Source organism: Dreissena polymorpha, chromosome 1 (genome assembly GCF_020536995.1).
Source record: "Dreissena polymorpha isolate Duluth1 chromosome 1, UMN_Dpol_1.0, whole genome shotgun sequence".
In the NCBI taxonomy this organism is placed as follows: Eukaryota; Metazoa; Mollusca; class Bivalvia; order Myida; family Dreissenidae; genus Dreissena; species Dreissena polymorpha.
This window is the reverse complement of record NC_068355.1, coordinates 100,127,359-100,199,447: the sequence shown is the minus strand read 5'-3', so window position 1 is coordinate 100,199,447 and position 72,089 is coordinate 100,127,359. Positions and strand designations below refer to the sequence as shown.

Genomic DNA, 72,089 nt, shown 5'->3' with positions numbered 1-72,089 from the left:
CAAGCCTGCATCCACCCGTTCAAGAAGACATCTCTCAGGGACGTTTGCGATTGATTGGCTACAGCATTCGCCAGCTTGCATCCAACAGGGACGTTTGCGATTGATTGGCTACAGCATTCGCCAGCCTGCATCCAACAGGGACGTTTGCGATTGATTTGCTACAGCATTCGCCAGCCTGCATCCAACAGGGACGTTTGCAATTGATTGGGTACAGCATTCGCCAGCCTGCATCCAACAGGGACGTTTGCGATTGATTGGCTACAGCATTCGCCAGCCTGCATCCAACTCGTCAAGGCAATTAATGGCCTAAAACCCCTAAAGTAAGAGATCTGGCTGCAGATGCCAACCATTTTGGCAATACGTAGGGAGGGATTGAGAGACTCGCCTCGAACCGGGACGTCTGGATGAAGTTGTTCCCAGACGAACTTCCCATTGCTATAAAACGAAACAATGGCGCTTACCATTGCATTAGGAACGATAATGAAAATATCAATGCCGTTTGTTAACTACCGTTTTCGTACCGACGCTCTTAATGTACAAGCGATTACAAATAGGACGACCGCTTTCTTTCGAATATCATAATGAATTTTACAAACTATGTTTATTGACGACAAATATGTATGTCCTTATTCTCAGACCTTTGCCGTATTTACAGGGCAGCTGGTTGTAACGGCGAAACTTTGTCGACTTTGATTAAAAATCATTGTATGAAGAAATGGTATACACCTACCAAAATCACAATTTTTATCCTTTACGTTTAAGCTATTGTATGAATAATTCTAATAGACGAATGTTCCATCTATCGATCCATCCATCCACCCATCAATCCATCAATCCATCCATCCATTCATCAAAACATCCATCCATATATACAAAGTCAATTAACCAATTAATTAATAAAGGTAAAAAATGAAGGTAAGCACTTAACACTTTACACATAAATAAATCGTCCATTTATTGTAATATTCATAAAATTACAGACAACTGCCACCGTGTCCTTCCCGACGGATCACAGACGAAATGTATCTACAATATGTGATCTGCCACATCAACAGAAATCATGGGGACCTGTTCCTCAAAACTTAAAACTGCTGTCAAAAATACGATATGAGTTTAATTCATATGTCTGAAGTTATCACCACTTGTGTAAATACTAAGATTTTTTTTAACCCATTTATGCTTAGTGGACTCTCCCATCCTTCTAAATTGGATCAATTTATTTTCAAAATTAGGGATATCTAGTTTATTTATTTCTATATTTAGAATATTTCTGAAAGACATTCCTTTAAGCAAACAGCGCAGACCCTGATGAGACGCCGCATCATGCGGCGTCTCATCAGAGTCTACGCTGTTTGCCAATGCCTTTTTTATACACGCTAGGCATAAATGGGTTAATATATCCAGTTTATAATTGTAAATGCATGCGATTTTTTTATATCTGGTATATAATGAACATGTTATTGCATTAAACTAGTATGTCGCTTTGACAACAGACGAAATAACATTGCAAGGGCCTTACGTTTTTGGCCTGGGGCAAAGCCCCAAGGCCATAGTACTGATACCGATTTTTGAGACAAGCTGACTTGGCTGGCTGCCAAAACAATCACGAATGAATGAATTTGTGAAAGTCCGATTTACCACTTGGCGGTCATTCATGCGCAATCAAAGAAGACGGACCTATACAAACAAATAGGTCCCTGCAAAGAAGTTCTCAATAACCCGCATTGTAAATACAGAATATCGCTATATAACATGACAGTGTTATAAAACGTGTAAAAAAAATAATATTGAAGCAAAATTGCTAAGCATTGGGTACGACATAGTTTTTATTATTGTTTGCATATTCATGCGAGAATAAGTTCCTCACTTGACGGTCTAGGCCGAAAATATACGAGTGTCTACGGAGACAGTAAGAAGATTTTTTACTGATACATTTTTTAAAGGTATAAGCACTCTAATGAACTTCGTGCAATATCGCATTCTTTCGTACATATCCGTCACTCCGAACGCTGGACTGTGCGGAAAACTAAGAATATTTTATAAATACGCTATGAAATACTAAATGAAGGACCAGCTAAATACAATGACAACAAATATGGCCGACATTGTACCTGACACATTGGGTCGTTTAAAGAAAAAGCAATTTGCTATATTTGTTCTTAAACATATTTTATTTCCAAAATAGTTACACAACTACAGAACATATATAGAAATACAACTGTTTTGAAAAAAGGGTAGGACCTAAAGTTCTAACAACATTATTGGTGGTCTTTCCCTGTTCTGTTATTTACATTGCATATATTCGTGACGATAGCGTGATTTTGTAAAGCTGTAAGTTACATGGTCAAGATTACATTTGTATTAAGAAAGCAAAATACAAGTGCGCAAGTAAAATACAAACGAAAATCATGGTTTGTAAAGCATTGGAAATAAAACATACAGTACAACCTTGAGATAGTTGCTATATTTGTTCATATTAATGTGAATGGAGTTAATGATAAACGTCAAACTAATGCATGGCAGTGTTGATATTTATGAATGAAACGATTCCTGGAAATACAAATGTCAAACGATTGAACATTTTGACCACTGTGAAGAATAACGTTTAGAACCCGTGTCATTTACAAAATTTAATATTGTTCTTGAGCAGTCAAAGGGGTTAAAGTGGATTTATGAGTGTGTGATGACTGTAGCCATGTGAACGGGTTATCGTACGGCAAAAACCCATCACGTAAAGAAGAGTCTTCAACTTTTCAAGAAAGGAATGCCTTGTTTTGCTATCAACACAAAGCTCGGAACAGGAAGGTACATGGATTACAGTATGCAATATTTTTTTCAAGTTTAACAGTTTCATTATTCATAATTGGAGTTCATGCGAGAATAAGTTCCTCACTGTACGGTCTCTACCGTTTCGCGGAGTTTGTCAAAACAAGAGCAACTTGTTTGCCATTAATAGAATCTAATAGTTTTACTTTGAACTTTAATACATGTAAAAAAAAATATTATTGAGTAAAAATTGTTATGCATTAACTACGGCATAGTTTTTATTGTTTACATATTCATTTGAGAATAAGTTGCTCACTTGACGGTCTCTAACTACCGTTTCGCGGACTTTGTCAAAACAATAACAACGTGTTTGCCATTAGTCCAAATAATTAGACGTAAGCTACCCAGCTTACGATGTCGATGTAAATCGACCTCATATTTATAGGAGTAGTTTGCCATTAACTTTGAACTATAATCTAAACCAATAAAAATAATGCAGTGGAACTTTAATTTTCTCTTGATTTTTACATGGTTTAAATTAACCTCAGCTTTAATAACAATGAATACAGTAGGGCACAGTCGACAGTGACAATTTTCGGATCATTCTATACATAGATGGTGACGTCACTACCGTTATTATCACCTCTATACTTAGACGCATCACACACCTCCATTTGGAGGCATTTATGACTACGACACAAAGAAGTCCGCGGATGTATGAACAATTTTCTTTATAAGTAAATATTCATGTTATGATTTAAAAGTTAAGTATTATTTTTTCAGTCTTACGGTCTTATGTAAGTATCAATTAAAATTTTCGTTAGTTTTCAACAATTTCGCTCTTTATTCATTTTTTTTTCAACTGTACTTTCACTTTCGGTTGTATAACAACATGTATCCTTTATTGACGAAAGTATGCAATGAAATAGCGTTTTCAAAACCGCCTAAAAAGTTTCAGAAGGTGTTTCTGATGCATGTTTTGAATAGACACAATGTCATAGCTATATTGCCGACTAGTATGAGAACAATTTGATATTTCAAATGGCTCCATTTGAATTGCAAGAAAAGTTAAAATTGACTTGTTCAGTTTGTTAAATTTTGACACCCTTATTATATATTTTTTTACGAGTGCCTGATTTTTTTTCTTTAAATAATTGAGATCAATGAAAAATTTAGTAAAAACACAGCATTGATGTTCTATGATGGTCATTTTTAGTGGAATAGTATGTTACAATAAAACAATTATAAATATTGTATAAATGAATTTAGATTAGGTGTCATCTTTAAATGGGGTAGTAATTCATTTTATGAGATTAGCACATTATATAGTTGAAAAATAAATAACACTTTAATGACTTACCATAGTAAAATAAACTAGGATAGAATATGTTGCAGGTCATCAATTGTAAAACTGAAGTTGAAGAAGCTTTACAAATATTTAACACTGACAACACTGTTGATTTTTCCAAAAAAAAATCCTATCTACCCGCCCTAGTTTTTTGGGGCAAATTTAAATATTATTAATATCATTAAGTTAAATTATTAAAATATCAATATTTTTGTTATTACATTAGCTAATTATATTATTAAATATCAATACAATTTGATTACATTAGCTTATTATATTATTAATAATGAAATACTTTGCAAGGAAAGTCCAATTGTGTTTTAATTAGTCTTAATAAACTACTAGTAAAATTGAAAATATCAGTGACATCCAATAATTGGATTATATGCGTATGAATGCATATTTTTTTGACAGTTACATAGTACCCTATTTAATTGGATTAAAAACAACAAATTACTATAGTTCCACAACCCAGCCCAAGTTTACTCAAACTGAATTAATTCATCAATTGATCCTATTTAATTATATTAAAAACAACATGTGTAAGATTTTGAGAATATTACCCATGTATTCCTCTAGTATTCATTTAGTACACCAACATGCACTTACTAATAATTTACATGCACTCCTTAAACAGTTTAACAAAAATAATGAATGATTAATCCAAAGAAAACAACAAACAAGCTGCTTCATATAAAAAGTTAATTACATAAGATTACATAAGCAAAATAATCATTTTGATAATAAATCAAGATTATACTTCAACAAAACCATTATAAATTTATTGTGGGGTGGGGGGATGTAAGCACTAAAACTAAAATGGGGGGAAATGTCTGGGGAGGGAACATCTTGGGGGGGGGGGGCGTCCGGAATTCCTGCTAAGGGCGACAGTGTTGTTATTGTGTCTTTTAAAAAAATAATTGAAGGAAAGTACTCTTTGGTGTATGCCCATCCAGAAGCATTTCTGAGCATATCAATTGGAACAGCAATATTGAGTGCATTTGAAAAAGATATAACTGTGTCATGCATTTCTTTTGATGAAGCCCACATGGTCCTTAAATGGTAGCTTTTCTATTAGAGAATTTTATACTTATTTTTTACTCTACAATCTAGCTCTTTTGTCATAAAATAAGAAGTTTGATTATCCAACAGGTTTTGTGTTTGAACCTCACAAATTTTATAATACCGAAGTCTCATCATATAATCATCTTCACAATCAGCAGCAGCTTTATCATATTCATCATCATTATCGTTAGCAGCAGCATCATTGTGTTGTATGATCAGAATTCAATACAAATACAAACACAACCATTACAACTCTTTCTACTACTACAACTAATTAATTCATTATCTACTACTACAACAAGAGCAACAACTACAACTACTGATATTACTTCTACTGCTACTAGTCTACTACTACTACTACTACTACTACTACTACTACTACTACTACTACTACTACTACTACTACTACTACTACTACTACTACTACTACTTTTACTACTACTACTAACTACGACTACTACTAAAACTACTACTACTACTACTTCTACTACTACTACGACTACTACTACTACTACTACTACTACTACTACTACTACTACTACTACTACTACTACTTCTACCATCACCACCACCACCACCACTACTACTACTACTACTACTACTACTACTACTACTACTACTACTACTACTACTTCTACTACTACTACTACTACTACTACTACTACTACTACTACTACTACAACTACTACTACTACTACTAAAACGACTACTACTACCTACTACTACTACTACTACTACTTACTACTTGCTACTACTACTACTACTACTACTACTACTACTACTACTACTACTACTACTACTACTACTACTACTACTACTACTACTGCTACTACTACTACTACAGCCATCACCACCACCACTACTACTACTACTACTACTACTTCTTGGTACACCAGTACTTGTTGTCCATGGAGACGATAATGAGAACTCTCCCAGAGTATGGATCGAACCCACGCCCAGCGGACAACATTCTCTACACCACAGCGACCATGAATTAATATTTGACGCCATGTGCAACATAATTCACCTTATTACAAAAAACATGGTATTCACAAAATGACAGAAAATGCTTTAACATAAATGCAAATTTGAAATTTGAAACAAAACAACCTAAGCAATACATAATAAGAAACACTACATTATTGAAACACTGATACCATGAACATTTTAGGGTGTAACACCTTATGTACATGTACCAGTCCTTTTATGTACTACCAGTACTTTGAAACTTTACGTACCACCTACATAAAATATAGGTGTTATTGTCCATTCATTCATAGCAGTGCTAATGAATCAAGGTCATTCTCTAAACATGATTAAAGTCTAAAGATGGAAATAATTTGATTTTTTACAGTTTGAACATTAAGGTCATTCTCTCTTCTCTTCAAAGTATCACATTTCAATTTTACAATATAATACAAACATTTTAGACTTTATAATCCTTAGTCAGGATAAGATAAGAGACAACTTAATTTTTATAATTTGCTTCAATTTCAGGTAAGACTAATAAATCATTTATTAAGTACTACATGTACTTGGGCTAATAAATTACACTAAGACACTCAGTGACACTTAGACAATCTGACAAAATATAAAATCTATGGTCAATATATAAGTCTAAATTCATAAATACTATCACACAAAATACATTTCATTAACAACACACATTCATATTAAATGAGTTATCTCTATTTATTATAAATATGGTACAAAACGTGTCAGATAGTGGTACATAAAGTGTTGGTACATAAACAGAGTGGTACTTGAGGTGTGACATTCATTATTTTAAAAATCAGTAAACAATTTATGGACTTCATTGTTTTGCATATACGCAATCAAAGCATATTTAATAAAAATTAAAACACACTGTTAATGGCTGTATCTTTTAATTTATACATGCATCAACTATTCTGGTTATTAACACATTTTTAAAATTATATATAAACAAGAGCACCACATAATTGGTGCTAAGCTATGCTGCGGTGCAGTTTTGAATAAATGAAATTTATTTTAAAAAAATTGAGGTTAGTGACCTTGACATTTGACCTGGGGACCCCAAAATGGGTGTGGTGTGTAGAAATCATCAAGGTGCATATACATATAAAGTTTCAAAGTTATAGGTGGAAGCACTTTGATTTTAGAGCCGATGTAAAGGTTTTAGCGCGACGCGGACATCTGACGACGAGCTGTCCCCCTAGGGTTTTCCCTGAAAACAGCCGAGCTAAAATTGAGCATACAGTGTTTTTTTTCGTTCAAATTTGGGTCCGGTAAGAGGACCCATTCCCAATGCCAAAAAGTTACTATTTTTCGCAAATGGGAACTAAAAATTCCCAATGGAATGTTTCCACACAACTTTTTTTTTAAATAATTATATAAACATGTAAATTATCTCAAAGTCAAGCTTAAGAAGTTGAACCTTAAAATATATCTTATTAAAATCACTATTATAATCAATTTCAAAGTATTTTTAATCATAAATGCAACAATATTAATCTCCCAAATTAACTCAAAAGAACACGTTATTTTCCAATTTAAACGGACCCGGTCCCATTCCCAAAATGGTGACAAAACACACTGGCATATAAATTTAATGAAAAACAATCAATATTACTTCAGGAAAAATAAAGCTGTAAAAATCTCACCTGCTCGTCTTTGATGTTGCAATTAGCACATTCAGCATTTTCAGTATCTATTTAATAAATACATGAAAGTGCCAAATGTCCAAGATACCATGACGTCCTCCTCAAAATGTGAAATCCTTCGAACTCCATTTTATTTTATCCCTGATTAATCCTCTCACACAGTAGGCCTACATGTACGATTCCTTGTAATGTTCACAGCGTTTATTTTAAATCGTTTACGTTCTCAAATTTCAGCAGGTATTTAATAATAAATATTTATGATTTAGATTTATTTACTATTTCGAAGATACAGTATTGCAACGTGTTTAGTTAGTCTTATTTCGTGTTTAGTGATTCTTACAAACATAAGACTGACATGAAAAGTGGCTCCTTTTGAAGCACAAACTGCATCCAAATATATATTACAGCTGGCCCGATTTGATGGGGCCTGTTTTTGAAAATAATTAATTACCATTTTTCACTTCCGTGTTTATTATGTTTACCAACGCCACGATGGAAAAAAGTCCGTTTCCCACAATGCTTAGCGCGCATTCACACAGGTCAGAAAGACCGGTACACAATGATTTTCGGATAAACTTCCCATTGTGTCACACCGGTCTAACTGACCTGTGTGAATGCGCGCTAAGCATTGTGGGAAACGGACTTTTTTCCATCATGGCGTTGGTAAACATAATGAACACGGTAGTGAAAAATGGTAATTAATTATTATCAAAAACAGGCCCCATCAAACCGGGCCAGCTGTAATATGTATATGGATGCAGTTTGTGCTTCAAAAGGAGCCACTTTTCATGTCAGTCTATTGTTTGTAAGAATCACTAAACACGTAACTTAGACTAACTAAACACGTTGCAAGACTGTATCTTCGAAATAGTAAATAAATCAAAATCATAAATAAATATTTATAATTAAATACCTGCTGAAATTTGAGAACGTAAACGATTTAAAATAAACGCTGTGAACATTACAAGGAATCTTACATGTAGGCCTCATGTGTGAGAGGATTAATCAGGGATAAAATAAATGGAGTTCAAAGGATCTAACATTTTGAGGAGGACGTTATGGTATCTTTGACATTTGGCACTTTCATATATTTATTTAGTAGATACTGAAAATGCTGAATGTGCTAATTGCAACATCAAAGACGAGCAGGTGAGATTTTTACAGCTTTATTTTTCTTGACATAATGTTGTATGTTTTCCATTTAATTTATATGGCGCTCTAGTCTTATTTATAAGACGCGCAAAGAATTTAGAGATACTTTTTACATGGGCTAAATTCTTTGCTCCAAATATTACCCATATAAAAAGTAGCTTAATATTTAAGAGCGTCAAAAATTTGGACTAATGGCGCTCAATTTTAGCTCGGCTGTTTTCGGGGAAAACCCTAGGTATTGACATAGCTCGTCGTCAGATGTCCGCGTCGTGTTAAAACCTTTACATCGGCTCTAAAATCAAAGTGCTTCCACCTATAACATTGAAACCTCACATGTATATGCACCGTGATAATTTCTACACACCACACCCATTTTGGGGTCACTCGGTCAAAGGTCAAGGTCACTAACCTCTAAAAAATTCTTTTAATAAATTTCATTTATTCAAAACTGCACCGCAGCCTAATTTGGCACCCATAATGTGGTGCTCTTGTTTATATATAATTTTAAAAATGTATTTATAACCAGAATAGTTTATGCATGTATAAATAAAAAGATACAGCCATGAACAGTGTGTTTTAATTTTTAATAAATATGCTTTGATTGCGTATATGCAAAACAATGAAGTCCATATATTGTTAACTGATTTTTAAAATGTTGAATGTCACACATTACATACCAGTCCGTTTATGTACCGACACTTTATGTACCACTATCTGACACTTTATGTACCATATTTATAATATAAAGAGATAACTAATTTAATATGAATGTGTGTTATTGATGAAATGTATTTTGTGTGATAGTATTTATGAATTTAGACTTATATATTGGCCATAGATTTTATATTTTGTCAGATTGTCTAAGTGTCACTGAGTGTCTTAGTTTAATTTATTAGCCCAAGTACATGTGGTACTTAATAAATGATTTATTAGTCTTACCTGAAATTGAAGTAAATTATAAAAATTCATTTGTCTCTTATCTTATCCTGACTAAGGATTTAAAAAGTCTAAAATGTTTGTATTATATTGTATAATTGAAATGTGATACTTTGAAGAGAAGAGAGAATGACCATAATGTTCAAACTGTAAAAAAATCAAAATTATTTCCTTCTTTAGACTTTAATCATGTTTAAAGAATGACCTTAATTCATTAGGACTGCTTTGAATGAATGGACAATAACACCTATATTTTATGTTTCTTATTATGTATTGCTTAGGTTGTTTTGTTTCAAATTTCAAATTTGCATTTATTTTAAAGCATTTTCAGTCACTTTGTGAATTCCATGTTTTTTTGTAATAAGGTGAATTATGTTGTACATGGCGTCAAATATTAATTCATGGTCGCTATGGTGTAGAGAATGATGTCCGCTGGGCGTGGGTTCGATCAATACTCTGGGAGTTCTCCTTATCGTCTCCATGGACAACAAGTTCTGGTGTACCAAGTAGTAGTAGTAGTAGTAGTAGTAGTAGTAGTAGTGGTGGTGGTGGTGGTGGTAGTAGTAGTAGTAGTAGTAGAAGTAGTAGTAGAAGTAGTAGTAGTAGTAGTAGTAGTAGTAGTAGTAGTAGTAGTAGTAGTAGTAGTAGTAGTAGTTCACTATTTTTGTTAAACTGTTTTAGGAGTGCATGTAAATCATTAGTAAGACGTGCATGTTGGTGTACTAGAGGAATACTAGAGGAATACATGGGATATTCTCAAAATCTTACACATGTTGTTTTTAATATAATTAAATAGGATCAATTGATGAATTAATTCAGTTTGAGTCAACTTGGGCTGGGTTGTGGAACTATAGTTATTTGTTGTTTTTAATCCAATTAAATAGGGTACTATGTAACTGTCAAAGAAAATATGCATTCATACGCATATAAGCCAGGTTTTGGATGTCACTGATATTTTCAATTTTACTAGTACCTAATTAAGACTAATTAAAACAGAATTAGACTTTCCTTGCAAAGTATTTATTATTAATAATAAAATAAGCTTATGTAATCAAAACATATTGATATTTTAATAATTTAACTCAATGATATTAATAATATTTAAATTTGCCCCAAAAAACTAGGGCAGGTAGATAGGAAGGATTTTTTTTTGAAAACCAACAGTGTTGTCAGAGTAAATTATTTGTAAAGCTTCTTCAATTTCAGTTTTACATTTTATGACCTGCAACATATTCTATGCTACTTTATTTTACTATGGTAAGTCATTAAAGTGTTATTTATTTTTCAAATATATAATGTGCTAATCTCATATAATGAATTACTATCCCATTTAAAGATGACACAAAATCTAAATTCATTAATACGATAGTTATAATTGTTTTATTGTAACATACTATTCCACTAAATAATGACCATCATAGAACATCAATGCTGTGCTTTTACTCTAATTTTCATTGATCTCAATTATTAAAAGAAAAAAATCTATCAGGCACTTATAAAAAAATATATAATTAGGGTGTCAAAATTTAACAAACTGAACAAGTCAATTTGAACTTCTCTTTCAATGCAAATGGAGCCACTTGAAATATCAAATTGTTCCCATACTAGTCGGCAATATAGCTATGACATTGTGTTTATTCATAACATGCATCAGATACACCTTCTGAAACTTTTTAAGCGGTTTTGAAAACGCTATTTCATTGCAAACTTTCGTCAATAAAGGATACATGTTGTCATACAACCGAAAGTGAAAGTACAGTTTAAAAAAATGAATAAAGAGCGAAATTGTTGAAAACTTACGAAAATTTTAATTGATACTAACATAAGACCGTAAGACTGAACAAAATTAAACTTAACTTTTAAATCATAACATGAAAGTTTACTTATAAAGCAAATTTTTCATTCATCCGCGGACTTCTTTGTGTCGTAGTCATAAATGCCTCCAAATGGAGGTGCGTGATGCGTATAGAGGTGACAATTACGTAGTGACGTCACCATTTATGTATGGAATGTCTCTATATGCGCTTATATGAATTTCACCTCTTTTTGCCAACCAGTGGGCGGAGTCTAATGTTTGCAGGTGCGCGTGACGTCACTCGTCAACTGGTCTATACACACGTGTACCGTGTGCAATACCTGATCCAAGCAACAACGTGTCAGTACAGGGATTTCGGTAATTCAACCTGTTTAAAGTGCGCTCGCTCGGATATCGAAATCACCGTTACTCCGATAAACGATCATAATTTATCATGCTTATGTACAAAGTAATAACAGTTGAATGTTTCCGATTTTTGAACAAGAAGTAAATTGCTGCATCAAATCCATTTAAGTATGAGTAAAAAAACGGGATCTAGAAAATCTAGGTTATTCTACATTTTAGAATTACCGAAATCCCCGCTAAGAGGCAGCGTATGGTGTCAAGAGTGCTTAAAAATTAATATTAATATCATTATTTGTACATTAACAGTTATGCGATGGCAAGAAACAATCATACCGATGACATATTGACCCTGTAAGGCGTGAATATGGGGGATTTCGGTACTCGGCGGGCGAATGTAGAATTACCGAAATCCCTGGCATAAGTGATAATTTTTCAACCGAAGTCACCAAAAGGGATATTGTTGATAGTTTTTTGTCTGTCTGACTGATTTCTACAATAAGTAAGCACTGTAATGATTTTTTTTTTACTCTTGAAGGTTTGTACAGTGGGGATTTCGGTACCGGCGCGCGTCTATGCTCTTGTGTAGAATTACCGAAATCCCCGCTAAGAGGCAGCGTATGGTGTCAAGAGTGCTTAAAAATAATACTAATATCATTATTTGTTAAATTGTACATTAACAGTTATGCGATGCCAAGAAACAAACATACCGATGGCATATTGATCCTATAAGGCGCAAATATGGGGGATTTCGGTACTCGGCGGGCGAATGTAGAATTACCGAAATCCCTGGCCTAAGTGATACTTTTTCAACCGAAGTCACCAAAGGGGATATTGTTTATAGTTTTTGTCTGTCTGACTGATTGCTACAATAAGTACTCAATATAATGATTCTTTTGACTCTTGCAGGTTTGTAGAGCGGGAATTTCGGTACCGGCGCGTGTCTATGCTCTTGTGTAGAATTACAGAAATCCCCGCTAAGAGGCAGCGTATGATGTCAAGAGTGCTTAAAAATTAATATTAATATCATTATTTGTACATCAACAGTTATGCGATGGCAAGAAACAATCATACCGATGACATATTGACCCTGTAAGGCGTGAATATGGGGGATTTCGGTACTCGGCGGGCGAATGTAGAATTACCGAAATCCCTGGCATAAGTGATAATTTTTCAACAGAAGTCACCAGGGGATATTGTTGATAGTTTTTGTCTGTCTGAGTGATTTTTACAATAAGTTAGAACTATAATGATTTTTTTTACTCTTGCAGGTTTGTACAGTGGGGATTTCGGTACCGGCGCTCGTCTATGCTCTTGTGCAGAATTACCGAAATCCCCGCTAAGAGGCAGCGTATGGTGTCAAGAGTGCTTAAAAATAATACTTATATCATTATTTGTTAAATTGTACATTAACAGTTATGCGATGCCAAGAAACAATCATACCGATGACATTGACCCCATAAGGCGCAAATATGGGGGATTTCGGTACTCGGCGGGCGAATGTAGAATTACCGAAATCCCGGGCATAAGTGATTATTTTTCAACAGAAGTCACCAGGGGATATTGTTGATAGTTTTTTGTCTGTCTGACTGATTTTTACAATAAGTAAGCACTATAATGATTTTTTTTACTCTTGCAGGTTTGTACAGTGGGGATTTCGGTACCGGCGCGCGTCTATGCTCTTGTGTAGAATTACCGAAATCCCCGCTAATAGGCAGCGTATGGTATCAAGAGTGCTTAAAAATTAATATTAATATGATTATTTGTACATCAACAGTTATGCGATGCCAAGAAACAATCATACCGATGACATATTGACCCTGTAAGGCGTGAATATGGGGGATTTCGGTACTCGGCGGGCGAATGTAGAATTACCGAAATCCCTGGCCTAAGTGATACTTTTTCAACAAAAGTCACCAGGGGATATTGTTGATAGTTTTTTGTCTGTCTGACTGATTTTTACAATAAGTAAGCACTATAATGTTTTTTTTGTTACCTTTGCAGGTTTGTACAGTGGGGATTTCGGTACCGGCGCTCGTCTATGCTCTTGTGTAGAATTACCGAAATCCCCGCTAAGAGGCAGCGTATGGTGTCAAGAGTGCTTAAAAATTAATAATAATATCATTATTTGTACATCAACAGTTATGCGATGCCAAGAAACAATCATAACAATGACATATTTACCATATAAGGCGTGAATATGGGGGATTTCGGTACTCGGCGGGCGAATGTAGAATTACCGAAATCCCTGGCCTAAGTGATAATTTTTCAACCTAGGTCACCAAAGGGGATATTGTTGATAGTTTTTTGTCTTTCTGACTGAGTTCTACAATAAGTAAGCAATATAATGATTCTTTTGACTCTTGCAGGTTTGTACAGCGGGGATTTCGGTACCGGCGCGTGTCTATGCTCTTGTGTAGAATTATCGAAATCCCCGCTAAGAGGCAGCGTATGGTGTCAAGAGTGCTTAAAAATTAATATTAATATCATTATTTGTACATTAACAGTTATGCGATGGCAAGAAACAATCATACCGATGACATATTGACCCTGTAAGGCGTGAATATGGGGGATTTCGGTACTCGGCGGGCGAATGTAGAATTACCGAAATCCCCCCTAAGAGGCATGGATAAAAACAATTTTTCATCAGTGAATTGATTGTATTTTGCAATATTCTATCTTAATATCCGCAGTATTTTGATAAATAATAAATATTATTGGGGATTTCGGGGGATTTCTGGGGAATTCGGGGGATTTCGGTAATTACGGGGATTTCGGTATTTCTACACACCCTCAAGGATCTAACATTTTGAGGAGGACGTCATGGTATCTTGGACATTTGGCACTTTCATTTATTTATTTAGTAGATACTGAAAATGCTGAATGTGCTTATTGCTGCATCAAAGACGAGCAGTTGATTTTTTTACAGCTTTATTTTTCTTGACATAATATTGTATGTTTTCCATTTAATTTATATGGCGCTCAATTTTAGCTCGGCTGTTTTCGGGAAAAAACCCTAGGTATTGTCATAGACAGCTTGTCGTCAGACAGGCTTTTTCCGCCCTATGCCACGTGTCCTAAATTCGGCCCCGTTCCGATTGCAAATCTGGTCTTTTCCCCAAATTCAGATTAAAAAACCTGCACTTATCTCATATGTTCATAATACTTTGTAAAATTTTAATAATAAGTTATCAAAATAGTCGTTATTTACCAGTTAACGGCTTCTTTGAAATATAAGAACCACTATTTACATGCGATAATTTTTCCCAATTGAGCCAATTTTGCGAATAATTTTTTTCCCCAAAATGGGGGTTTTCACGTCGCGAAATTCCCAAAATTCCAGTGTGGCGTATTCCCAAAATGGAGCGGAAAAAGCCTGTCAGACGTCCGCGTCGTTCTAAAACCTTTACATCGGCTCTAAAATCAAAGTGCTTCCACCTATAACATTGAAACCTCACATGTACATGCACCTTGATGATTTCTACACACCACACCCATTTTGGGGTCACTCGGTCCAAGGTCAAGGTCACTAACCTCTAAAAACAAATTTAATAAATTTCAATTATTCAAAACTGCACCGCAGCCTAGCTTGGCACCCATTATGTGGTGCTATTGTTTATGAATAATTTTAAAAATGTATTAATAACCAGAATAGTTGATGCATGTATAAATAAAAAGATACAGCCATGAACAGTGTGTTTTAATTTTTAATTATATTCTTTGATTGCGAATATGCAAAACAATGAAGTCCATATATTGTTAACTGATTTTTAAAATTTAATGTTGAATGTCACACCTTACGTACCAGTCCGTTTATGTACCGACACTTTATGTACCACTATCTGACACTTTATGTACCATATTTATAATATATAGAGATAACTTATTTAATATGAATGTGCGATATTGATGAAATGTATTTTGTGTGATAGTATTTATGAATTTAGACTTATTATTGGCCATAGATTTTATTTTTTGTCAGATTGTCTAAGTGTCACTGAGTGTCTTAGTTTAATGTATTAGCCCAAGTACATGTGGTACTTAATAAATGATTTATTAGTCTTACCTGAAATTATAAAAATTCAGTTGTCTCTTATCTTATCCTGACTAAGGATTATAAAGTCTAAAATGTTTGTATTATATTGTATAATTGATATGTGATACTTTGAAGAGAGGAGAGAATGACCTTAATGTTTAAACTGTAAAAAAATCAAATTATTTCCTTCTTTAGACTTTAATCATGTTTAGAGAATGACCTTAATTTATTCGGATTGCTATGAATGAATGGACAATAACACCTATATTTTATGTAGGTGGTACGTAAAGTTTCAAAGTACCGGTAGTACATAAAAGGTCTGGTACATGTACATAAGGTGTTACACCCTAAAATGTTCATGGTATCAGTGTTTCAATAATGTGGTGTTTCGTATTATGTAATGCTTAGGTTGTTTTGTTTCAAATTTGCATTTATTTTAAAGCATTTTCAGTCATTTTGTGAATTCCATGTTTTTTGTAATAAGGTGAATTATGTTGCACATGGCGTCAAATATTAATTCATGGTCGCTATGGTGTAGAGAATGTTGTCCGCTGGGCATGGGTTCGATTAATACTCTGGGAGAGTTCTCATTATCGTCTCCATGGACAACAAGTACTGGTGTACCAAGTAGTAGTAGTAGTAGAAGTAGTGGTGGTGGTGGTGGTGGTAGTAGTAGAAGTAGTAGTAGTAGTAGTAGTAGTAGTATTAGTAGTAGTAGTAGTAGTAGTAGTAGTAGTAGTAGTAGTAGTAGTAGTAGTAGTAGTAGAAGTAGTAGTAGTAGTAGTAGTAGTAGTAGTAGTGTGGCACTTCTATCCTTATGTGAATAAACTAGTGTTCAAAGGTTTGTTTAAGTCGCCTTGTGTAATTTTTTGTTTTGACTTAAATGTTCCAGGTTCGTTTAACTACCCATCGAGTTTGCAAAGCAATAAAGTAACAAGTCTTTTGTAGAATAAATCAACTTTTATTCTTGGTTAAATGATCGTATAGATTATATTGTTCTGTGTACTATCGTTATTAAATAATACAGACAAAATAAATAAATCCAGATGCTCCAATACAAATATATTCCGTCCAATAAATAAATTTCTGTGTCTGTTAATGTCCTAGCACTTATCCCCTGGAGTCAAATTGGGATGTTCACTGTGCAATTCTCTATCGAAATGTGACTCTATGACTCGACTCGTTATATGATAGAAAATGCCTTTCTTTTATACTAAAGCAAATAAACAAGACTTTCGATCATTTCTGTCAAATTGGACTATTTTTAGTAACCTAACCTCAGTAAACAGCAGTTCATGTCCGTTTCCACCAGATGCTAGTCTCTTTCATGTATGATAGTTCAAAGTAATCAAAGTAAGTTAAATTGAGTTCAATAAACACGGGTCTTTCTCTTTCATGTATGATAATTCAAATGAATCAAAGTAAGTTAAATTGAGTTCAATAAACACCGGTCTGTCCTTTCATGTATGATAGTTCAAAGTAATCAAAGTAAGTAAAATTGAGTTCAATAAACACCGGTCGGTCCTTTCATGCGTGATAGTTCAAAGTGATCAAAGTAACAGTCATTACCGGTCTGACCATACATGTACGATAGTTTAATTTGAGTTCAGTCAAATCGCTGGGAGGACAAAAAGTGTTACAATAGTAGTAGTAGTAGTAGTAGTAGTAGTAGTAGTAGTAGTAGTAGTAGTAGTAGTAGTAGTAGTAGTAGTAGTAGTAGTAGTACTAGTAGAAGTAGAAGTAGTAGTAGTAGTAGTAGTAGTAGTAGTAGTAGTAGTAGTAGTAGTAGTAGTAGTAGTAGTAGTAGTAGTAGTAGTAGTAGTAGTAACTAAGTAGTAGTAGTAGTAGTAGTAGTAGTAGTAGTAGTAGTAGTAGTAGTAGTAGTAGTAGTAGTAGTAGTAGTAGACTAGTAGTAGTAGAAGTAATATCAGTAGTAGTAGTAGTAGTCGTAGTTGTTGTTCTTGTTGTAGTAGTAGATAATTAATAAATTAGTAGTAGTAGTAGTAACAGTTGTAATGGTTGTGTTTGTATTTGTATTGAATTCTGATAATACAACACAATGATGCTGCTGCTAACGATAATGATGATGAATATGATAATGCTGCTGCTGATTGTGATGATGATTATATGATGGGACTTCGGTATTATAACATTTGTGAGGTTCAAACACAAAACCTGTTGGATAATAAAACTTCTCATGTTATGACAAAAGAGCTAGAGTGTAGAGTAAAAAATAAGTATAAAATTCCCTAATAGGAAAGCTACCATTAAAGGATCATGTGGGCTTCATCAAAAGCAATGCACGAAACAGTTATATCTCTTTCAAATGCACTCAATATTGCTGTTCCAATTGATATGCTCAGAAATGCTTCTGGATGGGCATACACCAATGAGTACTTTCCTTCAGTTATTTCTTCTAAAGACACATTAACAACACTGTCGCTCTTAGCAGGAATTCCGGACGCCCCCCATAAGATGTTCCCTCCCCACACATTTCCCCCATTTTAGTTCTAGTGCTTACATCACCTCCCCCCCCCCTACCCTACAATAAATTAATAATGGTTTGGTTGAAGTATAATCTTGATTTATTATCAAAATGATTATTTTGCTTATGTAATCTTATGTACTTTTTATATGAAGCAGCTTGTTTGTTGTTTTCTTTGGATAAATCATTCATTATTTTTGTTAAACTGTTTAAGGAGTGCATGTAAATCATTAGTAAGACGTGCATGTTGGTGTACTAGATGAATACATGGGATATTCTCAAAATCTTACACATGTTGTTTTTAATATAATTAAATAGGATCAATTGATGAATTAATTGAATTTAATTCAGTTTGAGTCAACTTGGGCTGGGTTGTGGAACTATAGTTATTTGTTGTTTTTTAATCCAATTAAATAGGGTACTATGTAACTGTCAAAGAAAATATGCATTCATACGCACATAATCCAAGTATTGGATGTCACTGATATTTTCAATTTTACTAGTAGCTAATTAAGACTAATTAAAACAGAATTGGACTTTCCTTGCAAAGTATTTCATTATTAATAATATAATAATATAATAAGCTAATGTAATCAAAACAAATTGATATTTTAATAATTTAACTCAATGATATTAATAATATTTAAATTTGCCCCAAAAAACTAGGGCAGGTAGATAGGAAGGATTTTTTTTTGGAAAACCAACAGTGTTGTCAGTGTAAAATATTTGTAAAGATTCTTCAATTTCAGTTTTACATTTTATGACCTGCAACATATTCTATGCTACTTTATTTTACTATGGTAAGTCATTAAAGTGTTATTTATTTTTCAACTATATAATGTGCTAATCTCATATAATGAACTATTATCCCATTTAATGATGACACCTACTCTAAACTCATTAATAAAATAGTAATAATTGTTTTATTTAACATACTATTCCACTAAAAATGACCATCATAGCACATCAATGCTGTGCTTTTACTAAATTGTTCATTGATCTCAATTATTTAAAGAAAAAAATCTATCAGGCACTTATAAAAAAATATATAATTAGGGTGTCAAAATTTAACAAACTGAACAAGTCAATTTGAACTTCTCTTGCGATGCAAATGGAGCCACTTGAAATATCAAATTGTTCCCATACTAGTCGGCAATATAGCTATGACATTGTGTCTATTCAAAACATGCATCAGACACACCTGAAACTTTTTAAGCGGTTTTGAAAACGCTATTTCATTGCAAACTTTCGTCAATAAAGGATACATGTTGTTATACAACCGAAAGTGAAAGTACAGTTTCAAAAAAAAATAAAGAGCGAAATTGTTGAAAACTAACGAAAATTTTAATTGATACTAACATAAGACCGTAAGACTGAACAAAATAATACTTAACTTTTAAATCATAACATGAATGTTTACTTATAAAGCAAATTCTTAATTCATCCGCGGACTTCTTTGTGTCGTAGTCATAAATGCCTCCAAATGAAGGTGTGTGATGCGTCTAAGTATAGAGGTGACAATAACGTAGTGACGTCACCATCTATGTATAGAATATAAACTTCCTGGTTTTTGACAAAATTTTGTCAAAGGTAAATAAAAATAAGTTTTTCATTTGATGTTCTCATTAAAAAAAAATCAAAGTTGGTCTTAAAAGATGGAATTTCATGTTTAATGAATCTATTACACCAATCATGATGTTTGTATTCATGAGCCGTTTTGGCGGTCATAACGACGATTTTAGACGCTGTTTATGTGTCTGTTTGCCTAGGTAGTTGTCAAAATCTTAAACACTTCTCAATTTATCATTTGTTGTTGAACTTTTCTATAATGACAAATTAACATTTCGTTGAACAATTTACGGGCATATATTCCATTAGACGTATTCTACTTTCATTTTATGTACTTAAAATTATTGTTGTACATTTAACAGACTGTGAACTGAGCAAGGTTGTATTAAAAAGTAATATCAAATTTATTTTGCAAATCTTTGTGCAATCTCACAATGACAGGTTAGCGAAATGACAGGTTAGCGATGACAATTCCGTGCGAAATGATGGCATTAATGCATATGTAGGAATTAATTACAATGTATATTTGATTATTTTTAATTGGTACATATTTAAATGTTTCTATTCTTGTAAATTTATAGGTTTGGATGTCAATATTAATGGTTGTGTTCATGATCAAGTTTAACATGAAAGCAATGATGATCTAAGATTCATAACAACAAATAAAGAAAGTAGAAAGAAAAAAATATCTTTCTCATAAAGCACGACCAACAACCCAAATATGTTGTAATGCTTTTGAAACTTTATATTTTCAATGAATTGTCAGACATGACCAAGAGGTTGCAGCTTAACCCTTTGCATGCTGGGAAATTTGTCGTCTGCTAAAATGTCTCATCTGGATCCAAACTGTTTGCAAAGGCCTTTTAAATTCGGTTCCAGCACTCAAAGGGTTAAGAAAACTGATTAAATGTTTTCAATCAATATGTGTCTGGACTATCGGAATATCGTTAAGATTGTATTGAGATGTAATACTTCAGCAGACCTTTGTTTTCATTGTCATATATTATTATGCCCCCCTTCGAAGAAGAAGGGGTATATTGCTTTGCTCATGTCGGTCTGTCTGTCTGTCGGTCGGTCGGTCCGTTCACCAGGTGGTTGTCAGACGATAACTCAAGAACGCTTGGGCCTAGGATCATGAAACTTCATAGGTACATTAATCATTACTCGCAGATGACCCCTATTGATTTTGAGGCCACTAGGTCAAAGGTCAAGGTCACATGTGAAGGTCACATTTACTGGAAATAGGCATTTTAAGGATTTAGCATAGTTCAAACAATGGAAACAACTACCATGTATGCATGTTCTTTTTGTTACAGCATTTGCCTCCCTTAAATTCATTAAAAATCTCATTTTACAGCAGAGATTCCAAATATGACCTGTAAATGAGCCCCATATTTACTGCCAGTGCTAGGTTACCTTTTCCCATTTGATCATTCTTAAGTATTGTTATTGTAATGCTACGTTAGCGTCGTCGTCGTCGTCGCCACCACCGCCACCACCACCACCACCACCGTTGTTCACAGTGACAAAAAACGTATTCACACAATGGCTGCTACTACAACTTATAGCCCATATAGGGGGGCATGCATGTTTTACAAACAGCCCTTGTTTTCAACTATAACACAATCATACATAAATATTTTGATATATTTTATTTATTCAGGGGCAGAACCTACTACCTGGTAGTTTCAATGATGAACTATCATGATATAGGGCTAAAAGATGGATGTGCCAAATCCACCTCATGAAAAACAGATTGGGCAAAAGTAGAGTGCGATCACTAAATGATGTGCTGCTAAATAGCAGGTTTGATATGATTTACACCTTGCATTGTTTACACTGCACCTTCGTGTATACCATGTGACTTTAAGATCTGTGTTGGGAGAATAAGGTGCGACCCAGATAACATTTTTAAGGATGTCTTTTTAAATTATTTCACCATTTGTAATGGGATAATGTCTAGAGCTCGCTCATTCGTGAGAGTTTTCTATATAATTTATGATTTTTTTTAACAAATAAGTAATTTTCAGTAAAGTGCAATCGCGCGTTTGTAATATGAAGTCCCAACACTGATCCGACATTTTTCTAACCGTTCAAACGCGTCATTGCACATTACTGGAAAAATACTGATTTGTTTAAAAAAAACATGATACCTAAGTAACCTATAGAAAACTCTCACGAATCAGCCGGCTCTCGACTTTATCCCATTTAAAATAGTGAAATATTTAAAAAGAAATCCGTGAAAATGTTAACTGGGGTGCTCTTTATTCTCCCAACACAGATGGTTTACCTTTATGGTGTTAAGTATGGATACTATTTTTTAATATTAAACATTGACAATATACTGTTCACTATGCATAACTTGAGGGTTCAGATTGTATAATGTACCAAGCAATAATCTGTTTTTCGTCTTGATTATATAATTATGCCCCCCTTCGAAGAAGAGGGGGTATATTGCTTTGCTCATGTCGGTCGGAAGGTCGGTCGGTCGGTCCGTCCACCAGGTGGTTGTCAGACGATAACTCAAGAACGCTTTGGCCTAGGATCATGAAACTTCATAGGTACATTGATAATGACTTGCAGATGACCCCTATTGATTTTCAGGTCACTAGGTCAAAGGTCAAGGTCACGGTGACCCGAAATAGTAAAATGGTTTCCGGATGATAACTCAAGAACGCATACGCCTAGGATCATGAAACTTCATGGGTAGATTGATCATGACTCGCAGATGACCCCTATTGATTTTGAGGTCACTAGGTCAAAGGTCAAGGTCACGGTGACCCGAAATAGTAAAATGGTTTCCGGATGATAACTCAAGAACGCATACGCCTAGGATCATGAAACTTCATGGGTAGATTGATCATGACTCGCAAATGACCCCTATTGATTTTGAGGTCATTAGATCAAAGGTCAAGGTCACGGTGATCCGAAATAATAAATTGATTTTCGAATGATAATTCAAGAACGCATATGCCTAGGATCATGAAACTTTATAGGTAGATTGATCATGACTCGCAGATGACCCCTATTGATTTTCAGGTCACTAGGTCAAAGGTCAAGGTCACGGTGACCCGAAATAGTAAAATGATTTTCGGATGATAACTCAAGAACGCTTTTGCCTAGGATCATGACACTTCATAGGTACATTTATCGTGACTTGCAGATGGCCTATTGATTTTCAGGTCACTAGGTCAAAGGTCAAGGTCACAGTGACAAAAGTCGTATTCACACAATGGCTGCCAGTACAACGGACAGCCCATATGTGGGGCATGCATGTTTTACAAACAGCCCTTGTTTTAATAATATTTCTTGTGTTATTTTCACATACATGTAGATTAAGTTAAACAAGCATTAAGGCAAAACTAAAACATGACATGGTTTTATATTTCAATAAATTGTTGACAAGCCTATGGTATCTACTGGTGATATGTATTTTTTATGTGTTTGTTTAAGGTTTCTAATCAGGCATTTTTATTTTTATTATTGCAGATCTTTACAAGTGAATTCGGCAAATCCTGATGCAACCTGAGCTTACCAAGTTTACTGACAGTTTGGACTCTGTGTGGATGATAATATAGACAATATATTGTGTTCATGTTGTGTTGTGATTGACATTTTTTAACAGATAAGATTTTTTAATCCAGACTTAACAGGTGATTTTTCTTCAAAGAATAATTACAATTCTTTTTTATTGGTGTGCATGAATTTGAGTACAAAATATCAACAATGTGTATCTTGTATTGTTTTTCCAATCAGTCTGTCATCCATAGGTAATATATTTAGTATGAGAGAGGAATATTTTATTTTTACATTTTTGTTGTTTCTGCACACCATGTTAGATACATGAAAATATATTGTATGCCCCCAACGGGCGGCAAATAGTTTTCGCACTGTCCGTCTGTCAGTCTGTCTGTCCTCCGTAACACTTTTCGTGTTCACTCTCTAATTCAAGTAGTTCTAATCCGATCTCCAAACTTGGTCAGAAGTTGCATCCGGATAATGTCTAGGTCAAGACGAACATGGGTCATGCTGGGCTAAAAACTATGTCATAGGGTCACTTAGTGCTTTTCAAACATTCAGCATGGTGTCCGCTCTCTAATTCAAGTAGTTTTCATCCGATCTTTCCCAAACTCTGTCAGAAGTTGTATCTACATAATGTCTACGCCAAGTGTGAACATGGGGCATGCCGGGCAAAAAACTAGTTCACTGGGTCACTAAGTGCATTTTAAACATTCAGCTTGGTGTCCGCTCTCTAATTCAAGCAGTTTTCATCTGATCTTCACCAAACTTGTTCACAAGTTTTATCTAGATGATCTCTAGGCCAAGTTCGAACATGCATGCAAAGAATTGGCAGAAAAAAAACATCTACAAACTGCAGCAGATGACATATGTAACAAACAAAATATAAATATTGAACACCTGTAATGTAGCAAACTAATAGTTAAATAAAATAAAGGCGATGTATATCTCAAACATTTGCACACTTATGCTTTTATGTAGTGACAAAGTTACAGTTGGGGGCATCCGTGTGGTGTGGACACATTTGTTTGATTAATGATCATTCATAGTAATCTAACTATAAAATGTTCTTTACACGATAAGAAATACATTGTTATGTTTGTATTTGATTTATTTTTACATGTTTATGAATATTTTGGTATTTAAAGTTCAATCTATAGTGAATTAATTAGTCACGTGTGCCATGAAATATGTAGTGCTTATTGCTTTTATTTTGTTTAAGTTGAAAATTATGTTTTTGAATCTCTACGTATGAAATGCACTAGTGAATTTGGTTTGACACTTATGCGAAGATTAATAATATATTAACTTCAAATACATTGTTGATCACAAACAGCATGTATATGCAATCCACAAATTACTGTTTCCATAGCAACTGTTAACTTAATGTATTTTGTCTACTTAATTTTATCAATCATGGAACAAAATTTAATTGCTAAATAAACAAAATAATGTCTGGCAGTACAAACACACAACACAAATTGTATCATGAGGAGTTATTCATTTTAGTTTTAAGTTCATAGCTGTACAAAATGTTCGATTTCTGAATACACACCTTTTTCCAGAAAATGTGAATATATTTATGTATATAATAAACTTGTTAATGATGTTCCATATCTGTCCAGAACATATTTTGTTGATTTTCTGTGCCTTTTTCGGCTTAAATTCTTTAAAACAGTAATAAATATGAAAAAAAGAACATTTTTTGTTCCCATGGCAACCATGAGTATTTACGGATTAATTTTAGTACAATTAATTCCGTACTTTGAAATTAATTATGTTCATCCAGATACGCGATCAATGGAGATATTATCAACACAAACTGATCAGCATAACAAGTACCGATACTGGTTGAATAAGGACGTCATTTCATCCAAAACGGGCATTCAGCATTTATGACACACAAAAAGTGATAGACCTAGATGGGTCATAATCTCGTTCGTAGCCACATATCTTCATCGCCTATGTAGGATGGCCATGACTTATTGATCGACTATCAATTGTGACCTTTTGAAAAATGCAGCTGCAGCCTTGATTTTTATAAACCTGTTTATAATAATGCATACACATACTAAATCAATAAAAAAACGTCCGACGAAACGTCTTCTTAAAAAAAGATAGTTTGACTATGTATAAAGATATTTACAACTATATACATAGTCGAACTATCTTTTTTTAAGAACTAAACTTCTTCCCAAGCACACTAAATCTAGCCCCAGGCCTTCAGTGCCTATGGCGCTTTGATTTAATTTGTTTGCGAGAGCATTATAACCTGTCGCAATCAACCGGTGTTATATGAATTAAGGAATATCATACCAACCAATAGAAAGCAATCTATTGAATTAATTGCGCAGATCAAATTAAATGCAAAACAGGGTTTTATTTAAACTTTTACCTATCAGTGTCTCGTAATATAAAGAAACATTTCCTTATATAACAGTCATACCACGTATGCATTGTGCACTTGTTGACTGAATTATACAGGATTTGAGCCATAATGTCTCTGACGAGCGTCACCGTTTGCGAGGTTGCTTTGACCTGTGCTGTGCGGTTGCTTTGTACAATTATTTAGTATACTGTGACGTTGTTAATTTTATTTTCTCGAGGCCATACATGTAGGTTCGTCAAATGAATCATTTGATTTCAAATCAATCGATCAATTAATAAAAATTACTTCTTTCTTAGAAGTAAACCACTTCACGTGAACATAGGATTTTCTATATCAGTATTTGAAACACAGTCGTTGTTCATTCTCGACCAGACAGCCAGACCATTGAACAGCCTTTCTTTCACAGTGCTACAATGTTGGTTCCAATGACGATAGTTTTCATATTTTGTATATTTTGTGCACTAGGGCACAATGTGTATTCGAATTCGGAACAAAATAGGGCGTTGTAAAATGCGCGTTCCGTATTTGGTAAGTAATTTAAGTTTTACTTGTAACTTTCTTTTGAAATAGTTATTTGATTCTATAAAATGGTTCAACTGTGAATTTTTTTTAGTGTTATTGATCACTGACTGTTTATCAACCTGGATACATATAAATATCGGTATACAAAATATTTAAATAAATAATCAAAAGTTAAATATTATCTTTATATTGCTTCCATAATTTACTGTTCGTAAAATGTGGTAATTACGTACTTTCCCCTCGAAAATGCAGTATCGCAAATCAATAACAGATAATGGCTTTTAAGTTTTACGCAAATATATTATATTTGTATATTGCGAGCTGTTGTCTGTGCTGTTGTTGTAATTGGTGTTGTTTATAGTTGTACGTGAAAGGATATATTCTAAACTAAATTTAAACCAGTTATTTGAAGCTCCGACGTTCAAAATGCGCGAATATTGAATGTTATTTATTGAATGCAATGCTAAACTTGACAAAAAATGTGGCATCAACTTTGTCTTTAATTGGAATTATATCATTTTAACAATTTTTAGTGTTAGAAGTTGTAAACAATTGAAATAACGGCCTAAAATGAAACATGTAACATGTAAAACAGTTATTTCCCTGAAAATGGTCTTTAAGTAGCGGCCTCACTTGTGCTTAACTTTATTAGTAAATAATTCAACGCTTAACTGAAATGTTTGGTTGTGGTGTTTTTTTCCACAACAGTGTGTCTGTATTCTATTCAAAGTATGTAAACGCCCGGCTGTGCCGTGGTTGAGGGACTGGCCACCTAGGCCAAGGATAATAAACACTGCCCAAGTTTGTGATGGAAAAGTGGACTTCCCCCTAGACGATGACGAAACCTGCACCAAGTGTAAGTTGCTTTTCTTGTTGATAACTTGTATAGTTCGGAAACATGAAATACGTATACCATGTAATAATATATATATATCCAGTAACAGGAGGAAATATTGGTTTATCCACGATTTGTTCGTGTGTCCCTTTTTCCGCGCGCCCGTCTGTCCGTCCAAATCTTAACCCATTTATGCCTAGTGTCTAGAAAAAAAGGCCTTGGCAAACAGGGTAGACCCAGATAAGACGCCGCATGATGAGGTGTCTCATCAGAGTCTGCGCTGTTAGCTTAAAGGAATTTCTGTAAGAAATAATCTAAATATAGAAATAAATAAACTAGACATCCCTAATTTTGGAAATAAATTGATCTTATTTAGAAGGATGGGAGAGTCCACTAGGCATAAATGGGTTAAGCTTCGTTGATGAAAATTGGTATGCGGAAAGAGAATAATATGAGGAATATGTTTTTGTCGAACAAAATGTGTTTGCCACGGTAAAGGAGGAGTTAAAGATTACAATCTGGATTCCAAGAAAACTTAAACAGTACTCAAGCTTAGTAGATAAAAATATGGATGATGATAGAGGACCAGATGGGAAATTAATCCGTTGTTGAAGTTTTTTTGTCAGGTATATACTGTTGTTGCTATGGTTAAAGATACTATGGTTGAAGAAATAAATAAAAACTAAACTTTGGATCGTGCAATAACTCAATATATCGTGAGGTAGATTAATGAAACTTTGTACTTGGGATGATGGCGATATTAAAAATATACACGGCATTGGCGTTTTATGCGTACCGGTTTTTTCGTTTGTTCATTTTTTAGTTTGTCAACACAAATCTGGATCTTGCAATAACTCAAAAAGAATTTCAGCTAGGCTAATGAAACCCCGTTTATGGTAAGAGGAACATAAGTTAAATATTAGCTTTCTTTCAGAGTTTTGTATTTTTCGTTAAACGAAATTGTGGCTGCTATGGTTACGGCAATATTGAAAACGAAATATTGATCCTGTGATGTGTCACAAAGTAACCATGCTAGGATGATGTTTTTTGCTATTTTGATTGACGGCCACATGAGAAACACACACGTTTCGTTGTTTTTTGTTGTTGTTTTCTTCATGCAAAAAGTGTGGTTTCTATAAAGCTAGAAATAGTTCTAAACTAAAACCTGGATCCTTCGATAAATTAAATACATGTCGTAAGTCAGATTTGCCTATCAGATATACCTTCTCTTTCAAATTTATCCAAATCATTCGTCCAAATTAAATATTATCTCACAAAAGCTTGAACGCATACCTTGACTTTTTTATCAAAAATGACGTTTTTATCTCTGTCCTTTTCAATGCTCTATTCGTACATTATCCAAATGCATTATGCATATGTATCCCGCATGACCCCTGTATCATATAGCTAGAAAACATTAGACTTGCAAGTGTCCTTTTAATCGTGCACAAGTTTCCATGTATTAATACAATCAGTATTTCAAGGAACACAGGTCCATGTAAGATACTCAATAACGTACCGTTTACGTGTTTGTTAAACGTTACTGTATGTTAAAACATTCAAATGTATGAAGTTCAGAATCACCCATGTATAACAATATAACGAATAGTGTAATTAGCATGTATCATATTGTCACTGAAATAACAATTAATTTTTAGGTGGAAATCCTCCACATGTACCGTCGAGCTTCCGTACCGACAGTCAAACGTTTTTCCCCACGGGGGCCGTGGTAACATATTCCTGTCATCGTTGAGCGTTGACAACAGTAGGAAGATTGGATACCAGACAAACTGTAAATAAAAAAACACACAAAACAACAACGAAAATGAAAAACAACCATATGCGTTCATATATCCTATTTCTATAAAATAAACTAACATTTACTGAACGAGAATTTCGAGAATTAAATAGATGCAGAAGAATAAGAATTAGAAAAAAGAAGAATTATATCAGGGTCTTTTATTAACTTCTGCTTAAGTGAAAACCTCAACACAATTTCAAAAATATCTACACAATGCTTGTCGGAGAAATCGATATGCATGTTCTTTAAAAGCTAATTATATATGTCAATAATAAATTTTACGTGGTAAACAAGCCGCGTTCCCAGTCCATTGCCCGTTTCGGTCACAAGTAAATATCGAATTGGTTCCTGCGGCAGGAGAGTACCCACTGCTGCATGTATAGGTCAACACCATGCCGACAGTAAGCGGGTCAGTAACTGCCTGACGTTGAGCATTTGCAACAGTGAGAAGATTGGATACCAGGCATACTATAAGTAAAAACAATGACAAAAAACAAAACAACAAAATATATATCTTTGTATTATTCATGCATAATCAAACATAAGGGACAGATTTTTTCACAAAGAAGTTATATTATAAACAGATACAAATAACATGAACGACAAAAAGTCTGACGGATCGTGTGTTGTATAATAGGACTCTATTCGGATATAATACTTGATGGCAAGCGGTAGTGACATTACAAAAAGTTTTTCGTCGATTCATTTAAAAACAAAACAAACGCAAATAATATTTAAATACGAATATAACCTGTTTGGCACACAGGCGTTCCGAACCAAGATCCGCTCGAGTCACATCGGAGGAAGTTGTTCCTCAATGGAGCGAATCCCAGGACACACGAAAACGTCACCACTGCGCCGGTCACCAGAGTTTCTTTCTTCTTTATTATTTTTTATCGAGTGCACCGGGATTGTCTCCCATATGGCCATCGCCCCCAGAAAGACGTGTTAGTTCGTTACGGGGGATTGTGCAAGATACAGGAGACACCCCTTTCCAGAGGTGACCCTGGGTCTTTTAGTGCCCGGTGTATAGCACCTAGTACACTGCACCTCGGTTTAACGTCTCATGCGAAAGACGAGTTAGTAGGTAAGGTGCAGCGGGGGATCGAACCAGCGATCTCTGGATTGTGAAGCCAGTGTGTTACCACTAGACCACGGATCCGCTACAACCACCAGAGTTTCGATGTACGTGTCCATCAAGCCGTTTACCACTTGCTGTATCGGTTCGCACTCTGAATATTTGAGCGACTTTAAAAATTAACCTGTCGGCTACTTTTGATTAAGTATGTGTCAAACTATTAACTGAAATCGAATGTAAAGAGGTTGCGAGAATAACTCGTTTTGTGTTATTAACATTGAATTCTTTATCCTATCTCGACATGTATGAACTCCCATAACGTTTCTTAAATGTATCGGAATTCTAAGCAATTTAAACACATCTTCGAATATCTTTCCTAAATGGATACTGCATACAAAGCATTCTTAATCAACTAACGGCGCGCACAAGCAGGAGTTCCGGTCCAGGACCCGTCAGCAGCGCACGTAAAGGAGTTGTTTCCTAGCGGTAGGAAACCATTGTTACATGTAACTATAACTGTGTATCCAGGGGTGAGAGGTCCACGAGCACTCATACTTCCATTGTCGACACTCCGCTTAAGGCATTGCATTGAAGACCATGTTAAGTTACAATTAAAAACACATATTTTAAATATTAAAATATATATTATAAACATGAAGATATCTTACGTTTTTTGCATGAAGGCGCCTTTGACCAAGATCCGCTACCGTCACAGATGACGCCTCGACTTCACCTAACACGAATCACATTAACCGACCCGCTTACTGCTGGCTCGTGTGCGATCTATTCTTGCAAAGACGGCTTATATCCTGCCCCGGGAACCAGTGCGACGTTTTAAGGCTATGGGGTCGTTTTTTGCAATCACCAAAGACATGCATTTTCCTGTTAAAATAATGTTAAATTTGTTCGATTATTATGTTACTTCAATACTGTGTTATGCGTGTGAGGTTTGGGGGTTTGTAAATACTGATGATATTGAAAGAGTTCACAGAAGATTTTTGAAACAAATACTTGGTGTCAAAATGAGTACCGCTAATTCAGCTGTGTACGGGGAACTAGGGCGATACCCATTATTTATAAATCGCTATGTACGAATTATAAAATATTTAATAAAATCGTATACTGTTAAACAAACTAATTGTATATTATATATTACACTATGTTATATGAGAAATGGTGCTGAAAATATAATACGATGTAACAATTGGATTACCAAAGTACAAGACTTACTTCAAAACACTGGTTTTGTAGATGTTTGGATGTACCCAGAATCAGTAAATGCAAATGTATTTATTCCTATATCTTAAAATAGACTAATTGATATGTACATAGGTTTGTGGCTAAATAATTTAAACGTTAAAAGTTCATTAACTTTATACAAAGAATTGAAACATCGATTTGAACTATCTGATTACCTTAACATAATCCAAAACTTTAATTTAAGAAAATACATATCAAAATTAAGACTTTCGTCCCACTTGATAAAAATTGAATCTGGGAGACATACAAATATTCCTAAAAACGAACGCAAATGTAATATATGTTACTCAAATGATATTGAAGACGTATACCATATTGTAATTGTATGTCCCCTTTATACAGATATAAGAAAAATTTATATTGACAAATCCTATTATAACCGACCTAGTATGCATAAATTTATTCTTTTGTTAACAAATAATAAAACCAAAGTCCTAAATAAACTCGCGATATTTTGTAAAAATGCTTTTAAAATGAGAACTGATACATTGAATGCAAACGTTGAGTAATTCGATGGCCTTAGTGCATTTTAACACCTTTTTATGTACTAGTTTGGTCACTTTCGCATTACTATGCATGTGCTTATTGCTTATATATTGTCAGTTTTGTATATGTAACGATGAACTGTAAATGTTCAAGTTATACGAATAAACTTTCTGTTCTGTTAAAAAATAAAAAAATAAAAGAGTTTTGATTTATTGTTTTAGTAACATAGATTAAACTTTCAATGTAATGGGATAAAATGGTTTCCTTAATTCAAATATTGCCCTAGTATATGGAGTATAATCCACATATCTTCAGAAAATGCTCCAAAGTCGTCTGAACTAATTTTGCGAACCGAATTATATCCAGACGGACAATGGATGGACGGACGAATAGACACGATGAACTGAATATAAAGCTGAAGTGTGGTCCGATGAAACCGTCAGAAAACATATAAAGAAAACAGTTATCAGTTCGAAATTAAATGCCAGTAAATAAGAACTTTAAATAACAACATGTATTTTGTCTTTCAGTTTATTTCTATGGAAGCGTATATGGTACACCCTGATGCTATGATGATGTCAACATTCTATGGCAGCATGATATGAAAAGGGTGTCATGGCGTAAAAAATAACTCATCGTGTCGACTAAAACTATGATGCCAAGTCACAAGAGATTCACAAGAGCATGACGCCCAAAATTAGGTTGCTTAGATCATATCGACCAAATACTAGTACTTTTTTCGGGAAAAGCCGGAAACATTTACGTCGAGAGTTGAACTTAATGGCGAGTAACATTAAGAGGGAAAAACCTACAAAAATATGACGACATACCATGTTATTTCACAGTAAGTCGATATAAACTAATCCGGCATGACCATATTATTGGGGTGTACCATATACGCCTCCATATATTGCAGACGACATATATTGCTGGAATAATCATATGGCTATCAACTGAATACACTCAACGGTTTGTGTTGTGCATCTATCGGATGATAACCAATACGCGGGCGTGATCATCATTTCACATTTTCCGGGATGGGGGTGCCTAAACATAACATGAGGGTGCACGCCACTGCACTGCCCCTTTGGCAGTTACACGTGTTACAGCCGTCATCATCCGGGAAACCGTCGCCGGCTTCGTACCACTTGCCGCTATACTCGCACACTGAAATCATACAAACAATAATTAATGCATGGGTTGTTTAAATGTGTAGGACTGCGTTGAATTTGATTTAAATTCCCCCCCCCCCCCCCAACGACTTGCATTGGCTTTCTAAAGGTAATGACCGAGTTTGTGTGGAGCGTTTGTTTGATACTGATATTTGTAACTTTCTTTAAAATCAACATCGACTGGCATTCACATGAGTTTCTTTCTAAGTGATATCTTCCAAGTGTACATTCACGAACTTATGCGTTTAAAATAAACGCGTAGTGTTGATATGTTTTTTTTACAACAATAAGGCATCCTCTTAAAAAAACACGACGGAAGCACAACAAATATACGAAACTTATTTAAGGCAAACCAGTTAACAATTTCTGAGGCAGCGCATGGATAGTCTGGTATCCTGATTATACAACGACACCACAACGCAATAAATGCTTCTCAACTTCTTTATTTAGGATCAAAGACGTATGCTATGCTAGAGTCGTAACGAGGCAACTGACGCATGCCATTTATTGAAAACTAGCGACCAATTGGTTTTACAGTAAAGACCAATATGTAAAACACAAATCCTGAATATGACTAAAACAGTGTCACTATTATTATCAACATCCGAATAAGGAAACAACAGTGTGTCTCCGTTATAATGATCACATTTCTTTGAAATGCAGACATTTGCCCATTTTACATAGAAATCCAAATTTATAAGCAACTGTTCCCTTCCAAAAGATAGCATTACTCTTGTAAATGTATTGTCCTGGTGTACTTTAGTTTAGTTTGTAGGAACATGAGCATTGCGTGTGTCGAGTGATGACAGGGTTTAATGGATATAGTCGGCACCATATACAAATGAAAATTGTTGCACTTCAGTATGCAACGGTTTAAGTCAATATTGCGGTGGTATATATTTGTTTAAAAAACACAAATGTCTTAGTTGTTATCACGCAAAATGCATAGTATTGCACATTGTTCTCATTCAATTGTTCAAGATGTCGAAATTGTGTGCTCACAGCACGACTAATTTATCAATAACATAAATTGCCTCTCAGTATCGTGTACTAGATTTTTTTCGTTTGCGTTAGCAGCTTCATAGTTTTGAAACTTTTTTTCTTGAACGTAAACGTTGAAGCAACCAAAGCGCTGAAGGCACTGATGTTGTTCGCTATTGCATAATTCAAGACGCAATTCATTTGTAAAAAATAATCGCAAGTTTGTTATCAACACAAGCCATTCAAATTTATAAAGAGTGTGTTTTAACGCCCGGGTCGAGTATGTGTATGCACATTTTACCATCCTATTTATTTTATAGAAATAACTTAGATAACATAACAACAAAATGGCCCTTTTTTGACGTTCAGAAAGCATAGTAAGTATGATGAAAATGGTGATGAGAACTGGATATAAAGACAATTTGCAATCATCATCATATTAAATAAACGTTTGATTTTTGACACCATACAAATTCAAAATATAGAATAACATAATAGATGGAAATAAAAACAACTCTGACCTAAACATGGGCCTAGAGCACTGATGCGCTTTTCGGTGTAGCTGTTTTACCCAGCTTTTCACCTTAAATGACTATTACATAACGCCAGCAGACATGCGTGAATATATTCGAATATTTCATAGGCTGATTCGAGATAAATCCTCTGAACTTTGGCTACATCACTGTGTCTGTGCTCAGCGCAAAGGATGTATCACTATTCAGTGTAAGGAATTCCGGACTACTCTCTGTATGTTCAAATGACACGAATTGTGGTTCAGTTACAATTATGCGTTAAAATCCATCTCACAGAATTTCAGGGTCAGTACTCGTTCACAAAATTGTCCAGGAATAAATAATAGGAAAGACTGCCCTTATTTCCAAGTTTGCTATTTTGAATACAATTTTGTATCGAAAAGCATTGTGCTAAAAATGTGCCGTTTACAATTCGCGATGAGATTTTTAATGACCCTGGTCATGCGGAAATGGGTCTTATTCCATATGCGCCCATCATATGTATATCCCACTCAGCCTGCACATCTCTCAGTCTGGTCAGGAGAAACATAATGAGACCATAACACAATGGGTGATTTTATAGCGAACAGCAACGCCTCTGACCAGACAGCTCAAATGCACAGGGGCGACCCATGCACGGGTTGGGCTTAAGATGCGCTGTCCGAAACGCACAAGACCCATTTTCGCATGACGCGGCAATGAAAGTGTGATTTAAATTTGTTGAAAGAAAACTGCATGTAAATCAGATATTAACATACGATATATTTCGAGAGTGAATAAATACTACGGATACACCTGCTAATGGTTATAATGTCGATGTAGTTAATTTGAGTCGTTAATGAAGACGGTGTCGTCCAAAATAAACTGTGAAAGTCCATTGCAGTTCGCTAGTTTGATTGGAATTTTCATCAAAACATGTATTGTATTACAATTCTTACTAAAGTTCAAATAAAAAATGCTCGTATTCAATGCATACTTCATCGTAACTTGTCATTGCATGTCTTCGTTGAGAACTGCCACTTGCATGATTGGTCACATAATTTCGCGACCACATCAATCAATTGTTATTTTTACATGCAAACTTTCGACCAAAGTTTGGTAATTGTGTTAAAAGTTCGTTATATGTAAAACGTGAAAACAATAACAGCATTGGATTGATGCTTTCGTACGTAAATTGAGCTGTCACAGTAAAAGCTATTGTCTAGCACAGGCATTATAGTTGCTATCCCCCTAGTCAATAGATCTATAAATTGCCGCCTTAGAGTCTTTTGATGATTTTTGCTTTGGCAGACTCTTGGCGTCAATAGTCCACTCTATCTTTTTAATAGGGTGAGCTCCGACACGAATTTCGGCCGCATCACTCCTGCATTTTAATACACACATATTTGTGACTATTATGAAAGAACGTTGCCTAAATAGTATATATTGAGCAAAATATATCGAAATTTACCTGTTAATAAACTATATTTCACGTTTGTTTCATCCAATATAAATCCTTGTATAGTAAAGGTTCATGTTATCTCCCTTGGTGGAGGTTAAATTCAACTATGTTTGTAACTGAGTTCGAACAAAAAAGTGTGCAATATGCACAAAACAGTAAGAAATGAAATTGGAAATAATAATCATAAGAAGAAGAAGAAGCAAAAGAATAATTATAACTATTATAACTCAAAAAATTAGAATCGACAGTAACGAAATACCCCAAAAGTAAAAGGTACCAAATAGCTATGGTACGAAATAAGAACAACAACAATGCCAAAATGGTAGCCTTTGAGAAAATGATCGTTCAATGTCTATGATTTCGAATGAAATTCAGGTAATTTTTGTGATCTTAGTTCATATTTGTCAAACAACGGGTAGATTTTAGATATATACACTTGTAAATACTGTAATTCCCACAATAGTATTTATTTTTCGTTATGGTTTTTACAGACTGGAGTTTCAGCGTTCAGATTTATTCTGAACGCGAATTATTTCAGCTACTATATCCTCCCTGCAACTCCTCTCCATGTTCATAGCACGTGAAAAATGACAGATATAACGCCCCAAAGTGTCGCCCCCATTTTTTGGGGTTTATTTTACAGAGCAGACGACGTGACCTTTCCAGGTCCGCGTTTGCAAATTAGTATTTAAATTTTAGGCCAAGCAATTTTTATCTTTCAGTTAAAGAAACTTGATATATTAGCTGTTTTCTACATTTTATCAATGGTCTGCAATAAAATGGCATTGAGTTAAATGAGTTTAAGTCTCTATAACGTTCAAAATCAACGAAAATTTCATAAAGTATTTCGTAAATTAAAGTTAACACCTAGTCAATCAGTGTTCCTTATAGCAATAACCACAATTTCAACGCTAGATGTGGTATGATTACATAGATTTTTTGTAGATACAAAATGCTCGTTTTTCTTTATTTGTGTTCATTATAAATTCCATGTTAATTTCCTGTGATTATATCTATTGATACGACACATAAACACTTAAATGGTACCATGTTAAAACCATAATAAAAACAAGCATTTTGTATCAACAAACATCTAGTCTACCATACCACATCTGGCATAAAGAACAATGATTTTTAATTGTTTAGCTTTATTTTTTCAAAATATTGTACAAAATTTTCGTTGATTTTGAGTAGTAATGTTACTTTAAGTAAACGCAACTAATTATATTATGTAAGGATTGGGGATCCCTTTAACTGCATCCATTGCTCCCCTGGTTCCGAGGAATAAATTCTGTTTGAATGAGACATACATAGATACTGAGTGTTTTTGTTATTTTCAGTGTTCAAAAGTTAGAACTTGTTAATCCCACATAACAAAAATTCTCAGCTAAATGAAAGTTAATTAGTTACAATAAACAATTGTTTTGATTGGCCTAATGCAAAAAAAAAACATTTTGAAACCGGAAGTTGATCAATTTTAACCTGGAAGGTTTACCACGAACTTAGGATACACAGGGACTGAGACGCTGAGCAATGGGTATGCAATGAAAAGGTAAATTATTTAATATTTGCTGCATGTTTTTTGTTTTATCTACTGTAGTAACATTAACCGATAACAGATGTTATATTTAAGTGTTGAACCGCCAAGATCTCTTGACAGGTTACGTCGCGCGAGGCCAACTTTCGTTATTACCACGATGTTAGGATTCTCGAGGATAATCTTATTTAAAAGTCCAACATTATGTCCTTTTTGTTCCTAAAACAAGCTTGTCCAGTTGCGCGCAAAGTTTGTCTTAAACTTGTATTAACTGCAACTCCAATATATCGCGGTTGAAGGGGTCCAAAGCTCGCGACCATGATAAATCCAGCGCAATTAAATTTGTCAGGTTATTCATGCATGTTTTTGTATGCATTAGCGTAGATAGGCAATCTCAAAACACGCTATTTACCTACCTTATTTAAGTATGTGTTATATCCATATGTTATTCATTGGTTTAACACAAAACATTATTCCATGTAAGTATTTTCAAATGCGTATAATTAAACTTATAATCCAAAAACAATTGCCAAGTTTTATTGTTCAAGAAAGCATGCACAAATTAGACCCATGTACACAATGACGTCATTTTCCTCTGGAAAGCATGGGTAGTGCATCTGGACAAACTGAGGGATCTTTACCTCTAAATTAAAAGCAAGTTGTTCACACTGTATCATACGCGCAAAGATTGTTGAGATAGGTCAGTAATGACTTGTGACATTTACAGTTACAATTGTATACTCCTTCATGGGTGGTGTGTTTCGGTAGATAAAAGCAAATTCAAGAGAGAATGGTAACACCCTAAATGACCTGTGATGTTTGGCATGTGGGGTTATTGTTTATCGCAGTACACAGGTGTTAAAGTGATGTACAATGAAAGCAAACAATCTGGTCAAAACTGGATTATGAATGTCGGATTAAACAGAAAATTAAAAATAGGGTAAAATACCAGATTGAAACTGATTTTATCTAAGCAAATTCTCAGATTAAAACATGTTATTTGGGGATTATGCTGGTCAGATTTTTGGGAGCCATAGCTGATTCGCGATATATTGGAAAACGCAATATAACGGACCGTGATATATTGGAGTCAATTTTCAACTATAAATCAGTGATTTTTGTTGTTGTTTTTTTCATTTTCTGAGGGGAAAAAAAATCAGTTTTGGGGGGAAAAAAAACTATACTTTTCAGACAGGGGACTGTCGCGGAAATTCGGCGGCAGATTTGATAGATTGAGGGCCCTGTGCTACCCCCTTCAAAAACCCTCTAAATTCTCCATTTGTTGTTTAAAATATCTAAACAAAAAAGTTAGTCAAAAAATATAACAAGGAATGTGACTACAACCCTTAAATGCAGATTTCTACACACCAGCCAATGTCTGCAGCTCACAACTCCATCAATTTTCAAACACTTTGCAAAATCTTGGTATTAAACAACGCAGAATAAATCATTCTAAATATATAAATCAATCCCTGTTTACAGAAGTCTACCATAAAGCTGTCATCAAACATAATTTTTGCAAAAACATGTTCTAGAATCCATCTGGCAACCACAAAAATAAATTGCAACTGTGTGCATCATGGATAGTAATTCACATTTTACTTAAACATCTCATACAATCAGATACAATTATAATTAAACAATTTTATTCATTACTAACATATATCTCTCTAACTCCAATCTGTTGGGAGAATCAGGTTTCCAACTATTCAACCAATGCCTTTCACAGTTGCCATTCACTATTGCCCTAGTGTAGTGACACACACCTCCATTATTGACAAATGATAGCATAGCTTTGTTGAAAACTATTTTGAACTCGACAATGGCCAGGTTGTTTTTTTTCGGCGTAGCTGTTTAACGTCACTTTTGACCTTACCTGACCTTTGTAAGTGTCCAATAAAATTTCCCGCGGCTAGACAAGAATGAATACACTTCATTTATTCCATTGGCAGATTTGAGCATACCACCAGAACATTGAAAACATGACCCCGTCTTTGTAACAGTTTTACTGCGTGTTCAGCATGAAACAATTTTATCTCTTATGAAAAGGCTTGATAGATAGAACAGTTTTACACTCAACTCTTGACATCAATACAGTTTGGGCGTCCTCCTTTTATTTTCAGAGGATTGCCAGCGCCAGAGCGTTTGTACTTAAAGGCTATGTTCTCATATTTAGTAATTACTTCCATATTCCTGTCTGTGTACTAGTATATTTATGTTCATAAAAGTATTGTTTTTCTCTATTCTGATATTCCTTTTGGCCAGACCATTTTAAATTGTTTTTGAAATTGAACATTAAACATGTAAAAGTATAAAGTTTTAAACAAGCCATCGTTCCAGCAGTGGAAGCCTGGCCTCACATTAATGCATTGCATTCCAACCCGTAAGATATCAGGGTCAGTTTGCGGCCAGTAAAATAATCGTTATATAATATAGACGATATCATGTGAAATAGGTTAACTGGAATTTTCTTAGACCAGAAATATGTTAAATGAAGATATTCAGCGATATAAATATGGTATGTCAATCATAGATTCTTAATGTGTTTTCAACAATACCATAATAAATATTATTTTTGATTAATTTAACAAAAATTATTCCACCATATTGACTTATGTATTAAGCATGAGCGCGATGATTCTCGATACTGTTAATAATCGAATAAAAAGCAATGCCCGACAAACCACTTAAACGCTCATTTAACAGGTTTGTTCGAAGAACGCGCATATAAATTTATATATTTAAAATATGTACGGATACTTAGCGTGTGGCCAGTTGACCCATAAAAATTATGTTTTAATTTCAATTCCATTCTTCTTTTAGTTTTCTGTTTTGTATCTGTAGGTCTATGACCAGCAATATGTAATAATGTAAAATAAGCTGCAAAAACTCCGCGTAACATCCCGTACTGCGTGTGATGCAGCTACATTGTAAGAACTGCACAGAAAAAGACATTTGCAATCTTTGATCTCATTCATTGAACTCTTTACCTTTCACCAACTCGAACCACAATCAAAGCTGTTCCTTCTTTGTGACCCGCAGAAAAACGGCCCTTTCCCCTCAGAATTTTTTCCCCGTTTTTTTTATCTGTGTTAGGAGAATAAAGCGCGACCCAGTTGACATTTTTAAGGATCTCTGTTAATATATTTCACCATTTTTAATGGGATAAAGTGGAGAGCCTGCTCATTTGTAAGAGTTTTCTAAATGTATCCTGAAAAAAATTGATCTTTCAAACAAATAAGTTTTTTTTCTGTAAAGTGCAACCGCACGTTTGAAGGCTTAGAACGGTTAAAAAAATGTCGGATCAGTGTTGGGACTTCATATTACAAACGCGCGGTTGCACTTTACTGAAAAATTTGTTTAAAAAAGATCATGATACCTTAAACAAAATAAATATATCATTTCAACAAAGAAAAATTATGATACAAACCTCATAACAATTATCTCTGTTCATGTTTGGTGAACCAAGAGTTTGAAGCCTGTTATCTGGTTGTGGGTGATATGAGGCAAACAGTTCCTCATATGTCCAATTCATTGTATATGCCCCAACCTTCTTTATAGCATTCTGAAGGTGTAGGCAGCTTTCAATTGTCACGGCTAACAAGCATGTGGACACATTAAGTAATCCGTGATAAAAAACGAGTATAACTGTATCAAAGTAATTCGTACTCAGTTAATTTCAAACTTGATGAGTTTCGCACTTTAACATTGTTTTGTTCTAAAAAAATTCGTACTCTGAGCGGGAAATTTTGTTTTAGGGTCGGCGGTAAAAATTAGGGTTGGTCGGGTCACCCGAAACAGACATATTATTTTCTTTGGCCTTAACACTCTGAAAGTCACATTTATAGTCAGTCTTCATTAAACTTGGTCAGATAATTTGTTCACATTTTATATTGGGCTGCAAAGAACAGGTTAGTTCCTTTTTGTCTCATGTGGGTGACTTTGGGCCTTTCAGGCTCTCTTCTTTATTTTTTTATCACTTCCAAAGTCTTATGTTTTCATTCTGGCCTATGGATAGACATGCTATTGTTTAAGTCACAAAAATTTAGAACACCCAAATGAATTCCCAACTCATGCCTTCAAGAGAGGTATAGGTCCAATTAATTTGGTCCTTACACAATATTAAATGTACAACACACATGGACATTGTATTTCATCTTTCAGTTGACATGGATTCCATTGAATCCTCACCGGATAGGAACCCGTCGCCACCCCCAGAGCTAGCCAACCAAGCTGAACTTCTGCATGCTGAATGCATCGGAGACACCGCCTTCAGCAAACACTGGCTCTTCACCACTCTCATTAAACTTATTGAGGTTACCCATTAAGATTTTTTATAATAACTCAAATGAAATATTCTCCTCAAAACAACTTGCTATACAGTCTGATGCTTGTAAAATTTAAATGTTATTGAGGTTATAGAAAACATATATTTGTATTAAATTTGGTACACAATCACATCTTAATTCATAATATTAGTATTTGTACATGATTTAAGTGAAAATCGTATTTAATAGCTTTGTATGGAAATTATTACATTAAACAATACATTCAGATTATTATCAATAGAGTTACTAATCTTGGATGCTGATAATTTTTGCAAAAAGTATTTAATTTTGTAAATCAGTCAATGGAAAGTTTTTCTTGCAAACAACTGAATAATAATAGATTTTAATTTATAAAGACAATTGTTGTTATGTTGTTGAATATATATATATATATATATGACAGGAGGTTAAGAATGAGGATGCTACTGATACGGATCTGGTGGTAGACATAGATGATGAGTTACAGAATGAACTTTGCAAGCTCTGGGACATGTCAATGAATTCAGTAAGTACTGGGAGCAGCATTCAAGAGCATCTTTTAAGTTTTATATTAATTTAAACATTATTTACTGCTTACTGCTTTATTTGTGAATAAATTTGCATGCACAGCTCCTGTAAATTTTCAAATCAGTTTTTTCCCCCATTTTTATGTCCCCCACCACTATAGTGGGGGACATATTGTTTTTGCCCTGTCTGTTGGTCTGTCTGTTGGTTTGTTTGCGCCAACTTTAAAATTTTGCAATTACTTTTGCTATATTGAAGATAACAACTTCATATTTGGCATGCATGTGTATCTCATGGAGCTGCACATTTTGAGTGGTTAAAAGTCAAGGTCACCCTTCAAGGTCAAAGGTCAAAAAAACTAAATCAAAGTGGCGCAGAAGGGGACATAGTGTTTCTGACAAACACATTTCTTGTTTGAATGGGTATGGGGCCCTTTGGATAAGGAAAAAGTCTAGTTGTTTAACTTATAGAGATGGATAAGGAAATAATCTAAATGTTAAAATAAAGAAGAAAATTTGTTTAAACCTTAAATGGGGAATATTAAACATTCATTTGGGAAAAATATATACCTTTTGATATTTTGAATAGGGCCGAATTTCTGCTCAAAATTTTCAACAACAAAACACTTCAAATGATGCACATCTAGTGAAACTTTAACTGCATCAGCAGGAGAGGAAGTTTTTATTATACCATGTGGTCCTTTATTTTGGCAAAAAAACAAATGACAAACAGTGAGACACAAAAAGATTTTGAAACAAACATAAGATGTTACTCTACCAACAGCCTTTGAAGACAGGAAATGGGACAACATTTTATGTTAAGTACAAGATTACTAACTACTGCATGCACACAGTGCAAATTTTTATCAAACTGTTGTTATCAAATGCACAGAAAGTGAAAGCTCAGCTGCGCCAGCAGGAAAGGAAATGAATAAAAACAACATTGTTAGACTTAGTGTTGCATTGTTTATATAATTTGTTTTGTATGTAAAACATGCTTGCCCTCCATCATCCAGCAAAGTTGTCAAATTTTTTAAGATATTTAAGATATAAAGAGATCATTTCATGACTCTGTTACTGACCTTTGATTGCTTTATCTCAAAATGTATGTTCCTTTTTTCAAGGATGATTAGAATGCATAACAATATATATGATTGAAACGGCCTCTGGAAAAGATAGTGTTCATGTTTCAATACCCAGTGACATGTTGACCTCAAAATCAACAGGTCATGTGTGTGTTTGTGAGCATGTTTTAAAGGGGGGTGGGCATATTTTACATCATCTTTTGTTAAAAAAATGAATTATTAGTTGATTGTTTGAAATAATATGTCACATCCTATATGTATATATATATTGTAGGAGGTGGCTCGTTTCCTGGATGAATACAAAGCCCTGGAGATATTGACTGGAATAATACAGAAATCCAAAGCTCCAAGAGTTATTGTAATTATAAAGATAAGAAAGGCTATTCTTTTCATATTCCATGGGCCTTTACAAAAACTAGGTGACCTCCCTTGAAAATTACCATCCCTGTATGGGAAATATGTTATTTCCCCAAACTTATATTCAACTTGCTGATACTTTGTTTCTTAGCCATACATTTGAATTATGTGACTATTGATTGTATTAAACAGGTTGAATTAAACTTTAACCTAACTTCTGATTCAAATTTTATTATTATTTGAGTTATGCTATGAATTGAAATAAACAAATTCAGTCAATTTAGATCCATATAAAGTCGTAAATGTGATTGTTAACAAGGCGATATCAAAGTGTACTTTGAAGTCAAGTAGTGTCTCAAAAGTCTCTAAAGTCATAATAATTAATAGAAAACATTGTAGTGTTCCATTTGTATTTCTTGAACTTTACATTAATGTTAAAGGGAAGATTTTATTTGGCAGGCTTAAGGGTTTCAGATAATTCTCAATATTAATAAAACAAACAATTAAACAGCTTCTATAAGTTTGTAAGGTGAACTTGTGTAATGAATCATACATATCATTATGCTAGGATTGCTCTCATATTAATTGGTAGATATTTATATGTGAGTGTTAATAACTATGCCTTACAATCAACAGAAGTTAGCAGAAGTCAACAGGGGAAAATACCAGGAAGTACAGAAAAAATGGATAACATGCATATTACCCTTAAGAAATAAAACAGTTGCAGAAAAGCATCTATTTTGCAATGTTTAGAAAATTTACATAGTAAAATCAATTTTTTTTGGCAATCTGATTTCAAAAACTGGCTGTTTGATAATGTCCTTCACTCATCTGTATATGTATATTGAACTGCAGTGTGTTTGTAACAAAATTTTGCATGTGACCATGTAGAACATTGTTTGTCATAATTTTAGCTTTGTATCCCACCCCATTGCACAAAATTTCTGCATGACTGTATGTGATTCAACAGTGTGTGTGATCATGTTGCAGGAGATCTGTATTGGTGTTCTTGGTAACATGGCATGTGAGCAGGAAGTGTGTAGCAAGATGGCGGGGGACCACAAGTTCATGTGAGTAGGTGTTTATAAAGTTGAGGCATTGATTTTTTTACCCTCGGTAGGGTGGCATAAAGAAGTCTGGCTGTTAGTCCGTGCGTCAGTCTGATAGTGAGTCCAGAATTATGTTTCCTGAGTTTTTTTCGTATACACTTGAAGATATTACCTGATTTTTGGTATGTGAGACAGAGTACATGTTTACCTGCATGACTTACAGATCAGGTTGAGTATCTTTCCTTTCCATTGAATGTTGGTGAAGTTACCGCCTTGAACATTTTTCCTAGTATGACAGTTTTCCAGAAAAATTTCCTAATCGCTTAAGGAACCTGACGTGTTTTTTAGCTCACCTGAGCACAACGTGCTCATGGTGAGCTTTTGTGATCGCTTTTTGTCCTCGTCCGTTGTCTGTTGTGCGGCGTCAACATTTGCCTTGTTAACTCTCTAGAGTCCACATTCATTGTCCAATCTTCATGAAATTTGGTCAGAAGATTTGTCCCACTGATATCTTGGATGAGTTTGAAAATGGTTACGTTTGCTTGAAAAACATGGCTGCCAAGGGGCGGGGCATTTTTCCTTATATGGCTATGTATGGCTATAGTAAAATCTTGTTAACACTCTAGAGGCCACATTTATTTTCCGATCTTCATGAAACTTGGACAGAAGATTTGTCCCACTGATATCTTGGATGAGTTAAAAAATGGTAACCTTTGCTTGAAAAACATGGCTGCCAGGGGGCGGGGCATTTTTCCTGATATGGCTTTATATGGCTATAGTAAAGTCTTGTTAACACTCTAGAGGCCACAGTTATTGTCTGATCTTCATAAAACTTGGTCAGAAGATTCATCCCAAAAATATCTTGGACGAGTGTGAAAATGATGCTGGTTGGTTGAAAAACATGGCCACCAGGGGGCGGGGCATTTTATGTTATATGACTTTAGTAAAACCTAGTTAACACTCTAGAGGCCACATTTATTTTCGGAGCTTCATGAAACTTGGGCAGAAGATTCATCCCACTGATATCTTGGATAAGTTCAAAAATGGTAACCTTTGCTTGAAAAACATGGCTGCCAAGGGGCGGGGCATTTTTCCTTATATGGCTTTATATGGCTATAGTAAAATCTTGTTAACACTCTAGAGGCCACATTAATTGTCCAATCTTCATGAAACTTTTTTTTTTTTTTTATTCAATATAAAACATACAATGTAAATATGTGCATAAGCAAAAACAAAGGTGGTATAATACAACAGTAATAATATCAAACACATATTATACATGATATGCTAGGATATAATGTGTTTTTTTTGCTTTGGTTGCATGTGGTGTATGCTGTTATTTTTAAATGTAATAATCAATCCTATAGATGAGTTGCGTAGAGTTAGGTGGATGACAACTGGACTGGGTTATGAAAGTTTATGCGTTTCCATTTTTGTTAAAAAATATGAAGTTTATCGTTGTTGAGGGCTATTTCTTTTTCAATTTGGATCTTTAGTTTTAAATAGTTTATAAAACAGTTGAAAGTAGGTATTTGTTTTTTGTATTTGAAGCTAATTATAAAAAATTTCATTAATATGATAATGTGATTCACAGTGTTATTAATTTCTGGTATTTTAAAAGTATTCACACCGAAACTGATATTTAAGAGAGACAGTTTTAATTTAAATTGTTGTTTCTCTAGAAAAGTTGTTAACTGGTTCCATAGAGTTTGAATATGTTTGCACTCCCAGAAAAGGTGTTCTATTGTTTCAATGTGTTCGCTGCATATATCACATAAATTTGTGTTGGATAGGTTGCACTTAAAAAGGTATTTATTTGTAGCTATGATTCTGTGGACATATTTATATTGAAAGTTTCTCATTGTCCTATCTATAGTTGTTTTATATGGCATGATAAATATTTGTTTCCAATTTAATTCTTGTTCTCAAAGAATGCTTTGCCATTTATTTTGAATCTTGGAGTTTTCTTCAGGGTGTTTAATTTGTAGTTTGTAGAATATTTTGTTTGTTTTGTTTTGTTTTGCAAGTATGTTTTCCGTGAATGATGTTCGAGTACATGGTGTGTTATTTGTATTAATTGTAGATTTAATATGTAAGGGTATGCTTTTAATTAATGTGTAATACATTAGGAAATTGCCTGAAGGTATTCCGTATATATAACATATATTCTCAAAAGAATAGAAGTCTTTTATTCTGTAATCGTACTATTGGTCGACATATTTAATGTTTTTTTCAAACCAATGTTTATAGAAAAAAGTCTTATTGTTTGAAGTTATGTCTTTATTGTTCCATAGAATAGTTTTACTGGTGATTTGGGTTTCTAGATTATGAGTAACATTAGTCCATGCTGATAAAACATTTGATAGAAATATGTTTTCGTTTGCAATTTCATGCAATATGGTATTGCTGATGTTACATTCAAAAAGTAAGGAGTCACCATATTTTTTTAGGATTTTCTGGTAGAATAATTTCCATTTACTTGTATTGGTATTATCTAGATATCTTTTAACCCAGCTGCATTTGATTGCATTAAAGAATGAGTAGATGTCCGTTAATTGGATACCTCCATTTTCTACAGATTGAATTAACTGAGTTCGCTTAATTTTATCAGGTTTACCGTCCCATATGAAATTAAATATTTCTGATTGTATATCTTTAATAATATCTTTTGGTGGGTTTGGGAGAACTGTTAGTGTATAAATTAATTTAGGTAGTGCAAACGTTTTCAACACCGTGTTTTTTCCGATTAGTGTTAGTTTACGATGCTGCCATGATTTTAGACAATTTTTAAATTTTTATAGTTTAGGCAGTATGTTTTTTAGAACTGTTTCATTTTCATTGTTTGTGAATGTTATTCCTAACGTTGTTGCTTCATCTGATGTCCAGTGGAATTTCATTTCTTTTTTAAGTTGAATATTACTTTGTTTAAATTTACCTACTCGTAGCACAGTGCATTTACTTTTGTTAAGTTTAAGACCCGATGCCATTCCAAAAAGGGTAAGCGATTCTATAAGATTATTGAATGAGTCAATACTGTCATTTAAAAAATAAGTTGCGTCGTCAGCAAATAGCGACTGTTTAATTTCTTCGTCAGGTTCTAGCGATATTCCATTTATATGTTTATTTGATTGAATATAGTGTGATAGATACTCGATGCATATAATAAATAGTGAGGATGAGAGTGGACATCCTTGTCGTACCCCTCGTTCGATGTTAAAACTGTTTGAGAAGAAGCCATTGTTAATTATTATACTGTTAATATCGGTATAAAATAGTTTTACCCATTTAATTAGACTTTCACCGAAATTCATATTTTCTAAGCAAGAGAACATAAACGAATGGTCTAGTGAATCGAAAGCCTTTTCAAAGTCTGCAAAGAAGATGAGGCCAGAATTGTTTGGTTGGTTGAAATAGTTTATGCATTCTTGTATCAGACGTACATTTTCACCAATGTATCGTCCTTTAATAAAACCAGATTGTGATCTTGAAATGACTGATGGTAATACTTTTTTGATTCTGTTTGAAATACTTTTAGTTGCAATTTTATAATCATTGTTAAGTAGACTAATCGGGCGCCAGTTTGATAAGGATTCTAGGTTTTTTCCAGGTTTTAGAATGAGTGATATTATACCTTGCTTTTGTAGCGTAGTTAGGTTTTTGTTGTTAAAAGAATAGTTGAGTGAATTAATTAAATGTGTTTTAATATCGTTCCAGAATATTTTATAAAATTCGACTGTGATGCCATCAGATCCTGGACTTTTGTTATTTTGCATTTCTTTAAGTGCTATTCCACATTCATATTCATTAAGTAATCCGTCGCACAGTTGTTTTTCTTCTTGATTTAAAGCATGGTGTGTATTTTTAAAGAGGGCGTTATTTTCAACATGTTTTCGTTTATAGAGGGTTTCGAAAAACAAACGTTGTTCTTCTAGTATTTGAGTTCTGTGTGTTATATCTTCGCCATTAACTACTAATTTGTGTACAGTTTTTTGTTCACTTCTACGTTTTTCGATGTTTGCGAAGTATTTTGTATTTTTTTCATTGTGTTCAACATGCTGTGCACGTGCTCGTAATATTATTCCATTGAGTTGTGTATGATAAATTCCTTCTAATACTTGTTTGTTTAATTTTATTTCATTCTCAATGTCTTTTGTATCGTTTGTGTTTGTTTCATGTAATTGTTTTTCAAGTGTTTCAATGATTTTGATGGTTTCAGTTTCAAGTTTGCGTGTTTCTTTTTGTTTAAATGATGTGTATCTAATCGTTGTGTTACGTATATTTCTTTTAATTACTTCCCATAAGGTGTTTGGGTTTGCATCTTTATTATTTTGAACTGTATTGAGTATTTCTTGTTTTATTTGCGTTTGGTATTGTGTATCTAATAATATGCTGTTATTGATTTTAAAGTATCCTGGGCCTCTTTCAGGTTGTATTTTGTGTATTATAAGTTCAACTAGAGAGTGGTCAGTCATGAATCCTGGTTTTATGCTACATGTGTCAATAATATTGCAAAGAGATTCAGATATTAAAAAATAGTCTAATCTGCAGAATATTGTTGGTTTTGTGTTTGAGTGCCAGGTGAATTTGCTTTCGTTTGGATTTACAGTACGCCAGATGTCTATCATATTGTAGTTTTCAATTATGTTATTTAAAATGTTTCTATTTTTAGGATGCGTATAAAGGTTTCCCTTCTTTTTATCTAGTAATGGGTTAAGGACAGTATTAAAATCACCACCGACTATAATGTTTTTATCTTGGTTGTTAATTATAAAGGATTGTAATGTTTCGTAAAATGTGGAGTCATCTATGTTAGGGCCGTAAACGTTGATTAATGTTAATTGTGTTTCGTGTATTTTGATATCTATACTTGCTTGTCTGCCAATTATTATTTCGTTAAAGTTTTCGACTGTGATCCCTATATTATTTTTTATCAAAAAGGCAATGCCTTGTTTATTAGTATGTTGTCCACTGAGATAGATGTCTCCGTCCCATTCATCTTTTACGGTTTGTGCTAAAGTAGGTGTCAAGTGACTTTCTTGTAATAGGCATATACTATTTTTTTTTTCGTCTAACCATTTGAAGATTTTTATGCGTTTGTCTTTATTGCTTAGCCCTTTGACATTCAAAGTGCATAATTTAATCATTTAAAGAGGTGAAGGGTGATGTAAATGCTAATTTGTGTGTGCTTGTCCAGTTAGTTTCTATTTGAAAACATGTCCAGTTGGTTTCTCTTTTGTTAATATATATACATTTACACAAAAGATGTACAAAATTCATTCTATCTTCATACAAACCAACAGAAAAACATAAAATCAGAGAAAATATAAAATACCACATTTGAAAAAAAAACAAAAAAACAAGCGAAATACAACGAAACAGAAACAAAATGTACAAAAGGAGTTTCAACATATGAGAATTGATTGTAAATCAAAACATATAGGCTAATTTACATCTAAATACATGATTTAACAACATATATTTTACATTTGATAATATTTGGAATGTATCAATTATTGAAATCCGAAAGTGTTCATAAAATTGAAGAGTCATTTAATTTTTACATATAAATTGCTTATAAGCAATAGGAGAGTTTTGATTTATCAAAACATGTTTTTCTTCTAAAAAATTAAAACCCCACACTCAAGCTTATTACAACACACATGCGCTAAACAAACAAGGATCAACACATCCACATATAAAAAACAAATTGTCATCAATGTTCATGTGTTTCAGTCATGTGAATTACCGTTATATCTAACTTTTGCAAAAACTATATAAACCGGTAAATTATTAAGCATATATTTCGATAAGGTATACGACCTTAAACAACGACTTCATCAACGTTTATGTGTTGCAGTAGTATGCATTATAGTCATATCTAACAAGGAACAACATATCCATATATTAAATACAAATTGTCAAATTTATCAAAATATTTTTTTTTCTAAAAGCTAAAACCTACAATCAAGCTCATTACAACATACATGTGCTAAACAAACAAGGAACAACGCATCCACACATAAAATACAAATTGTCATCAATGTTCATGTGTTGCAGTCATATGAATTACAGTCATATCTAACCTTAACAAAAACTATATAAACCGTTAAATTATTAAGCATACTTCGATAAAGTATACGACTTTAAACAACGACTTCATCAACGTTCATATGTTGCAGTAGTGGGTATTATAGTCATATCTAACCTTAACAAAAACTATATACGCCGGTAATTTATTAAGCACACTTCGATAAAGTATACGACTTTAAACAGACCTGACAGTCCACAAGTTTTAAATCTCTACATCACTTTAGTTAAATTAAAATTATAAATTAATCAATCTCGGTGAATGTACTGCAGATAAATATGAAACCATAAACAAAACACACATTTTTGACCTAATTCCAAGGTTAACACACAGTCACAGATCAGCGAGGCGCCCTAGATAAAAATAAATTAACCACTCAAATTCGCCGGGCTTTAAATAGAACCAAATGGAAAAACCATGACTATAGTCTGTTTTAGTCATCCAGGTAAACAAACAGGTTTTTCAGGCGAAGGGGAAAAAATGTTCATTTCTCATGTCACCATCAACATGCCCCGACTCAATTTAAATTTATGTCACATATCTTATCACCATGAAGCTATTGTTATTATAACTGTTTGTAAAAGTTGCATTGTCACTGTATACTCATGTGTCACTGTATTTGTGATTTGAGCTTAATTAAGGTAATGGTTGTTGTTGTTGTTGTTGTAGAGACAGTAGAATAGTACGGGTATATAATAATTCCTAAACCAATAACTCTTAAGGGAATAATTTAAGAACAGTAGCGAAGTAATGTTACATAACAATGTTAGTGTGCAACAACATGAAAAGAACAAGAACTATACAGTTTCCTGTATATAGTCTAATTGACCTAAACAGGTATGTATTGGAAAAAGTGTTGTTCTTTCTGAGTGGACTGAGATGTAAAAAAATCATACCATTCAAATTGAGTATAGACTCCTATATATAGTCTAATTTACATCTAAATACATGACTTTACAACATATATTTTACATATTATTGAATTTGGGGTGTATCAATTTCTCAAATACTAGAGTTTACATACAATTAAGTTCATGAGGCAAGACATTTTATTGTAACATATAAATGCTTATAAGTATATGGTTTTGTATTAGATTTTTATTTAATAAAACTGAAATATCAGCCGAAATACGCCCCAAACAGTGTGTTTTTTCGAGTCAACTTCAGTGCTTAACACACTACTCACTTGTCTTGGATAAGGAGCCTTGATGTATCAGAACATTTTGTTTCTAAAACGTAAAACTTACACTCAGGCTTTATACAACACATATGTGTCAAACATATCAAATAAGAAAGAACAATACATCCGCATATACAAAACGAATTTACATCAATGTTCACGTGCGGTTATCAAATATATTCATATATTCCTCACAAAAAATATATATACAGGCTAATTGTCAGGCATACATATGTCAAATATACAAGTTCAACATGTATGTAAATTCCTAAATCATATAATTATACTAAGGATTATAAGTTTTCAATATTATAAGAACAGCAGTAAAGTAATGTACATATCAATTATAGTGTGAAACAACATAAAGTGAGCAAGAGCACTACAGTCTTGATAATTGTCCTACATATGTATGTACATGTATATGAAAAAACAGTTATTCAGTCTGAATATACTGAGGTGAAAAATATTCATGCAAAGACTTAAAATATATTTTTTATTTCTAAAATGTTTGGATATATATTTTTTTAACAATAACTTTCTAATCTTTATCACATCTTGGAAAAGATTAGTCCATGTTTTATATTATGTAAAGAAAAAAAAGTATGTTTTATTGTGATACTTTTATTAATATAACCATCTTTTCAATGATATGTATGATATATTTTTACATATTAATTACAATATTGTTTACAAGATTGCATTTTTTTAAAATTATTGTTGTTGTTTTTATGACATTGGTATATTTTCATTCTTCGCATTTACGGATTCTTAACAAATGATGGCTTAAATTAGAGTCGATAGCGACTATAGTGGACTTGGATGGTTTTGAGCATTCTCAAAAGGTACAGACTATATACACTACTTTCGAATTAAATACAGACTTACTATTTAAGTAATAAGAATGACATACATGCCAAGAAAGACTGGTATATAAACAACAGCGTACCAATTACTAAAAAGGTGCAGAATAGTTTACCGGTATTATTTTTAGCTATTATTGACAATTGTACACAGGTATAATTGTATTCTTCACATGTAATTATTCGATACACATATTGACCTAAGTTAAACAAGGTAAGGACTATATCAATCTGACTGACCAGAGATTATGTCTTCAGGCGAAATTTAGATCTATACTGATTTTCTAAGCCTACTTTTAACTGTATAGTCTGTTTTCAAGGTTAGTACTTGACATTATTTACCGTTAGTTTATAAGGTTGTTCTCATTTAGGATACTGCTTTGGTTTAAACTGTACTGAAAAGTTCTCCCAAAAATGTTTTTTTTTCTTCAACAATTTATTTTTTCAGAGGTTAATTTATGTGATGTATGCAAAAAAATATTGTTCAAAACATTCAAATTGTACTGGTAATTAAATAAGGAGACATAACGTAATTTTTATAGAATAAAAGTGTATAATATACTCTAATGATTTATATGTAAATAGGGACATACCATGTTTCTACATCACAGTGTTCATTGTTCATAGCAATGTTCATATTGCCTCTATTTTCCGTTCACCCCCGTTCTTCTGTATCGTCTGAACTCCTCAATGGCATTGTTCACATTATCATAAATGTCAAATTTGATTCGTTCGTCCGCAACAGTTTGTCCATACACGGATCCATTGAAATACCAGGCGCTACTTATGTCAGGGTGTAGATGAAGCCTGTTGATCAGCCCCTGGTTTGGCTTGGTGACGTCATCAACTAGTTTATAGCCGCCGTTCTTCATGGGGGCCCTTTTTCGCATTATGGTGGACTTTGCCGAATTGTTCCTCAACTTAACGAGAACAGGCCTGGTGTGTCCTCTTTTTGTAGGGATACGGTGGATGGCAATCATATCTCTAAGCAGGAGGTCGACCCCTGCATGAGTCTTCAGAATTGAGGTTACTGATTTTGTGATTGAGTCTTCTGTTTCCTCTCTATTTTCTTGTATATTTAATATTTTAATGTTATTTTTCCTTGAATATTGTTCATTATAATTTGCTTTCATGTGGGCCAGTTTGCTGAGTTCATAAGTTTTTTCTATTTGTTCATGAATCGATTTGTCGTTGGTACTTGTTTTATCTTCTAGAATTTGTATCTTGTCTTTGAAATTTTTGTTGTCATAATCTAATGATTTTATTTTAGCTTGCATTTCAACAAGTTTTTCACTGACTAATTGGTCAATCTTATCATTAATGTTTTGCATAATTTTGTTCATTAGAGTTGTAACAGTGTTTGTAATTAGTTGCTCAACTTCCTCCTTCTTCAACATACCCTTGAGATCATCCCTCAAACTTGTAATTGTATCAGTCATTGCTTGTAGTTGTGCTTGAATGACCTGAAATTCTTCCATGCTGGAGTTGCTAGCTTCACTATCCGGGCGAGATTTTTTTACAGCCTGTTTTGTTTGGGGTTTTACCCCTGAGAAGCTCAGTTTGGGCTGGCCTTTTGATGCAACTTCACTCATTATGTTAATTGACAAGTACAGTTATTTTCACACTATTTCACACTATTTTGTTTTGATAGTCAAGCAATTATTCTGCAGTACAGTTATATTTTCCTTATTTTGTTTTTGATAATCAAGGTACAGTATTAGTCCCTCCACAAATTTTAATCCAGGTATTATCCAGGTGAACACAGGGATTTTTTCAAGATGGTATCCGATTAGATACAGTTCAACAATCATTCAATTCATGTACAGTCTTTTGAAATTGACACTTTCAAATAATTCGAATAATTCCTTTTATTTCATTATATTTTCAATTTACACTTTTATCACTATATGCACAGTACATTCATGCACATGTTGTACTAAATTTTAATACTACTTAATCACTATAAACATGCATTTTTGATGTAAAATTGGAGAGCAAATTTATCAGCACTTCACTCCAGTGATGACCTTGACCATGAAACTTGGTCAGAAGATTCATCCTGATTATATCTTGGACAAGTTTGAAAATGATGCATGTTGGTTGAAAAACATGGCTGCCAGGGGGCGGGGCATTTTTCCTTATATGGCTATAGTAAAACCTTGTTAACATTCTAGAGGCCACATTTATTGTCCAATCTTGATGAAAAATGGTCAGAAGATTTGTTTTAATGATATCTTGGATGAGTTCGTAAATGGTTACATTTGCTTGGAAAACATGGCCGCCAGGGGGCGGGGCATTTTATCTTATATGGCTATATGTCTATAGTAAAATCTTTTTAACACTCATGAGGCCACATTTATTGTCCAATCTGCATGAAACTCGGTCAGAAGATTCATCCCAGTAATATCTTGGACGAGTTCAAAAATGATGCAGTTGGTTGAAAAACATGGCCACCACGGGGGCGGGGCTATTTTCCTTATATGGCTATAGTAAAACCTTGTTAACACTCTAGAGGTCACATTTATTTTCTGATCATCATGAAACTTGGTCAGAAGATTTGTCTTAATGATATCTTGGATGAGTTCGAAAATGGTTTGGGTTGCTTTAAAAACATGGCCACCAGGGGCGGGGCATTTTTCCTAATATGGCTATATATGGCTATAGTAAAACCTTGTTAACACTCTAGACGCCACATTTATTGTCCAATCTTCATGACGTTTGGTCAGAAGATTGGTCTCAATGATATCTTGGATGAGTTCGAAAATAATTATGTTTGCTTGAAAAAAATGGCTTCCAAGGGGCGGGGCATTTTTCCTTTTATGGCTATAGTAAAATCTTGTTAACACTCTAGAGGCCACATTTACTGTCCGATCTTCATAAAACTTGGTCAGAAGATTCATCCCGATAATATCTTGGAAGAGTTCAAAAATGATTCTTTTTGATGACTTTTTGTTGAAAAACATGGCTGCCAGGGGCGGGGCATTTTTCCTTATATGGCTATTGTAAAACCTTGTTAACACTCTAGAGGCCACATTTATTTTCCGATCTTTGTGAAACTAGGTCAGAAGATTTGTCCCAATAATATCTTGTTATCTCAGGTGAGCGACTTTGGGCCTTTCAGGCCAGTTTTTTTTTCCACTTTTTGGGAAGATAGCCCATGGCTTTGGAATTGGGAATTTTATCGGCATTTTCATGAAATTGGGAAAATAAATTCATTGGCCTTTTTTTTCCACACGAAAAGTCCAGTGATTAGGGAAATACTAAATTTAATATAACTCTTTATAATCATTCAAATTAAAAGAACAAAATCATAAAAAACTTTGTTAGATGTAATTGAATTAAAATTGAGATAAAATACGCATTAGACACTTCTTTCTAAAAAAAAAAAAAAAAGAACTTTTTTTTTTTTTTTTTTTTTGGAAATTGGGAATTTTTGGCCACATTTTGGGAAAAAAGTATACTTTTTGGGATTGGGAACATAGCCGAATTTCGGCTATAAAATCGGGCCAAAAAAAACCCTGCAGGCCCTCTTGTTAGCTCTACTGGCCGAAGGCCTGAAGAGCTTATGTCATGGCGTGGTTTCCATCGTCCGTCCATGCGTTAGACTTTTTCTGGTTTACGCGATAAAGTTCACAGTTTTCATCCGATTCTTTTTAAACTTGTTCAGTGTCTTTATATTAATGTGGACTCGAACCCTATGGAAAATGAGTGACATCAGAGTAAAAAGTCAAGAATAATATCCCCTTGAATTTGAGAAAATTGTGAAATAAGACTTGTTTACGCAATCAAGTCCACAGTTTTCATCCAATTATTTCCCAACTTGCACAGTGTCTTTATCTGAATGATGAGTCAAACCCTATTGAAAATGAGCAATATCAGTTATAAGTCCAGAATTATCTCCACTTGAATTTGATATAAAAATGGAAATTCAGTTTTTTTATGTGATAAAGCCCATAATTTTCATCCGATTCTTGGCAAACTTGCACAGTGTCTTTGTATCAATGAGGACTCAAACCCTTTTGTAAAAAGAGCATTATCGAAGCAATACATCCAGAATGACTCTTCTTGAATATGAGAAAATTTTGAAATCCCGCTTGTTTTTACTTAATTAACGCCACAGTTTTCATCCAATTATTTCCAAATTTGCACAGTATCTTTATATCAAAGAGGACTGGAACCCTATTGAAAATGAGCAGTATCGGAGAAATAAGTACACAATAATCTCCCCTTGAATTTGAGAAAATTCTCCTTGTTTGCGCGATTAAGTACACAGTTTCCATCTTATTCTTTCCAAACTTGCACAGTGTTTAAAGCAGTAGAGCGATTCAGGCCCTCATGGGCCTCTAGTTTGGTGTTAGTTTACTTACATGACACAACTTTCAATATCGATTGGCGTTACTGTCCATTATTTTTTTAACAGTCCTTGAATGTGACAATTTGCTCGTAAATAAAACTTCCGAATTTGGTTCCGAAGTGCTTTAAGATACTGACCCTATTTTTAGCTTGGCTGTTTTCGGAGATAACCTTAGGTATTGTCATAGCCAGCTGATCCTCCGGCGTCTGCCGTCTGTTGTCTGCTTTGCTAAAACCTTAAAATTGGCTCTAAAATCAAGTGCTTCCACCTACAATTTTAAAACTTGTATATGTAGGTGCACCTTAATGAGTTCTACACGCCACACCCATTTTTGGGTCACTAGGTCAAGGTCACTGTGACCAGTGATTTTTTTTGCTTTTATTTGTTACAGCCTGTGCAATTTGAATCGGGAAAATAAGCGCTATAAACCATGAATTTGGGAAAAATAGCTCGATCAACCATGTTTTTGGGGAAAATTAAGCATTATAAATATTATTATAAGAAACATTATAAATATTGTTTTTAACTGCATGTTCAGAGGGTTTTCTAGTCATTTTGGCAAAAGGAGTCTGGTCAATTTGGGATTATTTTTTTATATCAAATCAATAAAAGTGGCAAATTTAGGAATTATTTATGACAAAAAGGACTAAATTAAAGATATATATTTTGTAGGATGTTTAAAAAATAAATTTGAGATATAAAGTTAAGAAATCATAATTAAGTGATAAGAGACTTCTTTCTTAAAATATATTTTTTTTTTTTGAAATTGGGCTGTTTTTGGGGGGAAATTTTGGTTAGATTTTTGGGAAAAACATGGAATTTTGCAATTGGGAAGCAGCCAAAAATTGGTGGTAATTTTTGGCAAAAAAAAATCACTGGTGACCTCTAAAAATTTCTGACAATCTTTCATTTATTAGCTCGACTGTTATGTATGAAATATATACAGTGGAGCTATCCTACTCACCCCTGCGTCAGCGTGAGCGTGCAAATGTTAAAGTTTGCGTACCACCCCAAGTATTTCCTATGTCCCTTGACATATTGCTTTAATATTTTGCATACTTCTTAACCAACATGACCCCAACGTATAAACAAGAGCAGACAACTGTATCAAGCATTTTGTAAGAATTATGGCCCTTTTTTACTTAGAATATGCATATTATTGATAAATCTATGTTAAAGTTTGCGTACCACCTCAAATATTTTCAATGTCCCTTGACATATTATATTGCTTTCATATTTTTCAAACTTCTTTAACAAAATGACCCCAATCTATAGAGCAGACAACTGTATCAAGCATTTTGTAAGATTTATGGCCCTTTTTTGTCTTAGGACCTGAATATTTTGTTAAATTTTGTGTTGAGATCCACTTGACTTCTAAAGTATCAAAGCTATTGCTTTCAAACTTCAAATATTTTCTTACTATCATGAGGGTACTGTACCTGGCAAGTTCAATTTGACCTTGACCTTTGAATCACCTTGACTCTCAAGGTCAAAAGAATAAATTTTAGTTATATTGCCATAACTTCTTTATTTATGATCAGATTTTATTAATACTTTGACAAAACAACACTTACTGGAATACCACAATGGATTCCACCCAAACAATACCCCATGCTCCAATCCGAATCCCTGCCCCCTCCCCCCTCCCCCCAATTTTTTTTAAATTTTTGTTTTCCTTTTTTGCTCACCTGAGCACAATAATATCTTGGACGAGTTCGAAAATGGTTCTGGTTGGTTGAAAAACATGGCCGCCAGGGGGCGTGGCAGTTTTCCTTATATGGCTATAGTTAAACCTTGTTAACACTCTAGAAGTCACATTTTTAGTCCAATCTTCATGAAACTTGGTCAAAACATGTGTCCCAATAATATCTTGGCGAGTTTGAAAATGGTATGGTAAAACCTTGTTAACACTCTAGATGTCACATTTGTGGTCCAATGCTCATGAAACTTGGTCAGAATATTTGAACTAATAATATCTGGGCTAAGTTCAAAAATGGTTGAGATCATTTAAAAAAACATGGCCGCAAGGGGGCGTGGCATTTTTCCTTAAATGGCTATTTACTACAAAACTTTGTTAACACTCTAGAAGTCACATTTAATATCCATTCTTTATAAAACTTGATCTGAACATTTGTTCTAACAATAGCTTGAGTGAGTTTGAAAATGTCCTTATATGGCTTTAGTGAAAACTTGTTGACACTATATTAGCCACATTTATTGGCCAATCTTCATGAAACTTGGTTAGAACATTTGTCCCGATGAAATTTTGCCAGAGATTGAAGCTGGGTCATATGAGCTCAAAAAGTAGGTCACAAGGTCAAATAAAAAAAAAACATGTTAAAAGTCACTTTTTTGGTCCAAAATAATCTTCATGAATCAGCTTGCATTTTTTTTCAGAATAGTCTAGTTCCTTTTGCTTTCAGGTGAGCACCTTAGGGCCTGATGGCCCTCTTGTTTTATTTTTGAAAGATCGTCTAAAAACTGACCCCACCCCACATTATACCCCCCTCTCAACAACCCCCCCCCCCCTACCCAACCAAGAGAATATTTTTTTCTTTGAAACATGGTTAAAAAAATAAAATAATACATGTATCTATTTACTTTATTTTTGAAGAACCGTCCAAACTTCCCACCCAAGCTATTGCTATCAAACTTGAAATAAAATCTTATTAGTTTGTTTTATGTTTTTATGTCTTTACAAATGTTCAACAGATTGTTGAAAATATACCTGAACCAATACCTTGACCTTATAGAATAATTTGAACAATTTCCCCATGATAGCTTACGCTATACTGTCAAGCACTCGAATAGTCAAGGGTGCTGTCCTCTGACAGCTCTTGTTCAAAACTGCACCTGCAGCTGAGCGTTGGCACCCGTTATGTGGTGCCCTTGTTAGTTTAAGAGTCTACCTGCATGACTTACAGATCAAATTCAAGTTTCGGTTTATGAAAAAGTAGCGACTATTGGACTTAAAAGAATTCTCTCATATAACTGCTGTGTGTTATCAAAGTGCAATAGGGGACATAGTGCTTTCGTCAAATGGTGTGCCACAATTCAGCCCCAAACTTAATCTCAAAAAGTATATAATTACCTAAATGAATGCCTCAAATTCACAATGGAAATTTCCGAAAAATTCCCCTATCCAGCTGTTGTAGTTCAATTTTAGCAAATATAATGAGTCGTGTTCGGAGAAAACTGGGCTTCATGCATGTGTGTAAAGTGTCACCCAGATTAGCCTGTGCAGTCCGCAGCAGGCTCGAACCACTGACCCCTGGAGTCCTGAAATAAAAAGTCTACCATGTAGACCACTCGGCCATCCTTCTTGACACAATGACAGATGTATTTTATAATTTATGTAAGCAATCCTTGTAGTTTCGCAAAATATAACGACAACAACAGAACTCTCCAAATTATTAATTTGTTTCGCGTTCAGGGCTCAACATTAACAGTTGTCATATTGCCCCTGGCAAGTAAAAGTTGGGTCCAGGCAAGATATTTTTTTATCTGGTTGTCCGCCCAGGCAACTGCAAAAAAGAACAAAGATCATTAAATTTAGACTTTAATTAGACTATAATTGCTGTAATTATTTTGTTAAATGTGCAAAATAAAGGTTTTGTGGTGTACCATTTTGATCTTCTTTAAAAAATATGAGGTTTACAGTTAATGTGATAGTTCATGTTTGGGCAAGTGACTTTACGTTCAGGGCAAGTAGATATTCATAGTACTTGCACGGCAGGGCAAGTTGGGTTTTAGGTTAATTTTGAGCCCTGGCGTTGCAACGCTTTATAATTTCCAGGTTTTTAAATCGTCAAAAGATGCATATAATTGCTATTTTAGAGCATAGTAAATGTTTAATATAACTGTTTCCTCACAAATATCATAACTAAAACAAAAATTTGTGAATCTGAAACAACTTTTTTCAATTTTGTCAATTTACTAAAACATGAAAAGGCCCCTTTAAGCATTTAGTGATTTACATATGTGCTTTTAACCCTAATGAAATAGAATAAAAGACATTTTTCATGTTGAACAAACAATATCCAGGTAAATTTGCCGGTTGCATGTCTCTGAATACACAGTAGGTACTTTTCCGTAAGTTTCCTCTTACCTTAACCAAATTTGATCCCCTAAATTACTTGTCCTTGCTGCGGTTAGCATCTGAAAAATCAAGCATGCAAAGATGCAGTTATCAAATAGTTGCTTGCATTTGATATTTCTCAGGCAACAATATCACCAGTGAACAATCCTGCGCTAAGTTACAGTGTATTAACATTGACAGGAGATAATATATTATTTTGGTCTTCACACTATCTTTTAAGAGCAGCTTGCTCAGATTATTTTATGTTGTCAAACCTTGCTCTACTATCAGAATATAAAAAATTTGCTTGATATTCATTTTAGTTGCAACAAGCCGGTGAGCATGAGGACTGTTGGGTTACCTTGACAATTTTTAACCAGGTTTTTAACCAGGTTTTCTTAAGGAAAAAACTGGTTATTAGATTAGCGAATGTCGGTGGGCGGGCGGGCGGGCAGAACAAGCTTGTGTGGGCAATAACTTTGTTATTCATTGTGAGATTTTAAAATAATTTTGCACATTTGTTCACCATCATTGGACCGGGTGTCTCGCGAAAGAATTACGTCGTTATCTCCAAGGTCACACTTTGAGTTCAAATGTCAAAAATGGCCATAAATGAGCTTGTCTGGGCCATAACTATGTCGTTCATTGTGAGATTTTAAAATCATTTGGCACATTTGTTCACCATCATTGGACGGTGTGTCGCGCGAAAGAATTACATCAATATCTCAAAAGTCAAGGTCGCCAAGACTAAAAATAGATTGATTTTTAAACAAGGGGGGTAACGATGAACAATCATTAACAATTCACATTTTGCCTTGTTATAATTACAGTGAACTTGTGTTGTCCATGATGGAGACTAGAGATGCACCTACACTAGTGGCAAACACAAGGTAAGTTTTCATTTAAGTTCTCATTTAAGCCTGACTCTAGAAAAATAGGGATAAATGCAAGTGTCATCATTAGATATACCTGTTTAGTCTACAAAGGTAAATCAGGGACACTTTCTGCTTGTTTGTTATTATTTGTTTAAAGGAAGAGTCTTTATAGTGAAAGTCCAGTTTAGGTGGAAAGTGTCATCCCTGATAAGAGATCATCCGTAATCATCCCTGATTAGCCATCCCTAATTTGAACGACACTTTATGAAATGCATGAAGCCCTGTTTTCTTAGAGGAGGCTCATGATTTTTGCTTATTTAGTAAAAATAATATAATTGCATATAAAAAGGCAAGTGTATGAACATTACATATGGTTTACAATAGTTAACAATAATGTGTTTTAATTTAAATATAAAATGTCAAAGATTAAATTAGATTTAATTTAGCCTCATGCATTAAGCCCAGTTTTATCAGAAGAAGGCTGAATGGCTGACTGTGGTTGCAGGCTGATCTCGACTTCCCTGTCAAACACGGGCTCCCGCGGTCCCTGGATCCGGGCCATCCAGCGCTCCGAGGAGATCCTTGACCACCTCAAGTTCATCTTCTCCAGCTCCACAAACTGTGCGTGCCAGGCATGAGTGTGTACTGTAAAAACTATGTTTTTGGACACTTCAAAATAAGTAACTTTTTCCGTGCCTGAAAATTATTATTGTTTAAATTCGGCTGTCTGAAAAATTTAGAGTCAAACATACAGGTGTTCAAAAATTTACTTTTAGAGACACTCAAAATGTTGCATTTGATACAGGTCAGCAATGTATTGAGCGTCATCGAATATTAGCACATACTTATTTACTTTTTATGGAAGAACCTAAAAGCAACTGATTTATCTTTTTTCTGTACAGGTGACTTGTTGCAGAACACAGCAGAGCTTGTGGACACTCTTCTGGATCTAGAAACGGACCTGTGTGTGTCTTGGGCCACTGTGGACTTTGTAGAGTCACTGCTAGAGGCAACTGAACAAATTGGGTCAGTTCTGCTAAACGAAACACATGCCTACAAGACTTAGTGAAAGACACCATTTATTTTGCCCGCGTGTAAAGAACCTGGGTATTTGTCTACGCACTTATGTATGTCAGTCCGTTGACCATGTGTTTCTGTAAGATGTCTGTAGAACTCCTACCTACAAAGAGAGGGGAATGGGAGAAGCCTTTGGATTTTTTGGTGAACAGATCAACAGCTAATGTCACAAGGGCCCATAACATGAAAAACAACCCTTAAGCATTGAAGTCAATTGCAATAAATCACCATCTTAAAGTTAGTCAATCCCTGAATATTGGATAGACTATGGGAGTGACTGTTAATCTGTTTAAGCATTTAAACCTCATTGACATGATGTTTACAAAAAAGATCTGATTCAGCCAGTTATATATTGCTGATGTCTTTTTTTTTATTGGGCTTTGGGGGGGGGGATATTAAAATGAATATCGTAGGTGATGTGAGTATTAAGTGAAGGTACGTTCACATACAATTGGATCCTTTTTTACGCAACACTTTTCAAACTTTAAACTCTCAGTAATGAGTTAAGATTATGATTTAAAATTGTGCATGTGATCATTTGACTCTTTTTTGTGTGCAAGATAACGATATAATCATTCATCCATGACAATTTGGCACTTTTGCACGTGGGGTAGTAGTGGTTTCATCTTTTTGCATGGAAAATGTTGAAACACGATATTATTCTCATTTTATTTCAATTCTTCATTTGAGGTAGGTTGTTACACCAGGAAAACATAAAATTAATTTAAAAATCAATATATCCCTTATAAAAGTTCAGGAGCGCAGCAGCGCAATTGGCATATTGCAGGCTACCATACCCACTTTCTGAAGCATCCGATCATCATGGATAAATGATTTCATCGTTTGCTTGCACATACTGTAGTCAAACAGTTTATGTAAAGTTTTCAAAGCGTGCTCTGTACATGATTCTACTTCTAATGCTTGTGATTCCAGGAGCAGCCAAGGTGAGGCTATGGAGCTGTACCTGCACATCTTTCAGAGTTTCTCCACCACAGAGTCCGGCGTTGAGGCTTTGGGTGTGTACTGTTTATCTTCTCATTGCTCACTGTTGATTTTTCCTGCCCAAAAGAATTCCAAAGCAGTTACTTTAAGCTACCTTTGATGAAAAAACATCTGCAGAGAGTGAAATTTTGTAACCAGGTGGAAATCATATTTGTTTGAGAATTATTCTGCTTTGTCTACCTTGTGATAGATGTGTCTCATTTGGCAAACATGTATACCTCAACAAATTTGTTTATGTAATGGTATCAATTATTGAAAAACCATTGAAAACCTCATTTTAAATCAAGAAAATTCATGAAAATGACTTAATTTATGTGACGGTCACATATAATTTCATACAACCATAGGTATTTCTGTTTGAAATAATCACTTGTATTTATCTTTGATCTCAAAATAGTCAGTGCTTGAAAAAACATTTTATTAGCTCATCTATTTATTTATTTTTAATTATGAGCTAATGTCATCACCTTGGCGTCAGTGTCGGCGTCCGGTTAAGTTTTGCGTTTAGGTACACTTTTCTCATAAAGTATCAATGCTATTGCATTCAAACTTGGTACACGTACTAACTATCATGAGGGGACTGGGCAGGCAAAGCTATGTAACTCTGACTGGCATTTTGACAGAATTATGTGCCCTTTTTATACTTAGAAAATTGAAAATTTGGTTGAGTTTTGTGTTAAGGTCCACTCTTATCCTAAAGTATCAAAGCCATTGCTTTCATACTTGCAACACTTACAAACTATCGTAAGGGGACTGTGCAGGCAAAGTTATGTAACTCTGACTGGCATTTTGATGGAATTATGTGCCCTTTTTATACTTAGAAAATTGAAAATTTGGTTAAGTTTTGTGTTTAGGTCCAATTTTTATGCCCCCCTTCGAAGAAGAGGGGGTATATTGCTTTGCTCATGTCGGTCTGTCGGTCGGTCTGTCGGTCTGTCCGTCCACCAGGTGGTTGTCAGACGATAACTCAAGAACGCTTGGGCCTAGGATCATGAAACTTCATAGGTACATTGATCAAGACTCGCAGATGACCCCTATTGATTTTGAGGTCACTAGGTCAAAGGTCAAGGTCACAGTGTCCCGAAATAGTAAAATGGTTTTTGAATGATAACTCAAGAACACATACGCCTAGGATCATGAAACTTCATGGGTAGATTGATCATGACTCTCAGATGACCCCTATTGATTTTGAGGTCACTAGGTCAAAGGTCAAGGTGACCCGAAATAGTAAAATGGTTTCCGGATGATAACTCAAGAATGCATACGCCTAGGATCATGAAACTTCATTGGAAGATTGATCATGACTCGCAGATGACCCCTATTGATTTTGAGGTCACTAGGTCAAAGGTCAAGGTCACGGTGACCTGAAATAGTAAAATGGTTTTCGGATGATAACTCAAGAACGCATATGCCAAAGATCATGAAACTTGATAGGTAGATTGATCATGACTCGCAGATGACCCCTATTGATTTTGAGGTCACAAGGTCAAAGGTCAAGGTCACGGTGACCTGAAATAGTAAAATGGTGTCCGGATGATAACTCAAGAATGCTTATGGCTAGGAGCATGAAACTTCATAGGTACATTGATCATGACTGGCAGATGACCCCTATTGATTTTCAGGTCACCAGGTCAAAGGTCAAGGTCACAGTGACAAAAAACATATTCACACAATGGCTCTCACTACAACGGAGAGCCCATATGGGGGGCATGCATGTTTTACAAACAGCCCTTGTTTCCTAAAGTATCAAAGCCATTGCTTTCATTCTTGCAACACTTACTAACTATCATAAGGGGACTGTGCAGGCAAAGTTATGTAACTCTGACTGTCATTTTTACGGAATTATGTGCCCTTTTTATACTTAGAAAATTGAAAATTTGGTTAAGTTTTGTGTTTAGGTCCACTTTTTTCCTAAAGTATCAAAGCCATTGCTTTCATACTTGCAACACTCACTAACTATCATAAGGGGACTGTGCAGGCAAAGTTATGTAACTCTGACTGGCATTTTGACGGAATTATGGACCCTTTATACTTGAAAATTTGGTTAAGTTTTGTGTTCTGGTCCACTTTACCCCTAAAGTATCATAGATATTGCTTTCATACTTGGAACACTCGCAAACTATTATAAGGGGACAGTAAAGGACAAGTTGCATAACTCTGGTTGTCATTTTTACGGAATTATGGCCCTTTTTTGACTTAGTAATTTTGAATATATGGTTACATTTTGTGTTTAGATCCACTTTACTTCTAAAGTGTCAAGGCTATTGCTTTTAAACTTTAAATACTTTCATGCTATCATGAGGGTACTGTACCTGGCAAGTTGAATTTTACCTTGACCTTTGAATGACCTTGACTCTCAAGGTCAAATTATTAAATTTTGCTAAAATTGCCATAACTTCTTTATTTATGATTGGATTTGATTGATACTTTGACAAAACAACTCTTACCTGACATACCACAATTGCCTCCGTCCAAACGAACCCCCCCCCCAATCCCCCCTCAATCCCCCCCATTATTTTTTTTAAAATTAAAGATCATCTAATAAATGACCACCACACCCTAACACTATACCCCCCACCCCTACCCCAAAAAAATAATTGTTATGCCCCCCAGTAGGGTGGCATACAGCAGTTGAACTGTCCGTCATTGTCAGTCAGTCTGTCTGTCCGTCCGAAAAAATCTTTAACATTGGCCATAACTTTTTCACTTTTTAAGATAGCAACTTGATATTTGGCATGCATGTGTATCTCATGGAGCTGCACATTTTGAGTGGTGAAAGGTCAAGGTCATCCTTCAAGGTCAAATGTCAAATTTATGGTGTCTGTCCGTCTGAAAACTTTAACATTGGCCATTACTTTTTCAATATTGAAGAAAGCAACTTGATATTTGGCATGCATGTGTATCTCATGGAGCTGAACATTTTGAGTGGTGAAAGGTGGTGAAGGTCATCCTTCAAGGTCAAATGTCAAATATATGGCATCTGTCCGTCCGAAAACTTTAACATTGGCCATAACTTTTTATGTCCCCCACTATAGTAGTGGGGGACATATTGTTTTTGCCCTGTCTGTCTGTTGGTCTGTTGGTCCGCTGGTCTGTCTGTCTGTTTGCGCCAACTTTAACATTTTGCAATAACTTTTGCTATATTGAAGATAGCAACTTCATATTTGGCATGCATATGTATCTCATGAAGCTGCACATTTTGAGTGGTGAAAGGTCAAGGTCAAGGTCATCCTTCAAGGTCAGATGTCAAATATATGTGGCCAAAATCGCTCATTTTATCAATACTTTTGCAATATTGAAGATAGCAACTTGATATTTGGCATGCATGTGTATCTCATGGAGCTGCACATTTTGAGTGGTGAAAGGTCAAGGTCATCCTTCAAGGTCAGAGGTCAAATATATGTGGCCCAAATCGCTTATTTTATGAATACTTTTGCAATATTAAAGATAGCAACTTGATATTTGGCATGCATGTGCATCTCATGGAGCTGCACATTTTGAGTGGTGAAAGGTCAAGGTCATTCTTCAAGGTCAGAGGTCAAATATATGTGGCCCAAATTGCTTATTTTATGAATTCTTTTGCAATATTGAAGATAGCAACTTGATATTTGGCATGCGTGTGTATCTCATGGAGCTGCACATTTTGAGTGGTGAAGGGTCAAGGTCATCCTTCACAAGGTCAAGGTCATCCTTCAAGGTCAAACATCATATAGGGGGACATTGTGTTTCACAAACGCATCTTGTTTAATATTGAAGATAGCAACTTGATAATTGGCATGCATGTGTATCTCATGAAGCTGCACATTTTGAGTGGTGGAAGTTCAAGGTCAAGGTCATTCTTCAAGGTCAAGGTCATCCTTCAAGGTAAAAAAAAATAAAATCAAAGCGGCGTTATCATGAAGCTGCACATTTTGAGTGGTGTAGGTTCAAGGTCAAGGTTATCCGTCAAGGTCATTCTTCAAGGTCAAAGGTCAAACAATTTTTTTTTAAATCAAAGCGGCGTTATCATGAAGCTGCACATTTTTAGTGGTGGAAGTTCAAGGTCATCCTTCAAGGTAAAAAAAAAAGTAAAAAAAATTCAAAGCGGCGTTCTTATGAAGCTGCACATTTTGAGTGGTGGACGTTCAAGGTCAAGGTCATCCTTCAAGGTCAAGATCATTCTTCAAGGTCAAAGGAAAAAAACAACAAACAATACAAATTTTCAAAGTGGCGCAATAGGGGGCATTGTGTTTCTGACAAACACATCTCTTGTTTTTTTCAAACATGGTTAAAAAACACAAATGTTTATTTTTATTATTTTATTTTTGAAATACCGTCCAACCATCCCACCCAAGAATCCCCCCCCCCCCCCAAAAAAAATATACATTTTTTTTGCATTTTTTTTGCATTTTTGGAAGATAATGTAATAAATGACCACACTCCCACACTATACACCCCTCTCCACTCCACCCCTCTTTCCTTTGTGATTGAAATTGAGTTAGGTCCCTTCACCTTGAAAAAGAAAAATAGATGTGTGGTCTGCACCTGCAAGGCGGTGCTCTTGTTTGACATGTTATAGTAAAGTTGCAGTATAAGCCTGTTTTATTGAGTACTTTTTTGTTAACTGTATGCACAATATCGCAATCTTGTACACAAATATCAATAGACCAAATCTATGTGACATCTGATCGAAAGGTTTATTGATACTTGCTCACAATTCCATTTGATTTTATAAACATGCACTAATAATTTCTCTGCCCGGTAGCCTTTATTATACAGTGTAGTTTCACACACTTCCAGTTGCCCACATAGATGCCCTGGAGTTGAAGATCCTTGCGTACCTGAATGAGGTGTGTGAGTACGAGATAGTGGGGGTTGACGGCAAGGTGCAGCCCCTTGCCTCGGCCCTCTCTGTCCTCAACATACTCTTCATGACCCGACCACTAGGCCAGATGGCTAACCTCTGCAATGGTACATGATTTCAGATGTCATACTTTCTACTATTGTTTTACTATCTACTTTGAGACCCTCATTGGCCACTTACTGAAGACGTGTTTTTTGCAAAAATGATTTCACTACCTTATCCCTCACCCAATCTTTAATACTAAACTGCACAATTTGTGCTCTTTTTATATATATGTATACTTTTTATGTCCCCGGATCTAATGATCGGGGTATATTGTTTTTGGCCTGTCTGTCTGTCAGTCATAAATTTATTCATTCATTGTATGCGTGTGACCCAAAACTTTAACATTGGTCATAACTTTTGCAATATTGAAGATATCAACTTGATATTTGTAATGCATGTGTATCTCATGGAGCTGCACATTTTGAGTGGTGAAATGGTCAAGGTCATCCTTCAAGGTCAAAGGTCAAATACTGTGAAACCATTATTAATCGTCAGGCATTAATTTTCATAAATTTCGTCAGTCGACCGATCGGCGAATTTAAGATCCTAACGAACAATCATGCTCTTTGTTTGAACAAAAACAAACACTAAGTTGAACAATATTTTAAAACTTTAACGTAGACATGAGGCATTAAATTCCAACATAATCCATGCACACATTCACTGCTGTTTCGTAATCAAGATTAATCCGGTTTTGACACAAAGGGATGTAGATTACACAAGGTACTTAACTGACACGTTACACTTCTTTAAAAAAGCTCAAAGCGGGGCAATAGGGGGCATTGTGTTTCGGACAAAACATCTATTGTTGTTTCTATAATTAGTAAACTATTAAGTAATTTACCACAAGTAGTTGTATTTTGGCATAGATCCAGCTAAATAACTTTAAAATGTGAATGCTTCATAAAAATTCTCTGGGCTCCAGCTTATTGCACTTTCAAAGTCATGAAAACAAGGCTCTGACTGGTTGACTGTAAGGTCGTAAGGAGTTCTATACGTTTACATCTGATGTTCTCATATCATATGTAATTTTAAATCACAGATGAGAAGTTGATGCGCATTTTACTGAAAATTCTGGAACCAGTGTATCCAATGCTTCAAAAGTACAAGGAGGCTCAAACTAACATGCAAGCACCTAGTGACAAACATGTGGCTTCATTTGACCAATCAGCAGCAACTTATGTTGCTTTAAACCAATCACAGGGAGATATAGTGTCACATGATAAAACTGTGACAAATGGTACAAAAGACAGTGAAGATGGAGGCCAAAGTGACAGAAATGGGACACAAGAAAGCAGTCTCAGTGAAGAGGAAAAGGAGGAATTATACCAGCTCACTGTACTCTATGATGTCCTATCAGCCATCATTGTAGATTATTGTAACATTGTGTTCACAGTGAGTATAGCATTGTTTTAATTAATTTCCCTTTTACAGTGCTACATGTATGCATGCAAATGAACAAAGACAACAAATGAATCACAAAATGCTCTAAAATCCGACATATATTGTGGGAGAATTATTGCATACCATGCTTGTTGGATGTAACACAATCGAACATTGGTCTTTTTCAAATTTCTTCATTAGTATATAATTATTATATTATTTTATTAGCTGCACTAAACATTATTTCCCGCACTTACCCTGTCTTTTTTTCAGAAATCCGTACAGGCTAAAGCACTTTCTAAAGCTGCAGTCAGTGAAACACACCTTGAACGGACTCCAGAAAGCAATCTCACCAGTAAAAAAGGTGATGTAGATTCCGACAGCAACCAAAATAAAAACAACAGCAGCATTGGCAATGACAGTGGGGACACCACCAATAGTAATGATAGTATTCATGATTCGGTGCCAATTTCCACACCAGTAGACACATCTGTCATAGACTGTGGCGCTATTCTCAGTTACCTGGATGAATCCTGTGGTCGTTGGAGGCTAAACAATCTGGGACTGACATTGAAAGCCTCCGAGAGTGGCCGCAAAATCTTCAAGCAGCTGTCTGACTTGGCTAGTGAGCATCGCTTTGAGCGACTGGGTCGCATTCTCAAGGACATCAATGAAGGCAGAATCATCAACAGAGCGGATTCTAGTAGAGATCAGCCAGACAAATTGTTACACGTGTAATGTAATGGTACTCATGTTTGTAAAGAATTCCATACAATGGTGGTACTGTGCACTTTAATTTTATCATAGTAGAATATGTTCATTAAACAGTTCACACCATAGGTCAGCTGTTTATCAATGATTTTTAATGATGTTGAAATGATCACGATTCAGGAAATATTCTATTACGCTGTTGTATTATGTGGCAAAACGTGTTTTCTCTATTTTTACAAAATTGACCTTACTTCAGTAGGCAGCTTAACATGTGCTAGTCCTTTAAAGGAATTAAAGCACACTTTATGTTTGTACAAATATGTTGTATTTGTTTGTGATGCATCATTAAAAATGTGTTTATGTGTGACTGTGTTATTGTTCGCCACCATATTCTTCACAGGAAGACTGTGTGGAGATTATGCTTTTGGTATGAAGATGATTAAACTAGAGAACAAATCCTTGTTATACCCCATATAAGGAAGTGGAGATGGATACGCTGAAATCGCCATTGACATTCTCCACATGTATGTCTGTCTGTCAGGCACTCTGTCTGTCATTAGACACAAACTTGTCCGCAGGCG

General features: G+C 34.5%; 1 protein-coding gene and 1 long non-coding RNA gene across 6 annotated transcripts; one reads left to right on the top strand and one right to left on the bottom strand.

Moving 5' to 3' along the window:
- Nucleotides 1-28,839: 28,839 nt before the first annotated feature.
- LOC127842731 (uncharacterized) lies at nt 28,840-38,469 on the bottom strand. Of its 3 annotated transcripts, XR_008031856.1 has the most exons (5): nt 38,107-38,469; nt 33,016-33,214; nt 30,970-31,183; nt 29,506-30,455; nt 28,840-29,212 (listed from the first exon to the last, which is right to left on the bottom strand). It is a non-coding gene; the product is annotated as an uncharacterized LOC127842731 (long non-coding RNA). The 3 variants fall into 3 exon arrangements; XR_008031855.1 differs by having other exon boundaries at nt 29,506-31,183; XR_008031857.1 differs by lacking the exon at nt 38,107-38,469 and adding an exon at nt 37,764-38,034 and having other exon boundaries at nt 29,506-31,183.
- On the top strand, nt 35,540-71,872 carry LOC127842588 (protein saal1-like). Of its 3 annotated transcripts, none has more exons than XM_052372166.1 (12): nt 35,540-35,629; nt 41,855-42,006; nt 42,422-42,523; nt 43,881-43,964; nt 44,954-45,033; nt 62,403-62,462; nt 62,953-63,068; nt 63,350-63,473; nt 64,458-64,540; nt 69,306-69,476; nt 70,457-70,809; nt 71,071-71,872. In XM_052372166.1, exons 1-12 carry the CDS (start codon nt 35,551-35,553, stop codon nt 71,533-71,535), a joined length of 1,869 nt encoding a protein of 622 aa, XP_052228126.1. In that variant the 5' UTR covers nt 35,540-35,550; the 3' UTR covers nt 71,536-71,872. The 3 variants fall into 3 exon arrangements, with proteins under 3 accessions (XP_052228126.1, XP_052228135.1, XP_052228145.1); XM_052372175.1 differs by having other exon boundaries at nt 35,569-35,634; XM_052372185.1 differs by lacking the exon at nt 35,540-35,629 and adding an exon at nt 37,494-37,705.
- The last annotated feature ends 217 nt before the right edge of the window (nt 71,873-72,089 follow it).

Excerpts from the sequence above, each read along its gene's own strand:
- LOC127842588 (XM_052372166.1), top strand. The coding sequence starts at position 35,551 with ATGAAGACGGTGTCGTCCAAAATAAACTGTGAAAGTCCATTGCAGTTC. Across the intron at positions 43,965-44,953 it reads CCAAAGCTCCAAGAGTTATT|GAGATCTGTATTGGTGTTCT; the intron begins GTAATTATAAAG and ends ATCATGTTGCAG. Across the intron at positions 69,477-70,456 it reads GATGGCTAACCTCTGCAATG|ATGAGAAGTTGATGCGCATT; the intron begins GTACATGATTTC and ends TTTAAATCACAG.